The sequence below is a fragment of the Schistocerca gregaria genome, chromosome 3, assembly GCF_023897955.1.
Source record: "Schistocerca gregaria isolate iqSchGreg1 chromosome 3, iqSchGreg1.2, whole genome shotgun sequence".
NCBI lineage: Eukaryota > Metazoa > Arthropoda > Insecta > Orthoptera > Acrididae > Schistocerca > Schistocerca gregaria.
In genome coordinates, this window is record NC_064922.1 from 763,379,887 (window position 1) to 763,451,975 (window position 72,089).

General features: G+C 43.0%; 1 non-coding gene across 1 annotated transcript; it reads right to left on the reverse strand.

The window, feature by feature from the left end:
- Positions 1–70,892: 70,892 nt before the first annotated feature.
- Positions 70,893–70,967, reverse strand: Trnas-cga (transfer RNA serine (anticodon CGA)). Its single transcript has one exon. It is a non-coding gene; the product is annotated as a tRNA-Ser (tRNA).
- Positions 70,968–72,089: the final 1,122 nt, after the last annotated feature.

The following is a 72,089-nucleotide window of genomic DNA, read 5'->3' on the forward strand; positions in this document are numbered from 1 at the left end:
AAAAAACCAAAGTCATGTTATAGCCCCAGTTGTCCCATGCAACTTTTATCCCACAGACTTTTCAGCTCCTATCATATTTTCGGAGTTATTCTTCGTGGAAACAGTTAGTGACTTATCTGGATACGTAAGGCGGTAGAACCACGTGAACGAGGTAAAAAAGGGCAGAGCATTGGTGGAGCTGACTTTTCTACTCAGATGACTGATATGAAAAGAAGTCCGACGTGTGAGGGGAAGTAGCAGATTTTGAAAGCGGATGTGCGGCTGCTCCCGGCGGAGGTTCGAGTCCTCCCTTGGGCATGGGTGTGTGTGTTTGTTCTTAGGATAATTTAGGTGAAGTAGTGTGTAAGCTTACGGACTGATAACCTTATACTTCTCAACAGTGACAAGGCAGCTTCCAAAGGATATCACTTAACGACCGAGAGCAACGGCGTTTGGCGTATATTTGTCATTGCTGAAACAAAAGCAGCATGTATGAACTAAACGCAGAAATCAATGTGAGACCAACGACAAACGTATCCGTTAGGACAGTGCTGCCAAATTTGGCGTCAATGGGCTAAAGCAGCAGAAGACCGATGAGAGTGTCTGCTAAAAGCACGACATTGTCTGCAGCGCCTCCTCTGGGCTTATCATCAAATAGGTTGGACACTATACGACTGGAAAACCGTAGCCTGATCCCATGAGTCCCGATTTTGGTTGGTTAGAACTGGCGGTAACGTTCGAGTGTGGCGCAGACTCCATGAAGCCATGTACCCAGGTTCCCAACAAGGCATTGTGCAAGCTGGTGGTGGCTACATAACGGTGTGCGCTGTTTATATGGAATTGACTGCATTCTCTGGTCTAACTGAAGCAATCATTGACTTCGAGACCGTTTGCAGCCTTTCAACGACGGAATTTTTATGGGTGACTATGCGCTGTACCGTAATGACAAAATTGTTCGTGATTGGTTTGAAGAAGCTTAGAGCGTATAATTTGTCCACCACCGAACATTTATGGGATATAATTCAGAGGTGAGTGTGTGCATGAAGTCCTTCACAAGCAAAATTTTCACATTTATGGACGGTTATAGAGGCAGCATGGTTCAATATTTCTGTAGGGGACTTCCATGACTTGTTGAGTCCATACCACGTCGCCTTGCTGCACTATAGCAGGCAAAACGATGTCCGAGATGATATTAGGAGGTATGCCATAGATTCTCCACGTCATTGTATTTACATGTGCAAAATAGAAAAAAAGTTTTTAAATATGATAGCTGATTACAAATATGTAGCGTAGTTATCGTCGTTCAAAGTCCGAAAAGGAACAAAAAGTCTCGTAGGAGTAGATAAAAAGACAAAACTAGAAACACTTTTTAGAGTTCCTAAGGAGCAAAGATATTATTGGAGAACGATCACGGGAAAAGAGGGACGACGTGAAACACAGTACCGGATGTTACGCAGATTGAGTGGTATGTTAACAACGATAACTGTTGCAGAATTCACCATTTGGAAAATCAGGAAAACAGACATTAATAACGTTCACGTTCGACACAGGTCTAACGTCCTACATAAAGGCTGATATCGGACTCTCACCAAGAAATATGCTCTGCTCTGGTACTAATGTACAATTTGCACCTATCAGTAATGCTGGCTACCAAACTATTGAGGAGTCCTTGGAGCATATTGCCCCGATCCTCTCTCAAGGCAGTTTGCAGTTCTTGCACAGTTTGGGGAAGAGGCTGTTCGTTGAGAAACAACTGTCAAGAGCGTCCCAGGCATTCTCTGCATGGTTTAGTTCCGGGGAATACGCAGTTCATTCCATACATTCAATATCCTCAGTTTCGAATGGGTCTGATACCTCAACCTGTGTGCGCAGGCGTTGTCGTCCATAAACAGAAGGTCGGGACGTACACCATCCCAAAATACATGGACATTATCGAGAATAACCTCGTTGCAATACCGCTTTGCCGTAACTGTACCGCGGGTAAAGATATGAAGCGGTGTTCGGCCATTGTGTTTATGCCGAACCACACTATAAAGCCTGGGCCGTACAGATGACATTCATGAACATTCTTTGCTATGTGAAGTTTTCCCCTCACTCTGCACACTACATGCATGCAAGAATCCCTTGCAGCAGTGCAGCAGGACTCCCAGGAGAACATCACTGTGCTCAAACCAACCAACATGATCCTTACACCAACGAACTCTTTCTGAAAGATGGCGTGTTTGAAGTCAGATGCATGTAACACACATACAAATCAGCCTGATTTAATCACCTTCAAATGGTTCTAGAAGTGACATTCATACCGTAGTGATTGCAAGGTCTGCAGCGATTAGCCTCAGAGTGCTATGTCTGTTACTTTTCGCCACTAGAGCTACATATAGACCCTCGTGCGGTGCGATGGTTCGTCTATGACCACCACTATGCTTTCACATAGCCCTACAACCGTCAGCGGCCTTTTTTTAATTGTGCGATGACCCTGTAGCCGCAGTGGTGACACTTTGTCCGAATTCAAGTCGTCCAAGAGCTCGTCTTCGATCGTAATCAGTCAAATGGTTTCTTGCAGAAATGTTGCCGTACCACACGTAATGACGCACAAATCGGTCCCATAACAACTTCCGTTCAGCGGTGTACTGCGCGAACTGTCGAATGCATATAGAGCGTTCGTGCACAGGCTTCGCTGCACTTAACACGGCCCACCTTCTAAATTTCCTTTTTCTACATTAGAGCGCCAAAGAAACAGGTATAGGCATAGGTATTCAAATAAAGAGATATGTAAACGGACAGAATACGGCGCTACGGTCGACAACGTCTATATAAGACATCAGTTGTTAGATCAGTTACTACTGCTACAAGGCAGATTAAAAAGATTTAAGTGAGTTCAAACGTGACGTTACTGTCGACGCACGAGCGAGGGGACACAGCTTCTCCGAGGTAGCAATGAAGTGGGGATTTTCCCGTATGATCATATCACCCACGTCCCGTGAATATCAAGAATCTTCTAAAACATCAAATCTCCATCTCGCTGCGGCCGGAAAATATCATGCAATAACGGGACCAACGGCGACTGAAGAGAATCGTTCAACGTGGCAGAAGTGCAGCCCCTCCGCAAATTTCTGCAGATTTCAATGCTGGGCCATCAGCAAGTGTCAGCGTGCGAACCATTCAACGAACATCATCAACAAGGGCTTTCGGAGCCGAAGGCGCACACGTGTACCCTTGATGTCTGCACTACACGAAGCTTTACGCCTCACCTAGGAACGTCAACACCGACATTGGACTGTTGATAACTGGGAGCATATTGCGTGGTCGGACGAGACTCGTTTCAAATTGTATCGAGCCGATGATGGACGTGCGCGGTATGGAGACAACCTCATGAATCTGTGGACTCTGCATGTCAGCAGGGGACTGTTCAAGCTGTTAGAGGCTTTGTAATGGTGAGGAGCGTGTGCAACGTTTAGATACGCCTCTAACGGGTGACACGTACGTAAAAATGCTGCCTGATCACCTGTATCCATACATGCCAATTGTGCATTCCGACGGACTTGGGCAATCCTAGCAGTCCCACATTTCCAAAATTGCTACAGAGTGGCTCCGGGAACATTCTTCTGCGTTTAAACACTTCCGCTGGTCACCAAATTTCCCAGACATGAACATTATTGAGCGTGTCTGGGATGCCTTCCAATGTGCTGGTCAAAAGGGATCTCCACCCTCTAGTACTCTTATGCATTTATGGAGAAACCTGTAGGGTTCATGGTGTCGGTTCCCTTCAGCATTACTTCAGACATTAGTCGAGTCCATGCCACGTCGTGTTGTGGCACATCTGTGCCCTCGTGGGGCCCTGCACTATGTTAAGTAGCTGTACCAGTTTCGTTGGCTCTTCAGTGTATTATTTGTAACAGTCGGTTATTCCGTAGCAACTGTCAGTTGTTCTTTACCCAGTGTCAGTTGTTCCTTAGCAATTGTAAATCAGAAAATTTAATAACGTTGTAATGAAACGGTGCCGTACGTTAAAAAGCACAGCACTTCCATTAAAAAGGACTTGGGCTGGGTGAAGAATTTTGAGGGAGATGCAACGTTCGGATGGTTGCGGGTATAAATTTATAAGCCCTTTGGGTGGTGTCTGTAGAAACTAGTAGGTGGTAAGGCGGATAAAGACAGAAAGAAAAGATGAACTTGATGGGCGATCAGGGCCATAACACATTGGCAAAGTATATTGTAAATCGTGCCCTTTCATCTTTTGAAAACAAGCTACGTCGTAAGAGTTGCTTACCATTTGATGGCCGGCCATTGTGGCCGAGCGGTTCTAGGCGCTTCAGTCCGGAACCACGTGGCTGCTCCTGTCACAGGTTCGAATTCTGCCTCGGGCATGTATGTGTGTGATGTCCTTAGGTTGGTTAGGTTTAAGTAGTTCCAGGTCTAGGGGACTGATGACCTTAGATGTCAACTCCCATAGCGCTAAGAGCAATTGAACCATTTTTTTAACTATATGATGTATAGGAAGATTCCATTTATGATTTTTTGGAAGACCATGCAGTCTTGGTGGTACACAACCATGCGGTCTTAAGCTCTTGATGAAAGTTAGGTGGAGGAATTCAGGAGGACAGACGCTTTCCATTCACACGCCCTACATCCTCTTTCTGTATGTAAAACAAATTAGGAGATCATACTTCTTATCATATTTCAGTGCTACAACATCAGGGTCTTCTCATAGATTTCGTAGTGCAGCTTCTTATGCACGGGTTAAGTTAGTTAAGTTACTCCATGGAGGAGGATCATACAAAAGAGCATGGCATGCTTCCCCTCTTATTTCTTCTGCAGCATTTGAAAGGGAGGCAGGAAGGCGTCGCAAGGCTTCTTCAACACCACTGCCTTATTAAAGGCAGTGCTGTAGGTTTAGATGCAAAATCGAATCCCTTGCCTAATACAGAAAGCGACGCATCGTTCAAAGATTTTTCCGTGAAACTGGCAATGGAACACGGAGTAATTACAGCTGGAAGTACGATTTCTCTGGGAACAGACGATCAAATTTTACATGTGGCGAGAATCTGCAAACTTATGGATTGCGGGCTTTCAAAACAAAACTGTGATGATGGCCCTAAACTATGTACCCGCAGACTAAGATATGAAATATTAAAAGTTATGGCAGGTTTCGTTGTCTAGGGCCAGGGATACGTAGTTGCCGCATTACAAGCCAAATAATGCTGAGTCTACAGTATACCATATGAATATAAACATGAATCGAATGGTCGAAGGATCCCATCACTCGCCAGTTGTGAATTTTGAACGTCGCATACACATTTATAACTGAAAGATAGCAATTAAATAAATTCTGCAGGTACTATTTCAACGACTATAAATGATGAATATAATAGACGAAGTATCTTTAACAATGCCCTTCATTGCTGGAAAAAACTTATTGGTGTCGATGGTCTAGCAATTAAAAAAATTACAAGTTGAATAACCCCCCTCCCTCCCTCCCCCCCCCCCCCCCCCCCCCCCCACACACACACACGAAGCACTTGGACCTTGCCGTTGGTAGGGAGGTTTGCGTGCCTCAGCGATACAGATAGTCGTACCGTAGGTGCAACCACAACGGAGGGGTATCTGATGAGAGGCCACACAAACGTGTGGTTCCTGAAGAGGGGCAGCAGCCTTTTCAGTAGTTGCAGGGGCAACAGTCTGGATGATTGACTGATCTGGCCTTGTAACACTAAGCAAAACGGCCTTGCTGTGCTGGTACTGCGAACGGTTGAAAGCAAGAGGAAACTACAGCTGTAATTTTTCCCGAGGGCATGCAGCTTTACTGTATGGTTAAATGATGATGGCGTTCTCTTGGGTAAAATGTTCCAGAGGTAAAATAGTCCCCCATTCGGATCTCCGGGCGGGGACTACTCAAGAGGACGTTGTTACCAGGAGAAAGAAAACTGGCGTTCTACGGATCGGAGCGTGGAATGTCAGATCGCTTAATCGAGCAGGTAAGTTACAAAATTGAAAAAGGGAAATGGATAGGTTAAAGTTAGATATAGTGGTAATTATTGAAGTTCGGTGGCAGGAGGAAGAAGACTTTTGGTCAGGCGAATACAGGGTTACAAATACCAATACAAAATCAAATAGGGGTAATGCAGGGGTAGATTTAATAACAAATAAAAAATGGGAGTGCAGGTAAGCTACTACAAACAGCCCAGTGAACGCATTATTGTGGCCAAGATAGACACGAAGCCCACGCCTACTACAGTGGTACAAGTGTATACGCCAAGTAGCTCTGCTGATGAAGATATTGATGAAATGTATGATGAGATAAAGGAAATTATTCACATAGTGAAGGGAGATGAAAATTTAATAGTCACGGGTGACTGGAATTCGCTAGTAGGAAAAGGGAGAGAAGGAATATGCATTGGGGGTAAGAAATGAAAGAGCCGCCTTGTAGAATTTTGCACAGAGCTTAACTTAATAATAGCTAACACTTGGTTCAAAAACCATAAAAGAAGGTTGTACACATGGAAGAAGCCTGGAGATACTGACAGATTTCAAATAGATTATATAATGGTAAGACAGAGATTTAGGAACCAGGTTTTATATTGTAAGACTTCTCCATGGGCAGATGTGGACTCTGACCACAATCTATTGGTTATGAACTGTAGATTAAAACTGAAGAAACTGCAGAAAGGTGGGAATTTAAGGAGGTGGGACCTGGATGATCTGACTAAATCAGAGTTTGTACAAAGTTTAAGGGAGAGATTAAGGGATCAATTGACAGGCATGGGGGAAAGAAGAATGGGTAGCGTTCAGGGATGAAGTAGTGAGGGCAGCAGAGGATCAAGAAGGTAAAAAGACATGGGCTACTAGAAATCCTTGGGTAGCAGAAGAAATATTGAATAAGCCACGGCTGCAAGATACTAACACGAATACTGGTAGAAGCCGACCTCGGAGAAGATCACTTTGGATTCAGTAGAAATGTTGGAACACGTGAAGTAATACTGACCCAACGAATTATCTTACAAAATAGATTAAGGAAAGGCAAACCTACGTCTCTAACATTTGTAGACTTAGAGAAAGTTTTTAACATTTTTGACGGCACTAATCTCTTCCAAGTTCTGAAGGTGGCCGGGGTAAAATACAGGGAGCGAAAGGCTATTTATAATATATACAGAAACCAGATGGCACTTATAACAGTCGAGTGATATGAAAGGAAGCAGTGGTTCGGAAGGGAGTGAGACAGGGCTGTAGCCTCTTCCAGACCTTATTCAATCTGTATATTGGGCAAGCAGTAAAGGAAACAAAAGAAAAATTCGGAGTAGGTGTTAAAATCCGTGAAGAAGATATAAAAACTTTGAGGTTCGCCGATGATATTGTAATTCTGTCAGAGACAGCAACAGTCTTGTAAGAGCAGTTCAGTGATATGGACAGTGTCTTGAGAGGAGGATATACGATGAACATCAACAAAAGCAAAACGAGGATAATGGAATGTAGTCGAATTAAATCGGGTGATGCTGAGGGAATTAGATTAGGAAATGACACTTAAAGTAGTAAAGGAATCTGCTATTTGGGGAGCAAAGTAACTGATGATGGTCGAAGTAGAGAGGATATAAAATGTAGAATGGCAATGGCAGGGAAAGCGTTTCTGAAGAAGAGAAATTTGCTGACATCGAGTATACAGGGTGAGTTACCTAACGTTTCCGCTGGATATATTTCGTAAAAATGCTGACGAATCGATTCCACAGACCAAACGTGAGGAGAGGGGCTAGTCTAATTGGTTAGTACAAACCATAAAAAAATGCACGGAAGTATGTTTCTTAACACAAACCTACGTTTTTTTGAATGGAACCCCGTTAGTTATGTTAGCACATCTGAACATATAAACAAATACGTAATCAGTGCCGTTTGTTGCTTTGTAAAATGTTAATTACATCCGGAGATATTGTAACATAAAGCTGACGCTTGAGCACCACTCCTCCGCTGTTCGATCGTGTGTATCGGAGAGCACCGAATTAGGTAGGGATCCAGAGGGAACGGTGATGGAACTTAGGTACAGAAAACACTGGAACAGCACATTACGTCCACATGCTAACACCTTTTTATTGGTCTTTTTCACTGACGCACATGTACATTACCACGAGGGGTGAGGTACACGTACACACGTGGTTTCCGTTTTCAATTACGGAGTGGAATAGAGTGTGTCTCGACATATCAGGCCAATAGATGTTCAATGTGGTGACCATCATTTCCTGCACACAATTGCAATCTCTGGCGTAATGAGTGTCGTACACGCCCCAGTACATCTGGTGTAATGTCGCCGCAGGCTGCCACAATACGTTGCTTCATATCCTCTGGGGCTGTAGGCACATCACGGTACACATTCTCCTTTAAAGTACCCCACAGAAAGAAGTCCAGAGGTGTAAGATCAGCAGAACGGGCTGGCCAATTTATGCGCCCCCGACGTCCTGTGAAACGCCCGTCGAACGTGTACCTCACCCCTTATGTCTCTGTGCTTTCTAAAACACAGTAAATATTTAACCAATTTCTTCATGAACAGTATATATCAAATATGAACAAAGACATAGATGAATATATTTATCAGCATGCTGCTACCGTTTTTTCCTGTAACTGTGGAGTATTTATGGCCTGATGCAATCGATAGTATTCGGCCACTATGACCTGCAATAACATGTGTACTATTCAAGTTACATGCCTGTAATTTATACCAATTTAGGTTTACACTAATAGCTTTCTAAAGACACGGCGGTCGTCAAAATCGGATTAAGCGCCTATATTTTGCAAATTCGTTGCTTGGTGTTACTTGTATAATTTATCGTCAGATACTAAACTTTTAACTAATAAAGGTATTGAAAATCTTATTACACCATCAGAACCGTCGTGCAAATAATGGCAATGTACACGTTTCTTTTTCGGGTATCATGATTCATCTGGCTACTATTAATTTCAACATGAACTGTGAATTGTCTGCCACTAAGGTTTGACAAAGTCCGCCATGTTTGGCACTACCGGCATGTCTCCTTCATCAACATGGCGTCTCCATGGAATTCCCAGCGACGCGGCCGATGGGCCACGTGGTCCGCCAGTTGAGCGGCATCACGCGGTTGCTAACGAGGCACGCCTTGCCGGGCGGCCGGGTGGTGGCCGCCAACTCTGAACTTTGAATATTTTCAGGGCGCCACAACTCGCCCGTTACCTCACAGCATCCATTCGAATTTGACTGATGTCACTCCATGAACTGAATATCACGATACCAGAGAAAGACGCGTTGCAATCTTCAGACATAACTTATACAATTCTTACAAATCTGCATCCTCGCTTCGTCTTGTATAACAAATTCTCTCTTTGACTTTAGGGTGAGTAGCCCTCTCAGTAATTTTCTGTGCAGCGGCAGTCTTAATAAAATGCGTCGCTCTGGCAAATTTAGATATTATGTCATGGTCCCGAAATCACAATAAAAAGTTGTGAGAACTTAGAAGTTTTGCTCTCTTATCCCCAAACTTGGTTGCCAAAATTGTATAGCTTACATAGTTCAGACCACAACTGTCCTGAAAGAACACTGTACTGAACATCAACGCCATTTGGCATTCAATAGAGTATGGTAAAACAATGATTATGGCCGCAACACCTTTTCGGCACTCCATTATTAAGGGATCCGTGAAATACTCCTGGAAGAAAATCTGATAAATAGTGATAGCGGCTGCCAGTTGGACAGCTGTGTGGGACTCTCTCATTACTAAGATTTTGTCTAATCGAAGGCAAAAGAGTGCGACGACGGCCCAGGAAAGCGGTAAAGCCATAAAGCAGAGAACAGCTGAGCTCCGTGGTTCCACCAGTGAAGGCGCTGCCGCCGGGAATTGTGGGTCCGCTGTCAACTTGTTTTTGACGCATGTCCGTGCAGAATACTGCAGAATACTCACAGAGCGCTATACATTGCGGAACTGAGCATGTCTTCGTGAGTCTTCGATGGCTCACCTGAGGATGACTGGTGGGCGCCCAGTTGAAATGACGTGGAACGTGCTGAACGAGGCCGGCTGAAAGGCCGAAAGTGGTTAGAGCTTTCAATTCGATTAAAAAGTGGTCCATGTGGCTCTGGGCACTATGGGACTTAACATCTGTGGTCATCAGTCCCCTAGAACTTAGAACTACTTAAACTTAACTAACCTAAGGACATCACACACATTCATGCCCGAGGCAGGATTTGAACCTGCGACCGTAGCAGTCGCGCGGTTCCGGACTGAGCGCCTAGAACAGCTAGACCACTGCGGCTGGCTATTCGATTAAAACTCACACGAGAAATGTTATGGTTCTCCGCAAAGTTGTCAAAGAAAGGAACATAGGGAGAACACTGACAAGAAGAAGCGACAAGATTATAGGAAATGTTTAAGACGCTAGGGAATAACTCTCACAGTACTAGTGGGAGCTTTTTGGTGGATGTCCAACAAAAAGTTCAGAACGATTGATCGAAGTGCTACTCTGAATGAAGAGATTGGCACAGGATAAAAAGTGGTGATTGGCCACATCAGACGGTCATAAGACTGATGTGCTCGATAATTAACGATTCTAGAATGTCTTCTGTAACATTATGTAGCAGAGATCGTATCTTCAGTTTTATTTGTAGGTTTCACTCTATTTACAATTACTTTCGGTATTACAGTACACCATATTCAGGCCTCTCCTTTGCACAAGTTGATCATGAGGATGCTGCGTAATCACCAGCTCAATGACAAAGAGAGTACAAAAAATCGAAGTCCGCGATATTGAACCTTGTTCCCTGAAATGATATCAACGGTGATAGCACGTCTGGAAGACGGGAATTGATTTCAAATAAAACAAGACTTATAAACACAGCTGAAGGTGTCACCCTGACTACATAAAGATGTAACAGCAGCTGTAGTTCCAAAATTATAGTTATATATACGTTCGTCAATCAATTTAAGTAAATAACTTTTCCATTCGATGATGAAAGCAGAAATTAAATAAAAGTGGAAAAAAATCTACTCACGAGACCGAACTTGCAGCGTTAGGACTGTGAGTTGTATACACAAATCTGTGAGTGCAATGTGGCATGCCGTGCTCTTGGGGTCAAACACAACGCCTAACCGCCCCGTAGCTCCACTTATGGCGATGGCGCCCTATCAGTTGAACAAAAACATTGCGTTCTACAAACGTCACGTAAAAATCGAAAGATAAAAGAAATAAAGTATTTAAGCACTGAACACAAAATAACTTAAATAAAAGCGAATTTTTGACATATTTCATTTTTTTCACCAACCCCATACAGGTAATTAACCCGATTCAGATAGTCCTCAAAATACGTGATCGTTAATTTTTATTGGGTATTACAATATTTGTAAGTCTTAAAACGGAAAACGGGAGGCGGATGCAATAAATAATTGTAAGCTGGTGAACTGTTCATGCATCGGTTATGTACGGCACGCACCCTGCGTTTTTCGTTTTAATTCTTAGAAGCATTTTCATAGATATTAAAAAACACATATTTTTCACGATTATCTGCGTGGTATTAGAAATCTGTACTGGGCTAGGAGAAATTATCTTGTACCTTTCAGTCTCATGTAAAAAAGTGCTATATACTTTTATTTAAATATTTATTTTCTGCTTTTTAGTCTTGCATGTGAGTATGAGATATATCAGCTCATTCCAAACATTTTTATGAGATTAAGTCAAACACATTTTGTGCATTTCATGTTTACTTCAGTTCATTTTTAACTGATTCAATGAATATATTGTTTCTTCCCTCATGCATCTCGCGAAAAGACTGTGAAGATAAAAGAAATATACTACCTCACACGAAAGCTTACCACAATTCGTTCTTCCCGCGTACGATTCGCTACTGGAACAAGAGAATGGGGCAAAACGGCAGTAGTACACCAAGTACCCTTCACCACACACCAGGCAAGAGAGAAAGAGTTAATATGGCGTTGTCATGTAGTTCTGAGCTTTCTGTAAAATTTCTCATTTGTAGTTCATTGGGCAGTTTAAAGTGAATTGCAAAATTTATACTGACCAGACGGACAAAAAAGAAAGAAAGGTAAAGTTAGAGAATTTAAGTGTATCTGCAGAGGACATCGCAAAGTAACAGTTGTGAAACCACTTCATTTTAGAGCTATGCATGTTATCTAGTCTTCACTTGTGGTTACATCAATAGGGATGAATGTCGTATATTCACTTCAGTCGGGTTGCACAAACAGATCACATTGTCTCAGTCAGCGTCCAGCAATCTTAAGAGATTAAGGTCGAGTGTTTGCACTAGGTGCCCTCATTATGAAATACTCGATAGGTACACTCCGATTAATTTACGCTTAGTTTTAAGAAAATCTAGTTTTTCTCTCATCTTAGAGTTTATGTTGTCATATCTACTGAATTGTGTCTCCTTTCAGTCATATAATTTTCCAGATACATACAGTGGTACATGTTTGGGAAGAAAATTAGTCGTTAAGACGTAATAGATTTGTATGTGTGGTTATAACTAAAGTGCAGCTACTCGCAGAGATCCAATGTGGGCTGTAATTATCGTATGGCAGCGAAATTTAGTGTATATTCAAGTGTGTTGAAGGGAACCTATCTCCGTTGGAAAGAAATGTTCAAATTTAGGCCACCAGGTGCAAATTTGGTACTGTGAATGGAGAAAATACATATTGTAATGTTTCCATATAAATGGATTAGGAACGGGATATGGGCATAATTTTAATTTTATTATTAACCACCGGTTACGCAATGTGTTTCATATGAGCTCCAAAGACGTCAACGAGATGCTGTAAAACGCAAGATTTGGATCTGGTGGCCAGAATGGGAAACAATTTCTTTGTAAGTAAAACGGTTCTGCATTAACAGAATAGCGTTTCTATCACGTTTCGCAGTCTTACGATAATTACAGCCCACACTCGTATTGTTAAGTAGCTGCACCCCGTATAAACGTATGTGCCTTGACGGCTAATAATGATGCCTTCAGTGAGCGCGCTCTCTTCGACAGACCTCTTGTGAGAATCAGGATAGGCTGTGAGCTATGAGAATGATAGACAGTGGATACTATGTATGTAATGTGTAACATGTGGGGATTTGTGGTGGATGGGAAATGTGCTCGGATAGCTAAAGTGGTTAAGGCGACCCCTCGCAACTAGAGGAAAATGGTTCAAATGGCTCTGAGTACTATGGGACTTAACATCTCTGGTCATCAGTCCCCTAGAACTTAGAACTACTTAAACCTAACAAACCTAAGGGCATCACACACATCCATGCCCGAGGCAGGATTCTAACCTGCGACCGTAGCAGTCGCGCGGTTACGGACTGAGCGCCTAGAACCGCTAGACCACCGCGGCCGGCGCAACAAGAGGAAAATTGGTGTAAGGAGTGTATACATTGGACAAGTCAATAGGGGAAAAACGTTGTGTGGAGTGAAAAATCACGGTACACACTGTGGCGATCCCATGCCAGGGTTTGGATATGGCGAATGTCCGGTGAACGTCATCTTCCAGCGTTTTTAGTGCCAGCAGTAAAATTCGGAGGCGGTTGTGTTATGGTATGGTCGTGTTTTTCAGGGAGAGGGCTTGCACCCCTTGTTGTTTTGCGTGGCACTATCACAGCACAGGCCTACATCGATTTTTTAACCACCTCCTTGCTTTCCAATGTGGAGGAGCAACTCGGGGATGGCGATTGTATCTTTCAACACGATCGGGCATCTGTTCATAATGCATGGTCTGTGGCTGCGTGGTTACACGACAATAACGTCCCCCTGTAAGGGACTGGCTTGCACAGAGTCCTGACCTGAATCCTATAGAACAACTTTCGGGTGTTTTGAAACGCCGACTTCGTGCAAGGTCTCACCGACCGACATCGATGCCCCTCCTCAGTGAAGCACTCCGTGAAGAATGGGTTGCCATTTCCCAAGAAACCTTCCAGCGCCTGATTGAACGTGAACGTATGGCTGCAAGAGTGGAAACTCTCATCAAGGCTAAGAGTGGGCCAACACCACACTGAATTCTAGCATTACCGACGGAGGGCACCACGAACTTGTAAGTCATTTTAAGCCAGGTGTCCGGATGCCTTTGGTCGCTTAGTGTATCATTCTTCCGGTGTTTTGCAGGGGTTCAGGGATGTTACTTTTGCTGCAGTTGGATATAACCTCAGGTTGTGGCTGGTAGTCACGGAGGGACCACAAACGGCACAACGATACGTTACGGACATACTGTGTCCTCATGTTTTGTCTCTCATGCGACGCTATTCCTCATTCACACACGTCACGAGTCTCCAAGAACTGCCTGCGTATTGTTGAGATACCGGCAAGAGCCGCAGACCTGTCCCTGACGGAAGGTGTGAGCTCGGACGTCTGCTCGTTGCAGTGCCAGCACCCAGGATATCAAGACCAGTTACTATAACTGTAGGCCACCTTGTATCAGGAGACGATACAAGGGTTTATGACACTTTCCAGCCGAATCGTGCTTTCATCCAACTCAGAGTAGGTACAGTGTCACACTGACAAGTGGTCTCATACTACAAAATTGTTTGTAAATCTGACTCGATTTTTTAATCACTGACAGGACACTATATACCTTCTCAATCAAAGAAATTTTGTTTCATTTCCTCTTTCATTTCTAGATCGTTCACTTTTTTTTTGTCAGGCAGCGTAGATGTTACGAAGTACATTACTGCCTTGCTCTGTGCTGTCTCTTGAGGAGTACATTTGTATACGTTAACGTAAATGGGGAGATGTGCTGTAATTGTTCGCGGTTTGGACCCTTGCGGCTGCGGAAGGGGAAGGACATCCTGTATGCCAGCTGTTTCTGAGTTTAGTTACCGCATGGTGTGAAACCATTATGCATTGGGAAAGGCTGTCGTGTGGCGATGGCCTGGAAAGGAATACCTGACTTTTGATGAAGGGCACACCGGGTGGCGAGGGACCTGTAGTGGCGGGCGCCATGCATTAGTGAGCACTGCCGGCCTCTGGTAGCAGTTCTCCCACCGCAAATATCTCATTCCCGCCCCGGACAAGACCGCATAGTCGCGGGGCTCTACTCTCTTGCAGAATTCACTATCAGGCTGTTTTGGCATTGTGCCCTGTGATAGTCAGGCAGCGTTCTCATGGCTACGATTACTGTTCGTAGCTACATTACACGTGGGAAAATATGACATTTTTCCATCAAATTCTTAAAAATTACAATTTCAGGAGATGGAGATCCGAGTGTCGTGTGTATTTATTTTGTTTCAGATTTGATTCTAAATTCAGTATCATGCCTTATACATGGCATATCATTATATGTGGATAACCGAAAGAGAGATGCTCGGACTGAAAAGGGCGTAAGGCAGGGGTGCTGTGCTGTACCCCAACTGCTTCACGCATATAGGAAAGAAGCAATGATGCAAATAGAAGAAACGTTCCGGTGTGAGATTCAAACTAAAGTTAAAATCTATCTATACCTACAATATATCCAAACCTAAGTAGTCTGTAAATTCTAGTACATTTAATCGTTGGATGTATCACGGAAAATTGAGTGAGGCAGAAAATACTTTATATCAAGACACTAACCCGTTTTACTGTGGTGTTTCGCTGTCGTTAGAACAATTAAGCGATGATGCTACTACTGCTGAGGTAACACGTTTGTCATTTTGGTAACAAAAAGGAAGGAACAGAATATAAAATTTTAAATGAAGCTTTCTTTTTCTTTTTGGTGAATTTCGACCATGGGGTTTTACAACCCCAGGTAGGGTCAACTCCGATATTATCCAAAAACACTAAAGAGTATCTTCCTCGCTGAACGTGTTCAGTACGTTGCTTTAACGTTTAATGGTAAAAAAATATACTGTTAGGTTGCTGTATTTGTTTCATGGTGATATACAGGTATTTTATGCTAATGATAAATGGACGTATGTCTCACCACAGTCAGTATGATACAAGAAAGAATAGATACATGCTTCTATGGTGCACGTATTAGAAACACATTACCATAAAAGTGAAGTCGTTCTCAGAGCCATAGTGAAGACATCCTAGAAAATAGACTCTTTGGTAATGAGGTGAAAAATATAGGTTTACATTTTATTTAAAAAGGAGAAAAAAATGGACATGTCAATCTGTAAAAAAATGTGTGACCATTTGAGGGAACAAATTCATGCATATTATAAAAAGGATGTACATGCCTTTTTTTTATGAAAACAGGTTGGTTTTATTCAGGAATCTAGTACACAATACTGTTCCCCATTCATCTGGCTACAAAATCCTGTTTATCAACATAATCTCCTGGGAGGGCATGCATGCTCGCATGGTACCACTCTAGTGGTCGACGTTGTAGCCAACGTTCCGCTGCATTAATAATCTCCCCATCACCCACGTACTGCTTCCTGCGGAGCGCATTCTTCATTGGGCCAAAAAATTAGAAGTCGGAAAATGCGAGATCCAGGCTGCAAGCTGGATGAGGAAGAGCAGTTCACTGAAGTTTTTTGAGCTCCTTTCGGATTCGCAGATTTGTGCGAGGCCTTGAGTTTTCATGGGGGAAGAAGAAGTTCGTTTGTACTTTGACGGGAACAAACTCGCTGAAGTGTTTCCTTCAATTTCTTGAGGATAGCACAATACACTTCAGAGCTTTTGTGCTCCTGCCATTTCCTGCGGAGACGCAGGGTCGGCATGGTTAATCGCATGTGCCAATGTTAGTTGAAAGGGTGGCCGGATGCCCTTTCTGCCGCCACCCTGTAGCCCCCGTGAAGGAATTAGTGCACACCAACTGCCTGCCACTAGTGTAATCCATGGAATAGTGTGAAAGTGTTCAGATGTCTCCAAACCGTGTAACTGAGGTGGGACGTGGGGACCAGCCCAGCATTCACCTAGGGATATGTGGAAAACCACCTAAAAGCCACATCCAGGCTGGCCGGCACACCGGCCTTCGTCGTTAATCCGCCAGGCGGATTCGATCCGGGGCCGGCGCGCCTACCCGAGTCCAGGAAGCAGCGCGTCAGCGCACTCGGCTAACCTCGCGGGTCAATAAACTTCAGAGCTGACTGTTGCACAATGAGGGAGGACATAAAATAGAATAACTCCCTCAGTGACCCAGAAGAACATCGCCATGACTTTACCGGCTGAGGGTGTGCCGTTGAACATATTTTTCGGAGGCGTGGTGGTGTGGCGCCATTACATGGTATGCCTTTTTCCTTCCGATCCGAAGTGGTGAGCCCATGTTTCATCGCCTGTGACGATGTTCAACAAAAGCCTCGTAGCGTGCAAGCAATTCCGCGCAGGTGGTCTTTCGTTGATCTTTATGGTCTTCTGTTAGCCGGGGACGAACCCAGCGGGAACACGCCTTTAAATACTCCAACTGGCAGGATACCTTTGGTTCAGAACACGACGTGCACACAAGGCATTTTGCGCTGGACATGCATCGTGTTGATACCATATAAGCATTGTGGTTCTTAGCGGCACTTCATCCAGAAGAGGAAGAAGAATTCGTCTGAGGAGGTTGGTACGATGTGCCGTTTAAACTACCATTGAAGAAATAAGGGCCAATAATTGTAGTACCAAGCATCCCACAACAGAAGTTCACTCTCCAATGACGCTGATGTTCCACCTCTCTAAGCCATCGTGGGTTGTCGCTGGACCAATAATGGATGTTCCTTGTGTTTAGCAGTCCTTTGTTTGAGAAGGAACATTAATCGGTAAATAGAACATTGGAGAAGAAGTTCAGGTTGGCAACGATTTGCTGTTGATCCCACTGACATAACTGTACACGATTCTGGAAATCATTCGCATGCAGTTCTTGATGTAAGTGTACATGGTAAAGATGGAACCGGTGACGTGTAAGATTACGACGCTACTTGGCTGACAACAAGTGAAGACTACATATAAGTCATACCGCTGTTCATATCTTTGTAAAAAAAAACAAAGCTACAACTAATCAATCATACTGTTTGATGTCCCCCTGGCGGCTTAAGAACATTTTCTTGATATATTTTGTAATTTCCATCTGGACAAACAGTTATTTAGGGTGGTCAAGATAAATGTGACTCCCTGTATATGAGGTACATTCAATACGTAATGCAATGTATTATTCCTTGGTCAAAATCGATTTAAAAAAAGTGGAATTAGCTGTCGGACGTGTCAGAATATTTTTGCTCCAGCCCCTATTGAACCCTTGGGCGAGGCGACTGTTATCAACGCAACAAGGTCTCACGCGTGCCGACCGGCCGCACGCAGCTGCGACTCCTGAAATGTTGAAACCCGCGGACACGCTCACGCTCACTCGAGGCTATTGACGGATCGCAGACACCTCACTGTTCAACGGACGTCGAGGAGGAACAGTTACTAGGCCTGCTAGGTCTCCTGTTTTAAATCCTCTGGACTTTTGTCTTTGGGGATGCATTAGAGACATTGTCTATCGCGATATTCCAACAACTCCAGAGGACATGCAGGAACGTATCGTACTTGCCTGTAAATAATTCCTTCATTCAACGAGTGTACCAGTGTATCGGTGTCCAGGATCACTACTTTGAGCATCTTTGTATGTACTCCGCAAGAGACAGTACACAGCAAGGCAGTAATGTAATTCGTAACATCTACGCTGCCTACGACGATTGTGTTGTTGTTGGTTGAAACTTTCCGTTTCCCTAAGCGTCGCAACAAGACGATGAAACATCCGTTTGGAAGGTAGGTTCTTTCAGGATATCGCTCTCTGTACAGTTCCGCTGCCTGCGTAGCATTTCGCCTACCTTCAACAACAACAACAACAACAATAAAAGGAACCTTATGTCGATGTAGGAAGGACAACCTTTACTGTATGCCTACTCTAAACCACAGTATTTAAAAGGTTTAAACAATTGTATTCAATGTAACCGTACACAAGAACAAAGTATTGCAATTACTGTTCTGCTAACTTACATTCCCCATAGATGAATAGCACTCGTGTACATTCTACTCACACAACTCTTCAACTGACGATGGTTGACGGAATGACAAGTGTGTATTCTACTTATGTTTACATTTGTCCTCTGTCAACGTCAGCACGTGGATGTGTTCCTTTACCCCGAGTACCTGCACTAAGCGCTGGGAGCGTCAACGTCAATGATGTGTTATGTAATTAATAAGATTGTGTTTCAGTGAGTGGTACAATGTGATACATTTTGGAGTAGGTCTTTAGGAGAGGAAATAAATTACCGATTAAAAAATACAGGGTGCCACTTAAAAAAGTCATACCACTGTTCATATCTTTGTTAAAAGCATTCTTTAATTTGTATCTGGACAAATATTTATTTAGGGTGGTCAAGATAAATGAAACACCACGTATAAAATCCTTTTGTAAAGTTTTCAACAAATATGTGCCACTAATGATACTGAATTTGTATGATATAACATGTAAAATAACACAATGTACGATCTGCTTCACAATAACAGTCTACATATCTATACTTGAGAAATAAATAAACAAGCAGTATCACTTAAGAGTAACTGCGGACGAAAGCGATGGAATCGAAAAGCGCAACGCCCAGTCCAGCACTTAACTCATTCCAACCTCCTCTACTGGAATACACGCAAGCTAGACGCTTCGTCAATCACCACTCAGACGAAGACTGTCTTCAGCAAGTCAGAACAAACAGATACCTTCAGCGGACATCTTCAAACTTTTCAACTGTCCGCAGATTTACAAGCACTTCTACGAGTATTATTTCAATTAGACGCTTTTTCCTCAGTCACTCTGATTAATCAAAATATGTATGAGAAATTTTTTAAGACATTCTCAGATACGATCACCCGCGCACATCACAGTCTACAACGGCGAAAGTATCTCTCTACTTCGGACAGGCACTATGCAAGAAACATGTAGTAACGCGACTACATCGGTAGTTCAGTCACGTTCTAATCCCAATATTTTTGGCATGACTGATTTTTATTTATTTGGTTTAGGTATTCAGGTCACAGTGTACGCCACTGATAGGGCAGCTTTGCCATTCCTATTCATCAGCTGTGCGAAGATTGTGGACATTAGTTTGGCGGCTCGATGGGACATGGAAAGTAGTTCCACGCACGCTTTGCGCTCATGGGCGACTCAAAACCTCACGCAGGCCTCAAGTATAATTTACAGGAATGTTAATTTTTCAATTCTGAAATCAAATATCAGGGTTAGTTCCTCGACCAAGCCTTTACAGCCCTTAGGGAGATTACCTTCTCCTAGAAAAGTTAGAGGAACTCCAAACTGCAGAACATCTAATTCATCAAAAGCGCAAGGCAAAAAGCCACTTTTTTGCATCGCCTTTGGTAGACATATGTTCCTTCTAAATGGACTTGAGTATGCGTACAGTCTGCAACATGTACTGCTTAGTCGCGCAAGTCTTCTGCATTTCGACCCGAAAAAAATAAAAATAAATAAAAAAGAAATAAAAGAAAACAAAATAAGTTGATCTTGCAGTTGACGAATTATAACCTGGAAAAGGAACAAATTTAGCTCATAAGGTTGGAAACTCGGAACGCCCCTTTGTGTTCTTACCTAAGATGTTGATGAAGAAGCCTAGTCTACTACAGTCAGCTGGAAAACGAAGCTTCAGTCATACCTTACGGTGTCACAAAATTTCGTTAGTATCTATGTGGTAGGAAATTGTTCTTGTTGCTGATTAAGTTGCTGCTTTTTCTTTATCATCTGGCGAAGGATGTACTCGATCGTTACAGCCCAAAAGCAACGTTATTCACAACTTCTTTCCAGTTATCTATATAAAACTCTCTATCGCCCAATGTGACAGCGTGACAACGTAGACACTCTGCCTCGCGTACATAATGGACATGTACCAGAGTTCGACGCATCACTTGTGTATTGTGTTCAAATTGATCTTTCTGATTCGCAAGCAGAATACACAGGCTACTAAACAAGATTAGTCATTACAATAGCTAAGTACTACATTGAAATGGGCTCGCTTCACGGTACTAAATCACTCTCAGTTGCCGTAGTTCTTCTATACCGTGCACAACGCAAAAGAATTCCTCTTCAGAATAGTGTAATTTTATTCCATTCTCCCAATGAAGGAACGCGAGTTCTGGTTTCCACATGGTAATGCCCGATGCAGCTCATGCGTGGATAATCAGTCGTCACCAGACTAGGAATTTTTCAGTTGGCGTAGTCGGGTGTGCTAGTCTAGCGGTATAATGCCGTGCGTGGAAACTGAGAGATCACGGGATCGTATCTTCGGAACACGGATTATCCAATTATCGTTTTAACCTATCCTTCACCTCTCAATGGCGTCGGTAGTCGCCAGAATCGTCACGTGGATCAGATTCAACTTTAGTGTAGGTCCCCTTTCCCCGGTTGGATAACTGGGATAGTTTAGGGACATGCGTGTTATGGAGTGGCGTCTACCTGAAAGACTTGCGCCAGAGAGTTGCGCCACAAGAAATTATTATTATTCAACTGGCCTCCACCTGTCGGCTCTTGACAACGCATTCATACTGATTTTTAGGGTCCTTTCTGGAACTCGAGAAGACTCATCATGGCCCACGCAAATATCTTTTTATTATTCCAGTGTATCTACTGCTAGATCTAGCACTATCGAATCACTCACTTCTGTGTTTTGTTAACAAGGTTTGCCAAAAACAATTGTTTCGGTCAAAGGTCCACAATTTTCTTCGTCAGAACTTCAGTAGTTACTCCAGTGACATGGAAGATATAACTAAATGGTACCATTCTTCCTCAACTGAATGGTGAAGCCGTACGTTTCGTTCATCCAAAATATGCCTTGTTTCTCAGCACTAGGCCCCTTTACGACGGCGGAACACCTTACATAGTCGTCGCCACCACACTCTACTGCACCTCTTTCACCCTTACCACTCTGTTTCTGATGCGAACTTCGTTACGAAGTTCCACATGAACGACAAACTTTTCTGTTCTGTCTATAAAAAGCCTCACAAACTGGCGGCGTCAGTCAGATGTCTGCTCGTGATCAGTATACCATTCACGGCACATCAGGCACCCATTGACGTAAGCAAAACCAACTTCATTTTGTTGATTACAGCGATTCTGTTGTAGAATTTGATTCTTCAAGCACCCTGCCTGCTTCCCAGCCTGCTGCCACACCCGTCCCCCTCCACCGAGTAACGCTTGCCAGTGTCTCACTAACCAGTGCATGGGTCTTCCGATGTCTGTCCCACGGATATCGATCTCTGCACACCTACGCTGTTCCTGCCGGTTCTTCGACTGCTGCAAGAACCGCTGTGTCCATCGCCATTAGCAAAGATGGCATCTGCATCTGCAGCACAACCTTCTGCATTCTCAGCAGCACCAGTTCTGCTGTACAGCCTTCTGTGTCCCCTGCAGCGCCGATACTTTACCCACTTGTGGCACTGGATGAACATCGTACTTCCAGTTTTTTGGCAGATATTTCCTGTGGTCCGCCAGAGGAATTTCGGGACGTGGTTTGGTTGGGGCCATCTACCACTGCGCCATAGGCGATCCCCACCAGCAGAACCATGGCACAGACTTACCCCTCGCTATCGTCCTAACCCACACTGCGCGATGACGGTGCACAATTTTGCTGGAGAGAGGTGCGGCAACCGATGCGCGACGCACTGCACATTTAAACCCATCGCTAGTGTGCTGCCGACTCGCTCGCTCTTCCATCGTCGCTGTCTCTGATAGGTGATGTCACGTATACACACCGAATTCACGTGACCTCACTGCCCTGATTGGTAGGCCTCTCTTTTTACGCAGCTGCACTCAGAGATCTCCCTCCCCCCACCAACCCCTTCCCCCCCCCCTCCCACACACACACATGCACAACGGATTCAATTAATCTTCACCACTGTACAGGAAAACTGCAGCAGTCAGAGATTACATCGACACAGTACGATGCTACAGAATACTGCAGTCAGAGATTATATCGACGTGGCGAGAACCTGCTAAGCATTACTACTTGTCAGTGACGGGCGGGTGATTTGGGGGAAGTTATCGGTCATCGGGTTAGGGAAAAATGAGGAAAGAAGTCGACCATGGCCTTTCAAACGAACGATCCAGACATTTGCCTTAAGCGATCTGGGGAAATCAGGGAAAACCTAAATCAGGGTGACCGGACGCGAGCTTAAACCGTCATCCTCCAGAATGTGAATCCAGTGTGCTAACCACTGTGTCACCTCACTCAGTGCTTGTCAGTGACTTACGTGATGGTATCACCTTTCATCGCTATATGATTCTGATGAGTCTTGATCAGTTTTGCCGCGGGCTCAGTCGACTGCAGCGATATCACTTTTTTCGTTTCTGGAGGGAGCATTCTCCCTGGCGAGGAAAAGGATTTTAAGTAGCTCGCTGAACGGAAGGTGGAGGCTGGACCGAGCTGGAGGTTGGCGAACGAGGCACGAGGTGGCGCGGAATTCTCTGGTATCGCCAGTGGCTGTGTGTGTGGGGCAGTCACAAGTGACAGGAGTGAGCGAGCACCCCCAGCTGGGTTAGATGCTTTATTTTTATTGGAGGCAAATCGCGGACGTCCTATTAGGTGTGAGGCGTTCGGCAGCAGAGTTTGGCCTATGTTTCTACGCTGAGCTGCAACTTTCAAATTGGAAAGACTCCAATGACGTCAACGCTCGATAGACAATTTATGTAGTGCCTCCGGTGCAGTCACTGGCTTTCAATTTATGACCTTGTGGAGATTTCAAAGCTTTAATTGATAGTGTTGATCTCACCACTTTGCATGGGGCTCCTTGCACGTACCTTCGTATATGTATGTGTGTATGTAAGTGTTCCACGTCCCCTACGAAACCTCTTGAGCGACTTCGGTTAAAGTTAGTACAAATAATACTGTCAAAAAAGAACTGCTGTTAGGGCAAGACTCACGTACCTATGGGAGAGATGGGTTTGGGGATTGAATAAGGAGTGTAGCCCACAATGCATGTATCCCCAGGTATCATTTGGCCAAAATTTGAGAATGAGAGCACCTATAACTTGTCGACTACTAACTGTATTTTCATCACTTTTTCGGATGGTATTCACATGTTCCATGAATATAACTGCAAAACTGTAGCACTGTACGACACATAGTTCAGGAGATGCAACATCATGAACTAATACGTAAAAACTGTCGCGTAATACGGGACGTTTAAATTTATAACTTCTTTGCTACTATCTCTATTACCAATACATATGTCAGATTTAATCCACATATGAAGCCGAGTATAACTACAAAATTATGTCATTGTACAACGTATAGTTCCGGATATATTACATCATGAACAATGAGACGCATACATCACATCATGAACAATGAGACGCGTTAAGAACTACCGAGTCATGCATTTCATTGTATTACTCCCTTACTCCTCAGTGCATTCGCAGAATATTTCGCAGACAGTATCCATATGTATCATTGAATGTACCTGCGAAATTATGTCATTGACTAATATATGATTCAGGAAATATGATGTCATAAGTATTGAGCTGTGTGAAAACGAAACAGCAGGTTGGAATTTGCAGCTGAAATATGTGCACACATATAAGTGAAATGTGTTAAATGTATGTGCGCGGGCTAAGCCGTGGGTGAAAGGCTCTTCTTAAACGCTGGATCGATTTCAGCCAAAATCAGAACACACATTACTCACTATTAGGTAAGAAATACTGTGAGCGTAAGAAGCAGCAGCTCCAAATTGCGGTCTGGGTGACAATGTAGAGAAACGAGGGAGAGGAGGAGATGGGCATTCAAAAGTTGGTAGGATGATGATGATGATGACGATGATGTTAGGTTTGTGGGCCGCTCAACTGCGCGGTTATCAGCACCCACGCAAATTCCCAAACTTTGCTCAGTCTACTCTAGCCACTTTCATGAATGATGATAAAATGATGAGGACAACACAAACAGCCACTCACCTCGAGGCAGGTGAAAATCTGACCCCATCGAGAATTGAACCCGGGACGCCATGCTCGGAAAGCGAGGTAGTAAGAGAAGATGTACACAGGTAGAAGGAGGGGGAGATGAATTGAAAGGAAAGGTGGGAGAAATGGACAGAGAAGGGGAGAGGAGGAGGTGGACTGAGTGGAGGAGGAGATGATGGAGAGAGTGTGGGGAGGAGGAGATGGACAGAGGGAGGGAACAGTGGAGATAGAAGTTAAATAAGGATAAAACACCAAACAGCCAAACAAATTACTAAATTAAAAATAAGGGGAAAATAATCAAGCAGATGACTTGATATAGAGGGGGGAAGAGATAATGAATAGGGAAGGGAGGAAGGAGAAGATATATGGGGAGAGAAGGAGGAGAAGATTGACACAGAAATGGGTATGAAGTGATGGTGCAGGGGAGGAGGAGATACAGCCTAGAAAGGAGGAGATGGACTTACAGGAGGTGAGGAGGAGATCGAGTGGGGAAGTGGAGATAAAAGGTAGAGGATGAGGTGGATGGAAATGGAGGATCAGGACAAAGTGAGGGGAGAGGAGCATTTAGATACAGACAGGGGCGAGAAAGCGATGGACGGAGCGAGGAGGGAAGAGGAGATGGGCTCCTAGAGGATACTCAGGTACTCAGCTATAAATGGATGTGATTCACTGATGATACTGCTAACCTCAGTGAAACTGAGGAAGTATGACAGAAGGTGCGGAAAAGAATTAACAGCCTAATTACTACAGAACACGGACTTTGAGAGAAACAGTGACTAGTAGCAGAAAACGATAAATTTAGTATCAAAACTGAGTATCAAGGGGTAGATGAACTGAATTAATTCTGCTAACTTAGATTAAGTCAGCGCAAGAATTAGGAGGATTTGAGAAACGCACTAACACAGAAAAAGAAGGAGTCTATTGGTACCGAATAATGTTCGTAACTTAAGGAAGAACTTCTTCAGATGTACGTCTGGAGCACTTTTGAATGGAAGTGAGCCATGGACTGTGAGAAAAATCTAGGTATAACTGCCATTGTACTGCAGGGAGCAAAACTATCGGATAAGGACAGTGTGTATGTTATAAGTCGTACTTTTACGAGCACAACACAGCAAGTGTGAACCCGATTTCTCAGAAACTTCGCTCAGTGGAAGAGGAGTCAAAATAAGCACACACCTGTCTCGGCTTGTCTGTAGATTACCGTTTCTAAGAAACCGGCTATCAGAGTCTTATATGCCTTTCAGATAGCTATAACCTCAGCCCAAATTGTGGCATAGTGGCTAGTGTCTCGGGCTCTCACTTTTGCACCCCACGTTGCAAACTTGATTACTGATTTTACTTATTATTTTTATTTCACTTACCTCCGCATAAGGTTACTACACGTATGTTTCTTATCGAGTCGGGGGATATAGGGAGTTATATTAATTTTGAAATTATACGTGGACTTCACAATTTCATACGTTTATTATATATTGTGTATGATATTTTCTGATGTTAATTGTTTTAAAAATTCTCTCACTGTTACATTTTATTCTGATAATAATAATTATTATATAGATGTTTATTTTTTTCGTGTTTATTCTTCAGGAAGACTTGGCGCATTCTGTAGTATGATGTCGATCGTAGAAACATTCTAATCGTGGAAGTTCCGGACACCATGAGCGTCACGCAAAGGCAGGTTTGCCACAGTGATATTTCTTCGTATTAATCTTAACACTAATGAAGATTTCAATAATTTTGCAGCAAATCACGCATAAAGGAACAATTTTTCCAAAACTGATGCTTGCGATTGACTACAGGAATTTCGCCTAAAGCAATTTCACCTAATTTTCTCATTTAATCGCCGCCTTTTTGTTAATTTATTTACCAGACATACAGTTAAGTAGACAAATAAGGACTACGTTATTTCAGTATACACTGGAAAATATTCGTGTAGTTATCCTCTACGGACATGGCAGACCAATAAAAAACGTAAAATAAAAGTAATTGCCGGGTTTCAAACAGGGTGTAACAACGTGTGAAGCCACGACATTAGCCATTGCGCCACCGTTTTGGTTGCTCTAATTATTCGCTAAAAGGAGGATAAACTACCTAGAAAACTTTGTCGTTTTCTCAGAAACAGTCAAATAGCTATGTATAAGCCGAGACACATGTTGGCTTACTTTGACCAGTTTTTAATTGAGTGAAATTTTTGGGAACACGGTTTATAGTAAATGCCGTGTTCTCCTCGTTAGATGCACAATTTGGCATAGGAGATGGATCAAACAAGTCAGAGCAGGTAATTAATTTTTTAATTAAATAGCACGGCTATGTAATTAGAGTCAATAATAATGTTTAATACAGATGCTTCAGAATAGATCACAAAAGCACGCATTCGCTTTGAAATGTGAATCGGTAATTTACAGTATGTTGTGTCCGCCGACGATGAACTAACGAGCTGGAAGAATAATGAACTGTTATAAAAACGTAGCTTTCACCACTTTTGCCTACGGAGATTGACGTCACAGTACTACATTGTGACGGAAAGGTAACCGTGCAACACTTCCGATGCTCAGATAATCTTGGATTTGTAGATTCGTACGGTTCAGAATTACATCAGTATATTCGTATGTCTCTTTGTTCACTTTTTGATGACTTATACTCATCTGCATATAGAATTAGATTTGCACCAAATATCTACTTTACTGATTCACTCGGGGAGGGTTGCATCAGTTGTTCGTTTATTCTTTGGTAACTACATCGTACTTTTCCGCTGAATATGAAGCTACTTGCCTCCGTCAGAAATAAATAAAAAGTTGCTTCAATGACATTTCGAAGCCAGCCGGTGTGGCCGTGCGGGTCTATGGGCTTCAGTCTTGAACAGCGTAACCGCTACGGTCGCAGGTTCGAGTCCTGCCTCGGGCATTGATGTGTGTGATGTCCTTAGGTTAGTTAGGTTTAAGTAGGTCTAAGTTCTATGGGACCGATGAACACAGATGTTACGTCGTATTGTGCTCAGAGCAATTTGAACAACTTTTTTTTAACATTTCAAGACATTATGTCTTACAACAGCAGGCTGCTCGTAAACTTTGTGCGCTCTCGATTTATTATTAGTTTCATTGTACCACTTGATTTACCTTGCTACTGCAACCTTGGATTTTGTTGTTGCTGCTGTTGATAATAATTCTGTTGATGTTTGGGACGGCAGGTACTTCATACGGCCATTATCAGAGATCATGAAGTGAATTTCGCTACTGCAAAATGGTTCAAATGGCTCTGAGCACTATGGGACTTAACTTCTGAGGTCATCAGTCCCCTAGAAGTTAAAACTACTTAAACCTAACTAACCTAACCATTAATACCTAAACTAAAATTAAGTCTGCAACTGACGAATACATCAGGACCATCCAGCAGGGCTTGAGCAGCGACAGACTTAACTGGAATACGATTCTTCTTGTCTCCAGCTGCTGTAGCAAATTCGATGTTCTCGATGGTCTTGTAGACTGTCTGTTTCGAACGGCGGCGACATCTTCTGTACGGCATCTTGGCAGCGTTCAATGCGGTTGCCTGTGCAGCAGCAGCGCGACATAGCCGCTGTGCGGCACTCGCTCGCTTATATACAAGTCCAAACGCGCGTGACCTTGCGTCGGACTTAGAATATTTCTGCCTGCTGGCGGAGCGTTATCCCGGACACCAGCACTAGCCGCACTAGGCGGTCGCGTCCACTGTGCGCCAGCCAGGCGCGCTGCCAAGATTGCGTAAGCCCGAGGCAGGATTCGAAACTGCGACCGTAGCGGTCGCGCGGTTCCAGACTGTACCGCCTAGAAACGCTCGGCAACTCCGGCCGGCTCGCTACTTCAGGTTCTAATGAATTTAAATGGGTTATATGAGCGATGTGAAGAAACCCATCAGTGCCAACTAGAACGGCCACAGTCGGAACAATTCAGTGGGAGAAAAACCAGTTTCGATTTAGATATTCTTGCCCTGAACTACAAATCATAGGTTAAACTTTTCAATTTATCTCTAATAAAATTTCTTGAAATGAAAGTCATAGCTTCAGTTGTAAATGAAATCGCAGTGTAACGTTCGGTTTTAAGTTGCAGACTTCCCCAATTTAGAGAACACTTAAAATTCACCAAGATTGTCTTTCCTACAGCTGCAATAGCAGCAGAACCCCATGAATTTCTCTCTATTCTTCTATTTAACTTCCTACGGTTTGCCTAATTTTCAGTTTCTAATAACTTACATGTATTAAGCCTTTACTTATCCTACTTCATTGAAAGTTAGGATTTCAGTATTAGATTTTTCTACGATTTAACCCTTTCCGAACGAGATTAAAACACAATTAAATATTTTTTACACTTCCGTATAATATCAGTAAAATCAGTCATGGATTGAGACTAACAATGTGGGAGGATAAGAAACTATTAAAACTTTGAATAAAAACATAAACACAGAATGAGAATATCTTTGGTTTAAAAAAATACTCTATTAGAAAACTTTGTCACCACAGTAAGCTTATTGTTGCTCAGACGAAGCGTTTAAAAACAAGATTATTATGTTTCGAATTACGCTTCCCAGTTAATACAAATCTTTAGGGTTGTTCCTTCCTTGTTTAAGATTTTACTGTAACTACAGCAAAACCGATTCTTTCTTAAATCGATTTTTGAATGCAACTTGATACCTCCTGAAAAGGGAAACATTTTCGGTAGAGATTGGGCGGTATGTACGATATGCAACATTTACGTGTAGTTCTCCAAATGCAGTAATGATAGCAAATGCGACAGTGCAGCTACAGAAGACAGGATGGCTGGGACGGCTACGCAGGGACTCAAAGGAAGGAGGAGAAAAACGGTGCACGGCCTTTCACACCTACTAGATAACTAGAGAGCCAGCTACTCCTCGTTAGCCAGTATTAACGTAATTGGATGCTTCTCAGCCTTTATTCATAGCAGAGGCTAGCGAGTTAGGAGAGTTCCTTCATCCCCACACTTCCTAGTACTGTTCAAAATTGTTTGAACCACAGAGGCAGTATGAACGGCCTTCGTGTGTGATGATGAAATTGAAGTTACTGTGCACCATTAACTTGAATACACATGATTCCTGAGACCGTAGTGTATAGATACATAGCACATTGCAACAATAAATCAGTAAAGGAATAAATTCTGAATATAAACTCACTAGTCGAATTAGCTGCTTGAAACCGTGTCATTCGCCAAATCACGCACATTAGGTGCGTCAGTATCCACAATTAAGAGATAAGCAAGGAAGATTTCGACCGAGAAGAACAACTGCAGACGGTATATTTGCAGCCAGGCAAGCTCCAGAAAAAAATATGGGGATTAGGAAAAGGCATCGTAGTCACGCTCATAAATATAAAAAAAAGGTAATGGGAATGTTAGGAGAGATATGTAAGATCTGAGTGAACTGGAATTGTGAAAAGGAATGCAGTAGAGAAACATACAAAAATGCCACAGTTGTGTTATAATAGACGAAAAAGTCAGAAGATTTAGAGCGGACAGAGGAGATTGGCAGTAAAGTGTGATCTCGCCAGTGCTTTTTAATACAGTCATGATCATCTTCACAACACCATAAGGAAAGATCTCCAAGAGTCACCACCAGATTATATAAAAGTCAGTGTTATGCAGACGATGTGATGATTTGGGAGCAGAAATTGTAAGAAGAACTAAATACCTGGCAGAAAGTAATTGGAGAAGCAAGTATGGAAATAAGATTCACATAGAGTGAAGTAAGACGAGAAGTGGCAGGATAAGGAACGAAACATTACGAAACACTCTGCCGATCACACCCTCTTCAAAGAAACTGTGGAGAGAAATAGGCTCGAATGGTTTGGCTGCGTTTTGAGAATGAGACCAGAAAGACTTTCAAGAAGTGCCCTAGAAAGAGCAGAATCTTAGCGAAGACCAATTGGAAGACTAAAAATATGATGAAGAGACCTGATGAAGGATGATGTGAACCGAAGATGACAGCAATAGAAAGAGGTGCTAGATGATTTACCATTGGACAGAAGAGTAGCTTGGAAGAGGCCCTCTGAGCGTCCTGCCACCTACATAAAAGGAGAAACGTTTCACAAAGAAGAAGAAGAACCTACAATGGTGAATTATACATTTAAAAATTATATTGATAATCTACGTCATGTGATATTCGGGAAATATGCGCAGCTACGCAGTCGGAAAACTCCGAACTTAGGTATTTACTCATCTTCCCATATTTTATTAATACTATACTCATTTCATGTGTAATGCTTATTGCCTTAGCTTACAAGCATCGCCCATTTCTAGGTGTACTAATTTTGTTCCTGTAATTCCGTACAAAACTTTTGATTCTTCATTCGTATTGCGTTATTCGAATGTGTTGACGTGTAGCTGGCTTAGAATTTACTTGGAGGCGGTAATAACAGATGCTAATAAAATAAGGAAGGAATCATGGCTGAACATGGCCAGAGGTCTCATCGACGTCGGGGTCATTACAAACTAAGCAAAAGCTTCGAACGGACGTGGCTGGCGAACGACAATGGCACTAGCCTTTGACGATTTCGAGAACCACGGAAAATAAAATCTGTATGGTTCGACGGGCATTCGGAATTCGCTCCTGCCAAATGTGAGTCGCTGTTCTTAATCATATCACCACTTAGCTTTCATGCTAATGAGTTAAGTGTAAATTATATTTACCACTATTATAACTTACACTGTGAAGCTACGTACACATTAAAGGTTACAATTCTCACGAAGGCCCGATCAACAACGAGGTTCTACAAAACTGGCTACGGTAGTCGGCAGCTGTTTTAGTACCTCTCTTGAGTTTTATGTGTTGGAGACGTCTCAACTGCATTCGAAACTTTTCTCATTTTAGTCACTGGGTCTAAATACTTTGAAGGCAAAGTCACAGACATTTCTGTCCAACCAACGAACACTGAACTAATAGTGCTCTAGTTCTAATTCATATAAGAAGTTGCTTTACTTCCTAGTTACTATTATCTCTGAATTTCTTAACGAAATAGAGCCTAATTAATTTCCCTTTATGTAATTAACTCTCTAACAATCGTCGACCACTGACAAGAGAGCTCGTCCAATTAATACACTCCTGGAAATTGAAATAAGAACACCGTGAATTCATTGTCCCAGGAAGGGGAAACTTTATTGACACATTCCTGGGGTCAGATACATCACATGATCACACTGACAGAACCACAGGCACACAGACACAGGCAACAGAGAATGCACAATGTCGGCACTAGTACAGTGTATATCCACCTTTCGCAGCAATGCAGGCTGCTATTCTCCCATGGAGACAATCGTAGAGGTGCTGGATGTAGTCCTGTGGAACGGCTTGCCATGCCATTTCCACCTGGCGCCTCAGTTGGACCAGCGTTCGTGCTGGACGTGCAGACCGCTTGAGACGACGCTTCATCCAGTCCGAAACATGCTCAATGGGGGACAGATGCGGAGATCTTGCTGGCCAGGGTTGTTGACTTACACCTTCTAGAGCACGTTGGGTGGCACGGGATACATGCGGACGTGCATTGTCCTGTTGGAACAGCAAGTTCCCTTGCCGGTCTAGGAATGGTAGAACGATGGGTTCGATGACGGTTTGGATGTACCATGCACTATTCAGTGTCCCCTCGACGATCACCAGACGTGTACGGCCAGTGTAGGAGATCGCTCCCCACACCATGATGCCGGGTGTTGGCCCTGTGTGCCTCGGTCGTATGCAGTCCTGATTGTGGCGCTCACCTGCACGGCGCCAAACACGCATGCGACCATCATTGGCACCAAGGCAGAAGCGACTCTCATCGCTGAAGACGACACGTCTCCATTCGTCCCTCCATTCACGCCTGTCGCGACGCCACTGGAGGCGGGCTGCACCATGTTGGGGCGTGAGCGGAAGACGGCCTAACGGTGTGCGGGACCGTAGCCCAGCTTCATGGAGACGGTTGCGAATGGTCCTCGCCGATACCCCAGGAGCAACAGTGTCCCTAATTTGCTGGGAAGTGGCGGTGCGGTCCCCTACGGCACTGCGTAGGATCCTACGGTCTTGGCGTGCATCCGTGCGTCGCTGCGGTCCGGTCCCAGGTCGACGGGCACGTGCACCTTCCGCCGACCACTGGCGACAACATCGATGTACTGTGGAGACCTCACGCCCCACATGTTGAGCAATTCGGCGGTACGTCCACCCGGCCTCCCGCATGACCACTATACGCCCTCGCCCAAAGTCCGTCAACTGCAAATACGGTTCACGTCCACGCTGTCGCGGCATGCTACCAGTGTTAAAGACTGCGATGGAGCTCCGTATGCCACGGCAAACTGGCTGACACTGACGGCGGCGGTGCACAAATGCTGCGCAGCTACCGTCATTCGACGGCCAACACCGCGTTTCCTGGTGTGTCCGTTGTGCCGTGCGTGTGATCATTGCTTGTACAGCCCTCTCGCAGTGTCCGGAACAAGTATGGTGGGTCTGACACACCGGTGTCAATGTGTTCTTTTTTCCATTTCCAGGAGTGTATATACGCTTAGGTATTAGTGCTTTTAATGCTCTATCGACTGATGTTGCCTATTTAAAACGGCAATTACTATTCATCATATCGGAGATTGCCTATAGAATGAAATATTTAGCACAACTATTCCAAAATGAAGTTTGAATAAATCAGTGATAAAAAATTAACAAGAACATAAAGCTGTCAGATTACAAGACCAAATCGTTTCAGGCATTTGAATCTGCATTCTAAAACCAAAAGAGTAAGTGAAGCGTAAGCAATGTTTAATGTAACAATATCCCTCTCTGCCTGCCTCTCTGACGCTGTCACTCATCCTCTCTCTCTCTCTCTCTCTCTCTCTCTCTCTCTCTCTCTCTCTCTCTCCAAATAATTTGTCTATTTTCCTATTTTCTTCTATTGGCTAATCGTTATTGAAGCCCGTGTCGATTACATCATAGAGCTAATAAGAGTGCGTTTTTACACAATGTAATGTAGGTAATCTAAATCGTGCGAGTTCTGAGCAGTTAGTATCCTTCCAAAGGATTATCATTTACTTCAGATGAGTTAGGAGCCACAGCATACTACTGACGACTGTAAATGGCTGATCAAAGACAAAATGCCACGGAAATGAGGCAGCCATTCTTTGAATTACCATCACATTCTAATTTTTATTGTTGAGAGACGTTTATATTTAGGGTGACCTGTGATCCTTGCATTAATTATCCATATCCAAAGTTTAATTTAATGTTGATCTAACCAAATAGCAAGGAACAGATTGCCCATTTACTCAGGAGGCTGCACTCTGATGGAAGCAGCACGTGGATGATTTGGAGGTTACCGATGTAGCAAGACCTTTTCTCCGGTGTCGAGGAGTAGCTGATAGCGTCCGATCCTCCCAGTGAGGTGGCTTAAAGGCGCGGCATAAAGCGACGTTACGGTGAAATATAAAGTCTTGTAGCAAAAGAAAGGGGGAATAATATTTTATATTGGAATATGATTGGCGTGACTGACTGGAATTAAGGGAAACGTGGAAGGGAGGCACACCAATATAACTTTCTTTTCACACAACCTATTTATTTAACAATATATAAACTGTGCTCTACAGATAATCGAAGCATTTAACCATAAAATTTTGTTTAACAAAATGAACAAGTTTGCGAAATTCTTTTGACCTTAAACCTTAAGTTGAACAAGCTTTGCAAAGGAAATCTGAAGTGCTGTATTGCGAAACACCAAACAATATGACAAAGATTACAAGACGCCCGGACCTGCACCTCGCCCGTTATCGCTGAAACAGCGGTGTTTACAACGGCGCTGGACACAGTCTGTCTTATTAAATGCTCTTCTGCAACACGTGAGAACTATATAAGCACCATTAATGATAAGCGTGATTCAATTACTCAAAACAGATAACTCAAGTTTTAATTTGAAAACTGTATGTCGTAAGTTTCGTGGTTAAGATACGCACCTGTGCTTAAAGAGTAAACAAATTAACAAACAATATGACAATGATATGACTTACTTCATAGCAACCAACTTCCTGATTTCAATCGGCAACTAAGGTGGGTCTGGATCCCAATCCGTCCCTTCTGACAGCCTTATTTTGACTGAAGCCCTGGTGACACCTGGCTGTTAATATTTTCAAAGTTAAACTGATTGTCAGTTATTAAGACCGCTCTTTAGGAATGTCTTAAGACATCACTTGTGAACCCTTATTAAGAGAGAACTCACTAGTCGGAACCACAACTTACAGCTAAAGTACACCAACAATGACTCGGTCTTTCAAACATAGAAACTAACAGCTTAGTACAACAGTTTGTTCAGATTACAACTAGTGACTGAGAAATGTAATTACAATAAAAAATTGAATCGGTGAAGAGCTAAATCTAACCACTACTTGTTTAACGGCAACCTGTGCCCTAGTACAATTGTTCCGGATGTATTTACGACCAAGATCTGATTAATTAGAACATTAATGAGTGGGTGCAAACCAGAAAGGAAAGGAAATATAATAGTGGGGCAAATTTTCAAACGACAACTATTATCTTAGTACAGTACTACTGAATATATTTACGGCCAAAGAGCCGACCGATAAAACTCTAAGGGTCGGGTGCAAACCAGGAAATAATAAGGAGGGTAGGGACAAAACGAAACAGCACGAGGATTACAGAATGTTACTCCCCTTTATCAGGAAGCAGTTCGATGGATCCACGGTGCGCCGCTGCAGTTACTGAGTGGAGCCAATGAAAGCCAGATAGAAGATGGCAGCCAGGCCACGAGCGGTCGTCCGACACGAATGTTGCACACTAACCGACTAACCGACGGGATGTCGGCCTGCTGCTTGCAACTGACGCTGACCCAGGCGAAGTACTTCGGAATCTTCACTCTGCGCAGGACCTCCCTACGTAGCTCGTGGCTTCGACCGCTCGGACCTCGTGATGGGCTCTTGACGCGACACTACCGCCAATCCCCAAACTACGCGTCTCCCTCTCGGGCCAGCGAACCATGTTTGTATATCACCAAGGAAAGAGCTTCCAAGGACAAAACCCTCAGACGCCAGCTCTTCCTCATGAACATTGCCTATGGGGCCGCAAAAGACGTAGTCTATACTACATCCGAGCCAGTGGCGCCAGACAGAACAGTCTACTAACTTAGTGGTGCCTCGGCTCAGAATACTGAAAAGAATCAGACTGCTTTCAGAAAAAAATGTGTTGCACTACTTATTCAACGCCTCTGATATGAGTGCATCACCAAGATGACTCCTTTGTCGTGTTACGAGCACTTGACGATCGTTTCTGTGTGTATCACGTCAGTGCGCGTGTTTGCTAACTGGTCCTTTATCTCTTCCTAGAACAACTATAGACTTTGTTTGCTGATGGCCGCTGCAGCTGGCCCTCTGCCAAGCATTCGCTCTCCATCCCCTGCAGTCTCTTCTCTCCCAGTATCGCTTGGGATAGCTCTGACGCAGTCGATGCTCCCTGCCAAAGATGCCTCGAAGCCGTTGTGTTTCACCGAATCAACAAGTCTTTATTCCATGTTCCCCGACTTTCTATCGCTGTTACGCTCACAGTATTAGGATAATGTAATAGCAGAGGTATTAAACTGGTACCTACAAAACTGTTCACAGTTCCTTGTGATATTACGTATAGCATAACACCTTCGAGCAGGCAGGTATGAAATAACACCTACAATTGTGTAAGGAGTCTTCTTGATCCAAAAGAGGCCGTCATTGTCCGCTCTCTAAACCAAATGCTTGGCGACACATTCTAGTTGTCGTGATCATCTCTTAACTCGCAGCGCTTGTACCACCTGTTAAGTGGTTGCTGCAAAGATTGCCGGGATCGGCCGGGGAGGGAGTCTGTTGTTGTGAGCCTACGACCAGAAACATACCCCAGTAGGCTTATTTGTAAACTACCGCCTTCAGTGTGCTGACGGAGCAACGGGTAGTGGTCTGGCTCTTGGCCGTGTTTTGTTCATCACGTTGCTAGGTGACGTTTGTATGGGAACCACGATTACCGCCCTGCACTGTATTACCTGTAATTAACTACAATGTCTTGGAGCCGGCGCGGATCGGTGATTCTATACTGGGTAAGGCTGCGACATTTATCGGTTGTTACTAACCTAGACGTCAGGCAACGTTATACCCTGAAGTGAAAAAAGTGATGGGGTTCCCCGTAATATCACACGCGATCTCTTTTTGCCTGGAACAGTGCAATATCTCAACGTGGCTTGGAAGTCGTAGGAAGTCCCCTGCAGAAATAGTGAGCCATGTGGCCTCTATAGCCGTCCCTTGGTGCGAAAGGGTTACCATGACAGGGTTTTGTACACGAACTAACCACTCGATTATGTTTCATATACACTACTGGCCATTAAAATTGCCACACCAAGAAGAAATGCTGATGATAAACGGTTATTAATTGGAAAAATATATTATTCTAAGACTGACATGTGATTACATTTTCAGACAATTTGGGTGCATAGATACTGAGAGAGAAAGAAAACTGGCGTTCTACGGATCGGAGCATGGAATGTCAGATCCCTTAATCGGGCAGGTAGGTTAGAAAATTTAAAAAGGGAAATGGATAGGTTAAAGTTAGATATAGTGGGAATTAGTGAAGTTCGGTGGCAGGAGGAACAAGACTTCTGGTCAGGTGACTACAGGGTTATAAACACAAAATCAAATAGGGTTAATGCAGGAGTAGGTTTAATAATGAATAGGAAAATAGGAATGCGGGTAAGCTACTACAAACAGCATAGTGATCGCATTATTGTGGCCAAGATAGATACGAAGCCCACACCTACTTCAGTAGTACAAGTTTATATGCCAACTAGCTTTGCAGATGGTGAAGAAATTGAAGAAATGTACGATGAAATAAAAGAAATTATTCAGATGGTGGAGGGAGACGAAAATTTAATAGTAATGGGTGACTGGAATTCGAGTGTAGGAAAAGGGGGAAAAGGAAACATAGTAGGTGAACATGGATTGGGGCTAAGAAATGAAAGAGGAAGCCGCCTAGTAGAATTTTGCACAGAGCACAACTTAATCATAGCTAACACTTGGTTTAAGAATCATGAAAGAAGGTTGTATACGTGGAAGAACCCTGTAGATACTAAAAGGTATAAGATAGATTATATAATTGTAAGACAGAGATTTAGGAACCAGGTTTTAAGTTGTAAGACATTTCCAGGGGCAGATGTGGACTCTGACCACAATCTATTGGTTATGACCTGTAAATTAAAACTGAAGAAACTGCAAAAATGTGGGAAATTAAGGAGATGGGACCTGGATAAACTGACTAAACCAGAGGTTGTACAGAGTTTCAGGGAGAGCATAAGGGAACAATTGACAGGAATGGGGGAAAGAAATACAGTAGAAGAAGAATGGGTAGCTTTGAGGGATGAAGTAGTGAAGGCAGCAGAGGATACGGTAGGTAAAAAGACGAGGGCTGCTAGAAATCCTTGGATAACAGAAGAAATATTGAATTTAATTGATGAAAGGAGAAAATATAAAAATGCAGTAAATGAAGCAGGCAAAAAGGAATACAAACATCTCAAAAATGAGATCGACAGGAAGTGCAAAATGGCTAAACAGCGATGGCTAGAGGACAAATGTAAGGATGTAGAAGCTCATCTCACTAGGGGTAAGATAGATACTGGCTACAGGAAAATTAAAGAAACCTTTGGAGAGAAGAGAACCACGTGTATGAATATCAAGAGCTCAGATGGCAGCCCAGTTCTAACCAAAGAAGGGAAGGCAGAAAGGTGGAAGGAGTATATAGAAGGTTTATACAAGGGCGATGTACTTGAGGACAATATTATGGAAATGGAAGAGGATGTAGATGAAGACGAAATGGGAGATACGGTACTGCGTGAAGAGTTTGACAGAGCACTGAAAGACCTGAGTCGAAACAAGGCTCCCGGAGTAGAAAACATTCCATTAGAACTACTGACGGCCTTGGGACAACCAGTCCTGACAAAACTCTACCAGCTGGTGAGCAAGATGTATGAGACAGGCGAAATACCCTCAGACTTCAAGAAGAATATAATAATTCCAATCCCAAAGAAAGCAGGTGCTGACAGATGTGAAAATTACCGAACTATCAGTTTAATAAGCCACGGCTGCAAAATACTAACGCGAATTCTTTACAGACGAATGGAAAAACTGGTAGATGCAGGCCTCGGGGAGGATCAGTTTGGATTCCGTCGAAATGTTGGGACACGTGAGGCAATACTGACCTTACGACTTATCTTAGAAGAAAGATTAAGAAAAGGCAAACCTACGTTTCTAGCATTTGTAGACTTGGAGAAAGCTTTTGACAATGTTGACTGGAATACTCTTTTTCAAATTCTAAAGGGGCAGGGGTAAAATACAGGGAGCGAAACGCTATTTATAATTTGTACAGAAACCATATGGCAGTCATAAGAGTCGAGGGGCATGAAAGGGAAGCAGTGGTTGGGAAAGGAGTGAGACAGGGTTGTAGCCTCTCCCCGATGTTATTCAATCTGTATATTGAGCAAGCAGTAAAGGAAACAAGAGAAAAATTTGGAGTAGGTATTAAAATTCATGGAGAAGAAGTAAAAACTTTGAGGTTCGCCGATGACATTGTAATTCTGTCAGAGACGGCAAAGGACTTGGAAGAGCAGTTGAACGGAATGGACAGTGTCTTGAAAGGAGGATATAAGATGAACATTAACAAAAGCAAAACGAGGATAATGGAATGTAGTCAAATTAAATCGGGTGATGCTGAGGGAATTAGATTAGGAAATGAGACACTTAAAGTAGTAAAGGAGTTCTGCTATTCAGGAAGTAAAATAACTGATGATGGTCGAAGTAGAGAGGATATAAAATGTAGACTGGCAATGGCAAGGAAAGCGTTTCTCAAGAAGAGAAATTTGTTAACATCGAATATAGATTTATGTATCAGGAAGTCGTTTCTGAAAGTATTTGTTTGGAGTGTAGCCATGTATGGAAGTGAAACATGGACGATAACTAGTTTGGACAAGAAGAGAATGGAAGCTTTCGAAATGTGGTGCTACAGAATAATGCTGAAGATAAGGAGGATAGATCACGTAACTAATGAGGAGGTATTGAATAGGATTGGGGAGAAGAGAAGTTTGTTGCACAACTTGACTAGAAGAAGGGATCGATTGGTAGGACATGTTTTGAGGCATCAAGGGATCACAAATTTAGCATTGGAGCGCAGCGTGGAGGGTAAAAATCGTAGAGGGAGACCGAGAGATGAGTACACTAAGCAGATTCGGAAGGATGTAAGTTGCAGTAGGTACTGGGAGATGAAGCAGCTTGCACAGGATAGAGTAGCATGGAGAGCTGCATCAAACCAGTCTCAGGACTGAAGACAACAACAACAGATACTGAGAAATCAGTACCCAGAACAACCACCTCTGGACGTAATAACGGTCTTGATATGCCTGGGCATTGAGTCAAACGAAGCTTGGATGGTGTGTACAGGTACAGCTGCCCATGCAGTTTCAACACGATACCACAGTTCGTCAAAAGTAGTGACTGGTATATTGTGACGCGGCCACCATTGACCAGACGCTTTCAATTGGTGAGAAATCTGGAGTATGCACTGGCCAGGGCAGCAGTCGAACATTTTCTGTATCCACAAAGTCTTGTACAGGACCTACAACATGCGGTCGTGCATTATCCTGCTGAAATGTAGGGTTTAGGACGGATCGAATGAAGGGTAGATCCACGGGTAGTAACACATCTGAAATGTAACGTCCACTGTTCAAAGTGCCGTCAATGATAACAAGAGGTGACTGAGGCGTGTAACCAATGGCACCCTATACTATCCCGCCGGGTGATACGCCGGTATGGCGATGACGAATACACGCTTCCAATGTGCATTCACCGCGATGTCGCCAAACACGGATGCGAACATCTTGACGCTCTAAACAGAACCAGGATTCATCTGAAAAAATGACGTTTTGCCATACGTGCACCCAGGCTCGTCGTTGAGTACACCATCGCAGGCGCTCCTGTCTGTGATGCAGCGTCAACGGTAACCGCGGCCATGGTCTCCGGGCTGATAGTCCATGCTGCTGCAAACGTCACCGAACTGTTTGTGCAGATGATTGTTGTTTTGCAAGCGTCCCTATCTGTTGACTCAGGGATCGAGACGTGGCTGCACAATCCGTTACAGCCATGCGGATAAGATGCCTGTCATCTCGACTGCTAGTGGTACGAGGACGATGGGATCCACCATGGCAATCCGTATTAATCTCCTGAACCCAGCGATTCCATATTCTGCGAACAGTCATTGGATCTCTATGAACGCGACCAGCAATGTAGCGATACGATAAACAACAATCGCGATAGGCTGCAATCCGACCTTTATGAAAGTCGGAAACGTGATGGTACGTATTTCTCCTCCTTTCACGAGGTATCACATAAAGGTTTCATCAGGCAACTCGGGTCAACTGCAGTTTGTGTATGAGAAATCGGTTGGCAACTTTCCTCATGCCAGCACGTTGTAGGTGTCGCCACTGGCTCCAAACTTGTGTGAATGCACTGAAAAGTTATCATTTGCGTATTACAGCATCTCCTTCCTTTCGGCTAAATTTCGTGTCTATAGCACGTTATCTTCGTGGTGTAGCAATTATTATGGCCAGTAGTGTATGTACATCGGGATTTGTGTAAGGCTCTCTGGGTTGCCAAATCATTCGCTCAAACTGTTCATAATATAGTTCAAATCAAAGACGAACAGTTAGGGCCACTTGACATGACGCAATGACATACACAAAAAGTTCATCGTTGTTCACGAACGTAATGCCCGGAAATGGCTGCAAGCTGTTCCCAAGTAGCAGAACATAGCCATTTCCAGTCAGTGGTCGGTTCAGTTGCATTAGAGGACCCAATCGGTCACATTTCAATCCAATCAGCACCATTATATAGCCACCAACATATTGCACACTGCCGTGTTGAAAACTTGGATCCAAGGCTTTGTGGGGTCTCCGTCTAGCTCGAACCCTACCAGCAGCTCTTAGTAACTATTATCGGGGCTCATCTGTCGCGGCCACGGATTTCCAGACCCTGGCACTGCTGCTAGAGCACTCCTCCTTCCGCCAACTACCATTTACCGTCACTGCCTCCGCACCGATCCTCCACACCTCAACCAAGAAAACCAAAAATAAGTCACAAGAGAGTTAGCTATAGAGCCGGTGCAAGCCCAGCCGCCACGTCTCAGTGGTTACGAGGAAAAAGTTTCGTTGGCACACGGTTCTGAGAAAGAGATCTATTAAATGTCTGCAGACATGAAGCCCCTGAATGGATGCCAACATTTCCCAAGTAGCCGAAAATAGCCATTTACAGTAAAAGATCGGTTCACTTGTGATTTATTTTGTTGCCTTATGCTTAGCTCATATTCCAGCTAATAGCGTTTTAGGTACGAAATGCCGGGACACCAATATGGATCTATGATGTGGCTATGGACAAAAACGAATAAGTAGGCAATGTCCCAAAAGAATAAACTACAATCCAGTCCATTACTTGTTAACCCAGTCCGCATCATAATATAGCCACAAACACATTGCACAGTGAACGGCACTTGGCGGAAGGAAGAGAGCTGTAGTAGCAGTGCCAGGGTCTGGAAATCCATGGCCTGGACAGATGAGTGTCGATATTAGTTTGCTAAGAGCTGCTGGCAAGGTTCGAGCTGGACGCAGACCCCACAAAGCCTTGGATCCAAGTTTTCAACAAGGCACTGTGAAATATGTATATAATGATGCGGACTGGGTTGACATGTAATGGGCTGGGTCCTCTAATCCAACTGAACCGATCATTGACTGTAAATGGCTATGTTCGGGTACTAGGGAACCGTTTACATCCATTCACGGGCTTTATATTTGCAAACATGCAATAGCTCTCTTTCTCAGAACCGCGTGCCAACGAGAATTTTTCCTGGTAATCACTGAGATGTGGCGGCTCGGTTTGCTGGCCTAACTACCTCTAGCACCGGTTCGATAGTCACCTCTCTTGTGACTTATCTTTGGTTTTCCTGGTTGACCTGTGGAGGCTCGGCGCGGAGACGCATAACATCTAACACAACAAGCGAAAATGAAAAAAATTCGGGCACTATAGAACGCGCATCCATGAAGTTTCTGTCGTACCTCTGCAATCGGCGACTATATCCACAACACTATAGCGATTTGCCGATATACTTAATTTGTATTATGTAATATAACTGACAGATGATAACAAACCGTATCAAAAACGCGCGTTTTTGATACATGTTCAATGCTCCATTGCCTTGAAACAGGATGCTTTCAGAACAGGCAATTAACGAAATACGAAAATCATCTAATCACCTTTAGGACGATTCCTGTCATTTTCTTACAACAAACTGTAACAATAACAATGCATTTTCGAGAGATGCTAAGTGTGCTAGCGCTTTGAAACAGCATTTAATCGTAGGACGCCACGTCTTATCAAATATGGGCTTCTGCGAAATTCTATACGGCACCTGTTCTGCCTGGGCCGTAAATATGACGACGTAGGACGCCTAGGTTGAAGCGACCGAGCGTTTGGGAGGCCCTTTAAAGCTATACGTTGTGGAAACCACGCCCCCAAACGTGTGCTACGAGCTTAATCGGCATTTCAGGGCGCAACCTTAACTGCTACCGGTTCTAGAAACATCAGTCGATGTCATCAGTTCCAGAAACGTTGGCTGTCGTTATGTAAATTCGCGTGGAAAATATATGAAATACAACCTAATAATTTCGATTCTGAAATGAATTATTTGAGAAATGAATATGAGAAATGTATTTTAACACACATCTGAGGTCGCTTCACCTCAGAGCTTTTAACTACGAGCCGCTCCTGCGTTGAGATATTATACGAAAAAGCAGTTGAACTTCCACGAGAGGAATTCTTTTGTGAATGATTACACGGCATTCAAAGGAATATTAATTACAGACGGTACGTTTCTTCTGTTCCCTAAAGCGGATTATTGTTTTTGACTGTGTTCGACTGCTTCCGCTCCCGGAAATTGTGGATTTTATACTGGCTGTTTTGAGATATCGCTCCCCAACTCGTGTGGTTCGGTTTAAATAAGGAAATTAGATCAAACTTCGTAGGCGATCCGCACAGTTACTGACGTAACCGGCTTGGCACTGGGAATTGTGTTATGAAGTTGGTACCACTGTGGGCGACAGGTGTTGCGTGGCCCAGTTGTAAAAAGTGTTGTCGTGACGTACGTTTTACTCTGGTGCTTGCTGAATTAAACTGATTTAATGTTCTGGACCACAGTGGTGCCAGAAAGTACGACACAAACATTTTACATATTATATTTTAAGAAGCACTTTGTAATAGTTAATAGTTCGATCATATAAGTTATTTTGTAACTTAAAGGTTATCTTGGGCTTTTGGAGTGTAAGTGGGACTCCTCATGAGAGTAAATTAATGATGTGTTATTTTAGGCTGTGTCATTGATATGCTTGTTAAATGTTGAGCTCGAATCTGAGTGAGCTACATTTTAGGCATATTCCTCTCTCTAATATTTATTTAAAGAATATGGTTCGTGGATTTGTTAATGTGTTCTGAAGACTTTATTTCGAGTTGGAACTGATTTATATTATTTACATTTGGGGCGGGACCGGAAGAAAGTTAACAGCCTGAGGCGTAAATTATTCCTATAAGAATTATAATCTTCCGTCTTGGCCAGTGCTAATATTGTTGGTTTTTCAGATGACCATAGTCATTTTCTTTATAAAATGCAACTGTGTGGCCAGTATGGAACCGGGTTACTGATGCTTTGTATCCCTTCGTCGCATACTCCGTCTAAGCGCCGATTCATTGTATTATGTATTTATGAAAATTGTTTTGCTCTATTATATATATTAAGCTTTATTTATTAAAAAATTATTAGTAAAATGTATGTGTCTAATTAATTAATGTTTGAGTTGCATTTTGGCTCTTTAATAAATTAGGCTTCGTTTTACTACACTCTGGGTGGAGCATTCTCCGTCCAGGGAGATCACAGCATCATTATTGCACTCCCTGAGTTTTTCATCGTTGATATTCTCGTCTATACCTTGAATCGTTTATTAAATTAATGAACTGACGAGATACTGATGTACCGAATCGCAACCGACCAATGAAACACTATGGTATGGATAATAAAGTACACGATGAAGCATTTGTGATAATTTACGCTCATGAGGAACTGAAATATGGACATCTACCTGGTAGCGTATAGTGGTGTCTTACACTCAAATGGTGAAGGTGTCACTTCGTGGGTTAGAATGCTGAAGACATCAAAAATGGTCATGAATCATCCTTGTCCATGACCACCCAAGTGGTGTAAACAATCACCTCTCCTACGGGGTTATGTGAGAGTACACTCGTATGCACCTGATTATACGTAACTTCCTGATAGGCGATAGTATACCAACAGTGGCCCAACTTCATCCCACGTATCCTACTCTTGGACTTCCTCCAACAGCCTGTGTACATAGCTGACACGTGATAATTGTCTCTTTGTGTGGTCTGAGAGTCTCTAGTTTCTCGCCAACCACGTGAACAAATGTCTGCGTGACTACCTGTTCTAGCGACCACCGTTCTGCATTTCCACCGTCCAGCAGCTGGGCTTCTGAGGCCCTGACTAATTCAGAGTTTTGTGCCATACCATTAACACGTGTTTTGATCACATGTATGTGCAAGCAGGATGTGGTTGTTGATAACGTGGCTGCTTAACGACTAGTGCTGACCAGTAATGGACAGAATGATTTGCTCCCCTGTAACCCATTCATTATCAATAACAACACACAGTAGTCGATGGCAACTTCTGTCAGGGAACTTGACTTACTCCATAGCGGTTTCACCTAGCAGACGCACGTAGGGTGCACCCGTAACACTGTGCTGTGTCAAGGGCCCAATGCTACATAGCGGATGTGTTTACCGCTGATAAAATGCCTCGCTACAACGCATCAACCTCATCAATCATTCAACTGTCACACTCTGATGCTATCGTATTCACATGCCGCACTAAACTATTAGCCACTGCAACAGGATCGCTTTCTACCCCCCCCCCCTCCTCTCTTTCTCTCTCTCTCTCTCTCCCCTTTTGTAGAAAACGTATCTCCCTCATTCAGTTACTTATCAGTCTAAACATCCTCAAGGAAGAGAGAGAACACCAGTACACATATTATAGTGAGGACAGCGAACCACTGAACCGAACTTCGTTACACATATAGACGGCTAGTAAATGTACTGAAGTCAGGAAGCACACAACAATCACCTCGTAAATCTACGAAAATAAAAATGCAGAATCCAAATTAATGACAGATGCGAACACGAAGAAGCATAACATAACAACAGGAGTCTTCATGTTTACATTCACCATGAGCCACAAACTCAGCCTGTTGAATGACCTAGCTGCCGCAACTCTTATTTCTTACGGGGCGTCCTATGGAACTATTGTTTCCATGGTTTTGGAAACAATTTGAATTTTCGGTGCTTGATTCCCGAATGGGGCGCACTAGCCATTTACTCATCAATGCCAATTTAAAAAGTTCTCTCTCCCTCTTTTTCAACCACCGTAATCATTGTAACGTAGATTATAAGTGATGTCCGACGTAATTTTTAAACTTGCAGTCACCGTTTTCATGTATGCATCTAAGATGGCTGCAGAAAACACTCAAAATTTCCCAACTTCTGGTTTTGTTAAGCTCAGGAGTTTGAAAGGATAAGCATTTTCCTTTTTTTGTCCTATATTGTAAGTTACTGTTTCTTTGTTCTTATTTCATGCTCAACTACAGTAGACTAAACTATAATTTCTACTTTTCAGCTTGCGAGAATTTGTACCGTCACTTTAGCTATTTGTTGTGAAGGTCATGTTTGTCTCCTACTTTACTCGTATGACAAGTCGTCTTATGTCAAGAGAAGTCCAAATCGGTTAGTAGTCGACTGCCACTTATTGAGGTGACCAATCAATCTGCAACCTATACACCTTGGCCAGTTGTCAGCTTTCTTTATGAATCGATTTGTGTTACTGTTAATCAGATCTCTGCTCCACTTACCGTCAATAGCACCCTCCAGTTGAAGAATGGAAATAAGGTCTTTAGAATGGAACCGGAATTTCATTTATGAGTAGTATTCTGTTTAACATTCATCACATGAAAATTAACCATTTGTAGGCAAACACCAACGCCGGTTGCTAGGCAATAACTGACATGAATGATTACTGACGTTCTTGTCGGATGTTTGCCATTTATTGCAGGCTCCGTCACGTAAGATGTAACTCCATATTACTTTCCTGCACCCAAAACGAAGTTTTCGGCCAATGCCGAGTGGCACATAAATTTAATATACGGTTTATGGTGTTATCTCTTGACATATTATAGGAAATTTGTTTTTTTCTTAACTGGAACGTTATATATAATTTAGTGAAATTTCGTAACTCTCGAAAAATAAAAGTATATTGACGCTGAAACTTGTAGCAAAAATTTTTGAGAAATGTGTTCAAACTGATCAGCAAGGTGGCCAGACTCCACATTCATACCAGAGTTCATCGCTAGATGCAGCATATGTTATATGTGATACGTATGTCAAATACGTTTCCTTCTGATATGCTCATTTTGACATTATGGGTCTCACGTAAGAAAATCGCACCAAACTCTTTATAATTACCTCACCCAAGTAAGAAACGGCAACAATGAAATTCTGTCTCCGTTGCCTTCGCCTATTTAGTTGCTACAAATAAGACGAAGCTCCGTATATATCAACTCCACTTGGTACCATTTACATCGCAGAGGCTTTTTACAGGCGTCTGGCCACTCTCCTTTAGTAAATTTCTCACATAATTTCCCGAAGTCTGAATGCCAACATCAACAAGCGTTATATCACAGTAGCCAGCAATTCAACAGCTTTGGAACAGCGTCTAAAAAAACAGTTGCTTCAGTCTCTCGACTGAACTTGAATTAACATTAGTAAGTATATAAAGTAATCATGTGCATTTCATTTGAGAAACTTGGTTTCAACATCCTCAATCGTTACAGAAATACAAAGGTTGGTACGCCTTACACAACTCAACCTACACATTCTATCTGATTTAATCATTCTTTGCTGTCCATCAGTTCGTTTCAGCATTAAGCCTATCTGTCGATAAAGAAAAAATACCTGAATAACATTAGTACTAACTAAAATCTATGTTTTGCTGAAAACTTCAGAATGTGGTGCAGTATGTGTCCTGTTGTGTTCGCAATAATTTCATCGTCCCAAACATTTGGCCCTTTCATTTAATTTCCCTACAAGCGATCTAGAGGACGTTGAAGCCAGTTTCAAAAGTTTCCACTACCTCGACGTTTGCGCATTTACTCCTGAAAGGCAGTTTCAGATACGAGCTTTTATTCGTCGAAAGAGAGAGAAGCAAACGCTACACACCGAACAGACGTCGTCAGGGACATCAGCGGTGTAGGGGAAACACGTTGTACTCTGTCCTTATAGCACTGACACAATATGGCAAACGCTACATAACGAATGTAACGAGGTGTTGCACTGGTTCATAAATTGGGCTCACATTCGAGAGGTCGACTGTTCAAATCGGCTTCCAGCCATCCAGATTTACGTTTCTATAACTTCCCTAACTGGTTCGGGGCACCTGCCGGCATAGTTCCTTTGAAAGGGCACGCTGATTTTCGTCCCTCTGCTCTATATATTCCGGGCCTGTGTTTCATCTCCAATAAACTCTACGTCGATGGGACTTCAACCTTTACCTTCCTTCCACCCTTCCTTCGTTCCTTTCTTCACCAGGCAGTGACTCTACAGTGCTGCCCACAGCAGTGACAGGTTACTAAGGTTGATAGAAGCCAGACTATTTATCACAGACCTGACTTTTCCCAATTACTACTATCTCAGAACTAAGAAGCTCATTGCTCTGAAGTGCTTACACTTAGCAATTGTCTGCTGATTTGGATAACAACACACCTAACATTAGAGCTAAGAATATACAGTGATGGAAAAAAATCGCAACGCCAAGAAGGAGTTGTGTGACAGAAAGGTGGTACACGTGTTTCTATATCTACTACAATTTCGCGCCAGTCGCATAAGAGTGGCGCTATTGGTGCCACTATGACGATTCAAAGCAGGTTTGCTTGAAATACACGTTGTTAAGGATGTGAGTATTAGTTACTTTTGAGATTAGACGTAGTGGTTGATGTTAGTCAAGAATTCCTCACTGGATTTGAACGAGTCCGCGTCGTACAGCTACTAGAGTGTGGATGTTCCTTCTGCGATATTGTAGAAAAACTTGGCAGGACTGTAGCCATTGTACATGATTGCTAGCAGCAATGGTCGCACGAATGTACAGTGGCAAAAAAAGGTCTCCGGACGGCCACGAGACGCTACCGAGAGCAAGGACCATCGTATTCGGCGTATGGCTCTGGTACATCGTACTGTATCTACAGCATTCTGAGCAGCAGTTGACACCACAGTCACACAACGAACTGTTACAGATCGGTTACTTCAAGAAAATCACCGAGCTACACGACCTGTAGCGTGCATTCCACTGACCCCAAGTCACAGCCATTGTCGACTTCCGTTGGGTCAGCTGAGAGCTAACTGGATGGAAGGGTTGTGTTTTGCAGATGAAAACTGATTTGGCCTCGGTACCAACGATGGTCGTGTTTTGGTAAGTAGGAGGGCAGTTGAGAGCCGGCAACCGACATGTCCGCGTGCTAGATGCGCGGAACTTACACCTGGACTTATGGTCTGGGATGATATTTTGTATGACAGCAGGAGCACTCTTATGGTTATCCCATGCATCCTGACTGCAGATTTGTACGGAAATGTGGTGATTCTACCTGTTATGTTGCCATTCATGAACATGATTCGAGGGGGCGTTTTCCAGCAGGATACTGTCCGTCCACAAACACTCACTGCTGTTGTAACCCAACATTCTCTACAGAGTGTCGACATGTTACCTTGGCTTGCTAGAGACCAGATATGTCTCTAGTGGAGAACATCTGAGTATCATCGGCCGACAACACCAACGCCATGCACAAGTAGCATATTGTCCAACCTAATGCAACAGTTGTGGAACTCTATCCCACGACCAGATTTCCCGTATCTGTGCTACACAGTGCCGCCATGTTTGCATGCTTGCAGTGAACATTCTGTAGGTTACACCGTTTATTCAGGTATCAGCAGTTCACATTTACAATGACGTATCTCATGCTTACGTTAATTTGTGGTCTTGCAATGTCTATCACTTAAATTTGTTACGTAGACAAAAGTACTCCCGAAATTAGCTTTTAGTGTTGCGACTATTCTTTCCGCCAGTGTGGACCAGGAAAGATTCTTAAGCCGACACTCTCCACTTTTTACTGGGTTGCACTATTAGTGAATGAGACGGCAACTACTTTTTTATTGGAACCCTAGCTCCACTTATACATTCGCGATGTATGAAAAGAAATAAATGAATATGTACCGCACAGTTTTCATTTCTTGTCTTTTCTTGTGAAATACTATTTTTTTTTATCCCTAGGGTAATTTTTCAGAAATGAATTACTCCTGCACAAGTTTGATGTAGTAATTTTGAACCACTATATATTTAATAATTCTTCTTGTGTAGGTTTCCTCAAAATGCAGTAGCTTTTTCTTATCCCTGACTCTGCAAACATCAGTAATACGCTCAATCATATCTACTCGATGTCTAGCAGTTTACTGGTACACTTTCGCTTTTAATAATCCCGAGGAAAGATATCTAGATATATAACGTCTGGTTGTGTAGCAGGCCATGTGTAATACAGAGTTCAGTACCGAGTTCTAGTAATACGCCGTAGTATCTACCACAATTTTCGTGAGAAATATGCTGTACTGCCATCACTGCTCCTGATGGCCAGATCATCAAGCAATATTACCAATTCTAGCTCCAAAATACCGCAAGAAGATTAAGGACCACATAATTGCCATTTGTTATTACATACTATGCGTTACTGCATAAGGAATTGAAGTTCAGCTTCATGCAGCTACTGCAGGTCTCCTGGGCTCCAGCGATAATGAAAATTGCGTCTATCGACATGACTGTGATTCAACTTTTTAAAATGTGTGAACATTCCATGACAAAAATAATTTGGGTTTATTCTTATTTAGCACTGCCAAAGCTTCAGGCGATTTGGGATATCCTCCCTGTGAAGTTTCTGATGCGTCGTAATATGTTGTTGTTTTTGAGGTCTTCAGTCCAAAGACTGGTTTGATGCAGCTCCCCATGCTACTTTATCCTGCGCAAGCCTCTTTATCTCCGAATAACTGCTGCAACCTATATCGTTTTGAGCCTGCTTACTGTATTCAATGTTTTGGTTTCAATCTACAATTTTTACTCCCCCTCCGTATCCTTTCACATTTGCCTCCAATACTAATTTGTTCATCCATTGATGCCTTAGAATGTGTCGTATCAACCGATCCCTTATTTTAGTTCAGTTACGCCACAAAGTTACATAATCCGTAATTCTGTTCGGTACCCTCTCGGTGGTTACGTGATGTATACGTCTAAATTTCTATATTCCTCTGTAGTGCCATCTGACCTTCAGCATTCTTCAGTAGCGGCACATTTAAAAAGCTTTTAACGTCTTCTTTTCTGGACTCTTTATCGTTCACGTTTCACACCCTTACAATGCTACACTCCAAACCGGTACCTTGAGAAACATCTTCTTCACATTTAAATCTGTATCCGATGTAAGCAAATGTATGTGGAAAAGTGTTAGAAATAAATTTTGTCTTCAGTCCGGAACCACGCGGTTGCTACGGTCGCAGGTTCGAATCCAGTCTCGGGCATGGATGTATGTGACATCATTACGTTAGTTAGGTTTACGTAGTTCTAAGTCTAGGGGACTGGTGACCTCAGATGTTAAGTCTCATAGTGCTTAGAGACATTTGATAAATTTTGTGGCCCCGTAAAACTCTGGGAACACTAGTATTTCATAATCTATAATCATGATCAACATCTTGTGAGCTCATGTTAGGGATTTAGAGTTTACAGCAAGAGCACCTAACACTCCAGTCTCACTATTTTCCCCAGTTTCTACGTACCTTTTTCTTTTTTAGCATGTTCCCACTGGTGGAAAACTCTTCCGTAACGCTGTAAAAGGAAGTTCAGTACAGTATTCTTTCACTCAAACACTTACCGTACCGATAACCGTCAAAACTTACTCGCAAGACTCAAAGGAGCAGAAGATGGTTTTCTGCAACATAGTCGGTATATGGTCATTAATGTCTGTTTTATGGACATTAAGCCATGATCCTACCCCTATTTCTGTGAATAATGTTTAGATTAGATTCCAAATGTAAGAGACATGATCAGAGGATATAAAGGCTCAGGTATGAATTTCAAACGAGATCAGCAAGGCAAATTGTTTTTATGTGTCCACGCAACGGTCGGGCTGTGACGTCATCAGTGTGAGCTTGTGGTAGGGGATAGTTGGCGCTCTTTCCCTCATTTAGCTCTAAGGAACACAACTTGCCGAATTTTAATCTTTCTTTTTTTCTGTTTTAATATGATTTACTGGGCACAGTGCATACAGAGGAAGCACCAAATTTGTTTCTCTGACACTATGGTTTTATCAAGATCAGATCATTGCCATGTCTGTCTATACAGAAAGAGGAAATAAATTCAAAAGGCACACAAACAACTTTAACAGAGAATAACAAAGATTTAAATTAGAAAAGACATAGTCCTTAATGCTAATTAAAGCAAATAGCGCTGAATTTTCTTCACTGCCTTCACTACAAACTCCGTAATATACAATGACGGAAAAGTGGCAGTACCAAAAACTAATTGATGTAGAGTTATGAAGCTTCTGCAACATATTTGTATAGGTAACATACGTAAGTGATTAACATTGCGAGGTCACAAGCTAATGTATGAGTATGATATATTAATCAATATATTTATAACCGGTGTAAGCTACACAATGTTGAATGCAAGCATCCAAACGTGAAAGCATTGTGTTTTACAGGGGCTGGGTATCAGTCTGTGGGATGGAGTACCACGGCTGTTGAACTTGGTCGGTCAACACAGGACCGGCTAATGTGTTTGTGGATGATATTCGAGTTGTTGTGCGACGGTGTCGATATGTACTCCATTGGAGACAGATGCGGTGATCGAGCAGGCCAAGGCAACATGTTGAGTTACAGCATCGGTATGTGGGGAAAAGTTATCCTTTTGGAAACACCCTGAGCATGCTGTTCATGAATGGCAGCGCAATAGGTTGAATGGCCGGATTAAGGTACAAACTAGCAGCCAGGGTGCTTGGGATAACGTTGAGAGTGCTCCTGCTGTCATACGAAATCGCACCCCAGACCATAACTCGAAGTGCAGTTGCAGTGTGTCTATCACGCACCACAAGTTTATTACAGAGCCTCAGCTGGCATCCTGCTAACGAACTCATGGCCATCACCGTCACCGACGCGGACCAGCTTTCACCAGAAGAAACAACGGACTTCTTCCTTCCTTCCAATAAGCTCTCGCTTGACGTCCCTGAAGTGCCAAATGTGCGGTGGTTTGGGGTCAGTGGAATGCACGCTGTTGGGCTGTCCTGTGTTTCACAGTACATGTAAAGAACAAAATTCTTAATTATACCCCAAGGAAAAGAATACTTTGTCATTTTTTATACCACTGTCGATCTTCCCGTCTGTTAAGACCCCTTTTTCCGGAAACTGGCAGACGTATCAAGTTAAAATTTCTAAGTCAGTGCAATCGAAATATACCGGCCTTTATATCACAATTTGATCCTCGGAAACTCACTTTCTGGAATCTATAGCCTATTTCTCTTCAACCTAGAATCATCAAATTTAGCAATAAGCAACGTTTCACAATACAAGTAAAACAAAAAATACTGCAGTTGTTAGTTTGTAATTGTATCACACGAAACTATTTACTTATTTATTAATTTATTGCCATTCTCAAATGTATTTGAATTCCCTCCAGTTATTTCTAGCCGGTATCGATATCGGTAACACGCAAAACTCGTTGAGATTCTCGGTTCCTGGCATGGATGAAATATCTATAAAGACGATTAGGTTTGTACGGAACCCAAGAGCGAGAATTATACTGACATTTGACAAATTTTTTGTCGCACGACACGAATACGCAGTCGAAAATAGAAGCTTAAATTTTTGGCATACTATACCTCTGTATAATTTAAAATAATTGCTCGCGTTGAAAAGAACATTCGACCTCTAACCACCAACATATATGTCATCCAGTAGAAAATTAATATCACCGCTTTTTAGCCCCTTGTCCTTGTTGTGAATTGTCGTTACTGTTTTCTTTTGGGTTGCACAACTAAAATGACACACCCTACATGTGCATATATTGCACTGACAGTCATCAGTGATGTGATATATACACTCTGTTTACTGCTTTAGCGACTCGACGTTGTTGTTTTCTACTGCTAAACTAGATTACTTTCGAATGTAGCAAAGCAAAAGCTGAAATACTTAACTGCTTTTCCACATATTCCTTTGCATAAGAAATCCCAGGAGAACTGATCCAGTTCAATCCTCATTCTACTGAAAATATCACTGAATTAAGTATTAGTGTCACTGGTGTTAAGAATCAACTGATATCGTAAAATGTGAATAAAGCTCCAGGGCCCGATGGAGTCCCTCTCAGATTCTGTACCGAATTTGCGGCTGTGTTACCGCTCTTCTCTTTATAATTTATCGCAGATCCCCCGAATTAAAAACGTGTAAAAGATGCACAGGTCACATCTGTTTACAAGAAGGGTAATATAAATGCATTACAAAACTTCCGTCCAATATGCTCGACGTAAATTTTTTGCATATTTTGAGCTCAAGCATAGCGAGGTATCTCGAACAGAATGACCTCCCCAACGGCAAACAACATGGTTCCGAAAACACCGATCGTGTGAAACCCAACTCTTCTCGCATGACATACTGTTGATGCTGATGGTTTTTGATCAAGGCAGGTAGTTGCAGTGTTTCTTGACTTCCGAAAAGCATTTGACTTAGTTCTATACCTACATTCGTTGTCCAATCTGTGATCATATGGGGTGTCAACTGAAATTTGTAACTGGTAGGGAGTGCGCAGCATGTTACCTTGAATGGAGAGTCATCGTCAGATGTAGAAGTGTGGTCCAAGGAAGTGTGTTGGGACCCTTGCTGTTCATGTTATATATTAATTACCTTGCAGACAATATTAATAGTAACCTAACATTTTTTGCAGCTGACGCTGTTATCTGTAAAGAAGTATTACCTGGATGAAGCTGCATATAAGTATTCAGTCATATCTCGATAAGATTTCGAAGTGGTGCAAAGACTGGAAACTTCCTTTACATGTTCATAAACTTAAAACTTTGCACTTCACAAAACGACAAAACGTGGTTTCGTATGACTGTAATATTAGTGAGTCATTGTTGCAATCGTCCAACACATACAGATACTTGGGTTGCAGGGGTATGAAACTGAATGATCAAACAGGCTCAGTGGTGCATAAAGCGGGTGGTAGACCCCAGTTTACGGGTAGAATACTGAGAAAGTGTAATCATTCTACAAAGTGTAATCATTCTACAAAGCGGATTGCTTACAAATCACTCGTGCGACCGGTTAGAGAATATTGGTTAAGTGTGGGACCCGTACGACATACGACTAACAGGGGATATTGAACATACACAGAGACGGGCATCACGAATTATCTTAGGTTTGTTTGATACATGGAACTGAACTGGCGGACTCTTGAGGACAGATCTAAACTATCCCGAGAAGGATTGTTAAACAACGTTCCAAGAAGCAGCGTTAAATGATGACTAGGAAAATACCGCAAACCCCTACGTATCGCTCGCATAGGGATCACAAGGATAAGATTACAAAAATTACTGCACGCACAGAGACATACAAACACTCATTCTTCCTGCGCTAACAGGAAGAAACCCTAATCACTGGTACAATGGAAAGTACTCTCTGCCATTTACCTCACGGACGTTTGCAGAGTATAATTTTAGAAGTTCCTTTCCCTCAATACGTTCTACCTGCATACTTGCGGTAAGTTACGGCAAAAGCTCCTTAATCGATGATACTATATTTTGCATCACTTGACGAAGGACACTTCTGTCTAATCAGTCTGCACGTGATTTCATTCTCGTTTGGTTAAGATACTTTCTGATTCCTTTCTAGGACAATGAGGCACTCCCCATTCCTGTGGTGGTCCGGATATAAATCCGTGCCATTTGTCGCCGTCGGTCGTGTAATTAGTCTGCCATCTCTATAAATTGCCAGCGGACGAGCGCGGTGTGTTTAATGGAAAGTTAAATTACACTGAAAGTGTGCGTAGAATGCGGTAGCAATGCGTTTCACACAATCGTCTTTCTAATCCCACGCTGAAAAATACATGCTATATTTCTTCTATTTTAGAGCGAACTATGCTGCTTATCGCAATGAAAGGTACATAACATTCCGAGAATGTTTCTCCTACACTCGGTGGAAAGCGGTGTAATTAAACACAACACAACGGAGAGGGTAGGTTCAATTATGTGACATGATTTATGGTTGCATGCTCTGGAATAGCTAAGAAATATATAACTGCATTAACGAGAGAGAAGAAGAACATGAAGCCTATTACGTTTGCTCCCGGTCATGTTCAAATCATACCGAAATTAGCTAAAATTTTGCTTGGAACCTACATTACACGAGATGAAAGGTAAGCATATTCGAGTGGTTGGAATGAATTCTACGAGGGTCGTTCTGTAAGTCATGACAACTACGGTGTATCTTGCTCTAATGCGACAGCCTGGGAATTCCACCATGTGCAATGAACCTGTAAGGCAGTGTGTGTGAGAATGTCAACATGAAATAGAGTTAGATTGCAGGAAGTCACGGCAAAGCTTGACATGAAACACACGCATTGCAACTCTGCGTAAATTTATTCTACACGAGTAATAATGGAGTATTAAAGATTGATATCACAACTGATAACAGCGTAAACCGAAAGAATAGATATCCTAATAATTAGACCTAATAAGTACTTATATGAACATAAGCAAATTTTTTTAGAAGATTACTAGTTTATGATTTTAAACTCAAACTCGACACTTTGGTAGATCAGTTCTGAAAGATCAACGGAATTAAAATTTCATTCTACTCTCCTGTTAAGCGAATTTGGTAACCATCTCCTCAAGAAAATGTTCATTCTTTCTGAGTTCTCCTAGTAGACAAGCCACAACTGAAATAATTGCGGGATGTGACAGTGTCCCATCTATAGCTGATTTTCAGGAATAGCTTTCGATTCTCTTCAGCGCTGGAAATGACCTCTCTACTGCAGTCTTACGGGAACTGTAAACAATAACGACACTAACAAATAAGATACCCTCCCAGAAGAAATAAATTCCACACCCTTTTAGAGGTTTCCAATACATTCATGATTTATTGTTGCAACAGTGCATATGGAGTGTATGAATTGATTACATTTGCAGATCAATAGCACAAAGGGTTCTGAGCTACCAGATAACTACTCATGCTGAAATACACCCAATATTAATTGGTCTAGTGTCCACTAAGGGCAATGCAGGCGCTAATCTGGCATTCTGTAGAGATCGTATAGATGGCGAATATTGTCGTGGGACACGTTATGCTACGCCTGCTCGACCTGTTCATGTAGTTCTGTAATAGCTTTTGACTGACGAGTAGAATGAGTCACTTCTCGTCCCATCATATTCGACACATGCATGACTTGTGACAAATCTGAAGATCGTACTGAGCAGGAAACTTTCTGAGCATCTTGCAAACTACATTGAGTTTCATGGGCAGCATGTGTACGACCATTACGTTGTTGAAACACCAGATCACCTTCCCACTGTAAGAACGCCAAAGGACAGGTGAAACAACATTCTTTGCTGGTTAGTATCGCCTCCCGATACACAAAAGGTGGACAGAGTCTTAACTTATTACGCCTCGTAGGATGGGATCCGTGTGTCTTGGATGAAAACACTCTACGAGACGGAAGCACGGGCCATAGCTACGTCGTGAGCGTAAACAACCTTCATCTACTTGCAGCAAGTATCTTCTTTTGTGTCTGACGATCACTGCGCTCCATTCCGTCTTCCAAGTGGTCCTCTGATGGCACCAGTCGAGACGTGCACGCTATTGTTGTGGAGTGAGAAGCAGACGGGCTAGAGGTGTGCGTGCCGTAGTAGCTAATATCTGGTTCGCAACTGCTCCTGTCGATAAGTCAGCGGTCACAAATTCACCTATCTGTGCTGCGGTATACCCTCGTGGGCGTATGTGCTGCCTGGAGGTCAGGGACCTCGCCTACGGGTGTCAGAATGTTCACGTGACCATTGATACCAGCATGGTTGCAGAACTGACGCAGCATTTCCCATGCGTGTGTTAATTCTCCGTAAGGACCATTCTGCCACTTGGAAGATCGCAATTCCACTCCTTACAGATGCGCTCATTTGATCGTAGGATGCGTGTGTGCGTCTCGTGTGGTTCACACGTTTGCATCACACTGAGCCTTCTGCAAACGTTTTCTATTAAAGGGGAAACACAGATGGCGGGTAGCTATGGCCCCATTCCCCCTTTTGTCGGACGGCGAAGAAACCATTATCAGTACATCTATCATAGCGCAGGTGGCATATGCCGTCATTGGATCAAAATCGACGTCGCTTTCCAGGTGTAAATTTTTTTTTCGGCAGTGGTTAAACTGCTACAGCGTTTGTTTAGCATCGGATTAGTGCTCAGTAGTTTTGCAAGTTCACTCGAAGTTTTCATTTCTAAACTCTTCTGTATTATTCACTGGAGTCAGCTCAGTTTTCAGTCGTATGGCATCGAAGAACTATCCACGTGTATCTATGAGAATTTAGAAGCTGCTTTTATAGAACTGCTCAGAATATTGTCCGCAGTTTTCAGGTGACAATAAATTTATAAATTTTAATTTGGAATAATCTTGAAAACGTAAATCCAAATGGCTCCTATTATTATCATACACTTCGCAATAGAGGCGTTTGTAGCTGATATTTTTCCTCTTCGAAGTTTCTTCAATTTCAGACGTGGTTTCTTGGAGCAGTAGTCGGCCGGAGTGGCCGTGCGGTTCTAGGCGCTGCAGTCTGGAACCGAGCGACCGCTCAGGAAAAAAACTTAGTTCGTTTGGAAAGACGACATCGGTTTTGAGCCGAAGATGGCATATACCATCTAGAGGTAGATGTACTGGTAATAGCTCCAGCGTCGTCCGACAACAGACAGCGTAATGGCAATGCTACCCCACTGCTATCTGTGTCTAGCGAACGCTTACAGTTAGAAGGCTCAGTGTGGTGCAAACGTGCGGAGCAAGCAGGCAACCATACCGTGGAGACGCACTTGGCTTCCTCCAGCCAACTGAGCGAATTTGAAAGGCGTCAAGTTGAGGCCTTCCGAGTGACGAGATGGTCCTTTTGGAGAATTGCCACACAAGTTGGACGAACTGTGTCAGCTGTACAGCGATGCTGTTGTCAGTGGGCACGTGAAAATTCTCACACACACAGACGAGTTTCTGGAGGTCCACGCGATAGAGACGCCTGCCATGCTCGCATTGTTGTAAGAGAGTCAGTGGAGGATCGTACAGGTGCCACAGCATAGGTAAGAGGGCTTGTGAGCCCGGAGGTGTCAACGCGGACTGTTGCGGATCGCTTATTTGCAATGGGACTACAGCACGCACACATGTAGCCCATGTTGAACTCACGCCATAGTACCGATGTGCACGACTTGACTGGTGCCGTCAGATTATCACTTGAAAGATGGAGTAGCTCGCGATGGTCTTCAGCGATGAAAGCACGCCTGTACGCAATTGATGGTCATTTATGCACACAACGTAGGACTGGTGAGCGCTGTATCGTAGAGAGCATTCGTCGAAGATACACTGGCCCCACCCTCGATATTATGGTCTGGACTGCGATAAGCTACAATTCTCGTTCACCTTCGGTGCTTCTGGAGGGGCTAGCCAGAGCTCGGTTCATGTAGAATATTGTTAGGCCCTTTCTTTTGCCATTCCTGCAACAGGAAGTTGATGTGTTGTTCCAAAAGGATAATGCTCGCCCACACGCTGCCCGTGCAACTGAACTTCCTCTGCAAAACGTGCAGCAGTTTTCCTGTACAGCACGATATCCGTACTTCAGCCGACCACGTGTGCGATATGATGGGACAAGAAGTGACTCGTGCAATTCGTCGGCCAACACCTGTTACAGAACCATGTGAACAGGAGAAAAAAGTGTGACAGTGTATCCCAGGACACCATTCGCCAAACATACGATCAATTGCGTTTCACGGTCAGGGCCTGGATTGCCACCTGTGGCTGTTACATTATGAGTCGCTTCCTGAGACCTCTGAACCACTTGTGCTACTGATCAGTAAAGGTAATCGTTTGATGTGCTCCATATGCACAATTGCAGCTACAAATATTGAGTGAATATGAAACCACGAAAGGAGATTTTTTCATGCGGTATAGTTTTACATTATAATACTAGATACTACCTCCCCTCTTCAGGCACTTTCACACATTTAGCAAACCCCTAAACTGACGAAACCAATGCCGTACATTCCGTTAAACGCCTCTGTACGAATTCTGGTCTGATGATAACATCGACTGTGACGGGAAAACGCGCACATGGCCACCAACATTGGTGCACGCTCAAGTCTCCCTGTCCGAAACTGACATCGGTTGTGGCAGAAAGACACGCACTGAGTCGCTCGATGCTCAGCTAAGCTACAAGGACACTGTTTCGGCTCGGCTCATAATGTTTTGTTAATGATGTAACGTAATGATTGAGTAGCGACCTCAACTCACAGGCCACTCCATACCTATCTGTTGGCAACGTCGAATACCCGTGTGACTACAACTAAATGATATACTACTAATGTTACTGTTACCGAAGGAGGGCTTAAGTTGCTTTCCCTAAATGCACGCTATTGGAACCTAAGCAACATTTGCCAACTGTGGGGCACTGCACACAAGTGACACACTGTAATAACGTCATTGAACACAGATACACGAAAGCTTACTGACATGTTTGTTACAGTGAAATACGGAAGGAAAAGAGTCGTTCGTTAGAAAGTCGCGACAAGCGTAACAACTAAAAATATAGCGTCGGCTGTGTATACTCCCCTATGCACTGGAGGCTAAAACGCATCCAAACAACGGCTGAAGCTTCCAGTATCGGTAGGCAGTTAATCAAAGACAACACCAATAATGCATAAACTAAATCAGGTTACAATGATTAAGGCTTGCATATGTGTATGAGGAAATATATATGTGCCCTGCTCATAAAACCGGCATTACCAATTCCAGCACAAGATTAAATTTTATCTATTTTTAATAAGCAACTGCAACTGTTCAGACATCATCTGAATTGCTTCTATACATAATTAGGACAAGGTTTGCTTAAATAGATCCGACAACGTTGCTGGGCTTTTAAATAACATTAGCTATTGTTTCAACTATGAGGTACCGTACTATGTCTTGGTAAGCAATCAGTATGTCTCTTAAGAAGTGACAGGACGATATACTTGCTACGTGAGAGTCGTTTGCGCAACCCTCACTTGATTATTTGTGCTTCACTCTTTATGTTGACTTTACCTATAATAGTTCAGTTTAGTTTATTTTTGATAATGGTGATATTAAAATGGTTTTTAATAATAGTATTTAGCACCAGGTAGTAAATTGACAGCGGGTCGTATTACGCAATTCGATCCCATTGAATGCGAATGACTGTCATGTAATGATCTACCTTGCTGCACATTTTTCAACTACCGTCTTTATCCAAACAATGTGAATTAATTCAGGGGTTAACCTACCACTAAAGCAATTAATTTACTTACAGAATTTTCCAGTTCCTAGGTAAGGTAGCTTTGCCGTTGTCTGTGAATTAACGTTATTCACTAAAGCAAAATTGCTAATTCACCATCAAGTCAGCGATATTATAACAGTCGACTCAGTGTCATCTCTGTTTTCCTTCAAACAACTAAATATATGCAGTTCTTTCTTAGTTTTTTTCCCACATATTTACTATGGTATATTTCTGTGGACTCAGTTATTTTCATTTATTATTTAGTTTTAATTCAATAAATCCTAGACAAAAGAAATCGTCAGGTCCTATTCATTGCCAATAAATAGAATCTCTGAACTTGGTTGCTTTCGTTCAAGTAGTTATATGGAGTTAAAATAAGGGGATATGGCGATAGAGGCTTAGGCTGTACGTTCTTTTGAAGTCGGTGCCTCCATGTTAGGTGCCCTAAAACATTAATACACTGTTGCTTAGAAGGTGACAGTCAATGATTGCTTTTTGTTTGTAATTTATGTCTTTCACTCGTAACTATTGTTTTAAATAGTAATTATTGTAGTGCTTACGATAATAACGTAGTCTCGCAGTGACATTTTTAGATGTTTTTCTGGCGTTAAGCGCATATGCCCTCATAAATGTAACTGTCTCTTTGTTTTCTGTTTACACACTTCAAATACCCAGAAAAGAAGTATATGAAAAGGATGTTTTCGTAATCCATTTAAATCCGTTTTTTCTGTATTTGAGGTGGTAACTGTTAGAAGCTACAACTCCGCAAGCATTGCTTGTGAGTTTGCTGGAACTGATTCTCACTCGTTACAGTTTCAACTTTCGAATCATGTACACAACATTTTTAAAGTTCACATTTGAACATTCTGTATTTGAGGTGGTAACTGTTAGAAGCTACAACTCCGCAAGCATTGCTTGTGAGTTTGCTGGAACTGATTCTCACTCGTTACAGTTTCAACTTTCGAATCATGTACACAACATTTTTAAAGTTCACATTTGAAAAAAAAGTCCTTCCCTATGTTTTCTTTGTTACTTCTATGTTAGCCCATAAATGAATGCAATAAGCCACGCGTGGTGTCACGGTTTCTGGATGTCAACAAAGCGAAAATTTATTGAAAAACCGAAGGAACAGAACTGTGTGGAGTTATACTTCCATGGAGATGAGTTTGTATTTGACTAGACTGTCACTGCATGAACATTGTAGTTTACACATTTTCTCGCTTTAAATTCATACCTACGAAGTGTCGTTCATCGTATGGCCAATGATAGCAAAAAACGATAAACTCGTTTTTGAAAGCATATTCCAGCAATTTGCAATTCAATAAATGTCACCAGTAGACAGTTCTTATTATATTAATGAGCGTTTAAACTAATATCTCCTGCATTAGTAAGTGCTAAGGACCTTTTTTTTAATATTGGTAGTCTAACGTATGTAACATATACTGCTCCTTAAACTTGCGTTTCAAATACATTTTAACAGTAATTTAATTAATAGCTCGTAGTTTCACACTTGCCTGTCTCCTAAACAATGGTTCGTTTTTAACAACAGCCTGTTTGCTTCGTTTCCCAGTATATGTTTCCCAGGACCTCTCAGTGTCAGTTTTGAAGAATAGCCTGTATGATTTTGCTTTTGAATTACATTTTACGGTTTCCAAAGTACTTACGCCTATACTAAGCTTCGTGATAAAGCAATGATAATACTAGAATGCCATTCATTCATTCATTCATTCATTCATTCATTCATCATATAGGAGATCAAATTTGATACGTTGTACTTGACACATACGTACAATAATGAACGTAAGTGTTCGTGATAAGAATTATTATGTACATACGTAGAGTGTATGAGAATAATGATCAAGCCCCATCAGAATTGAAAATTTATTTCAAAATACCATCTTATAGAACAACGGAGGTACTATAGCGTGGCAAGGTTTGCTTTTTGCATAAACTATCAAGGTGACCAGAAAACCTGTGCTGAAGTTTTGCTGTGGGCCTACTTAAGAAAAATGATCAGAGTCCATTCGGTGCTGAGGAAGAACGATAACGATCCACTATCTACATAGACCTTATTTCTTCACCTTTTATGTTTCATTTTATAGCGCTGTAGCTTCAGGTTACTGACTTTCCAACAAAACTTGTTAGTCACTCACACATTGGACACGAAGTTGCATTGTTTGGTAACAAAGCAAAGGCCGATTTAAAACTGCGCCACTTTCTGCATCCAAAGTGTGGTGGAAGAAGAAGTCTCCTCCGTAAGTTGAGCAGAAAGGCTCACGCATTACTGTTAACGAGCTTGTGCATAAGGGTATTTGATAGTGAAATGAAGGCGTCACAAATCTCGGAGGGTAAAGGTGAACATTCCGGTCCCGTGCAGAATACGAGTATATACAAGAAAAAGAAAAGTATTGGAGCGTATTTCTGATTCTTCAAACAGATGACGGACCACGTTGGAGGTGACGGTTGTAGGCTCTTGCGATTGAAATGTTTTCATAATGTTCTGTTTACAGAAAGAAATAGACTGATGAAGGTATTCAATCAAATGGCTTCCTATGGTGTGCAAAATACACCTCACTTAACTCACAAGTGCAAATCCTGTGATACGAGGAAGACCAAAGGATGAAGCTGCAGGTCATTTTTGTATTAACAGACATCGACAAATACAAGATGTTCAGGTACATCAACCAGCTTCCCCAGCATAGCGTGGCATCACCAACTGACATTTTATTACTCTTTGAAAGGCTACTATAGGAAAAGCGCTTTGTGACACTACAGGAAAACAAATCACTAGATCAAACAAACTTAAAGGAGAAACCGTATCTAGAATACATCAACATGTACAGTCACTAAGAGGACGGGTCACATTGTAAGATTCATGATACCTAACGGTTATATCATTTACCAGTAGAGCTTAATATTCGAAAGTTACAACTGTTATGTTTAGAGAAAATCCTTCAAATCCTGTGTCATACAATGACTGATTTTTGTAACTAACTATACAACGTTTCATGTACCGTAGAAGTGACACATGTTCATTATATAAAAAATACAGATAAATGACGAGAATGATGCAACTCAGATACAAAATTTAAACAAGCAATAAACAGCGTCTGCATAACGTATGAGGAAAAACGGACAAGTCCAACGGACAAGTTAACGGGATTAAACGTTCTAATTGTCTGAAGTCCTGGAAATCTGTACTAACAAGTGTCACTGTATAGATCCCAAGAACAATCCTTCATTTCATAGTATTTCACTCCCTGAAAGATATAACCACAGGCAACTAGCGTTTTATTCATTCAATATGCATTTGCTTCTTCTGGGAAATCTGTGTTCTACTCATGTGACGAACCACTTTAATCTACGATGACAACGATAAATACAGGTATATCCATAAATGACACAAGCTGGCGTTCTGATCAACCGACTTTGATGACGAACAATTAAAACACGTGAAGGTAATATTTTGGGGTAATTAATGTGGCGAACGACGGTTTCAAGTTTTTGAAGTTATGAAAACTCTATTTCTTTACGTCCATGAGTAACTAATGGCAAACTAATAATATCGTTGATCTACAATCAGTCCAACAAGATGTTGTACGTTATAATTTTAAATGTAACATCCACAGCGACATCTCTGGTAGTGGTCTCGAGTCTTTGATCAATGCTCTTTTGCACAGTGTGTAGATAAATAGTGTGAGAGTTGAATGTTTTGTTTTGTAGGTTGCAGTTTAAAATGAGTGCAAAATATCTTAAGCGTCACGAGGCAGTGTTCCTTGTAAATCATCGAAAGGGACCAAAGCTTTCATATGGAACTGCTGCTAAAACTCAGAAAATCAAAAACATTCGTAGCGAAGAGGGTCAAACGATATTTAGAGGATAGAAACGTCGATGATTTACCGGAGAAGGCTAACTTTCACGACGTGGCTATTTGCACTTACTTACAGCCAATTTAAGTGCTGAAAAATTGTGCAATATTTATCAAAACTGCCTCCTGAGGTCCGATAAGGACCTATTTGGTTCGAGCGAGGCAAACGGATTACTTCAAGAGGATAATGGTCAGAAACATCGCAGCCATCTCTGTAAAGCGTGGAAACAAGACAGTGGGGTGTCCACGATAGATTGGTCTGCAATGTCTCCAGATGCAAACCCAATCGCAAATGTCTGATCGTACATTAAGATGAAGCTTAAAGGAAACCCGGTATATGGTTTGAAGTAGCTGTCATACAAAATCAGGACGACATGGTGATCGCTGGCGCGATAATATGCATAAAATATAGTGAAAAGTGTGCCAAAATTGCCATGCTATAATAGATAACGGTGGCGATTGGATAACTATTAGGTAATTGTGCAATTAGTAATAACATGTATTTTCCTGTAAACATATATTTGTAATAGTGTCTTTTATTTCATACATACAACGGAGTACAGATTGTTGTGGAACTGATTGTATATGTTTCTTTCCCGATCTTTTTCTTTAATTTAATTTTATCACTTCTTCCTTTTAGAGACTTAAATTGCGTTGAGGATCAGTTTATTTTCTTTTACTTAATGTTCGGGAAATTTTCTTTCTCCATTTCATGTATCAAAGCTTTATTTACTTTTCACGTTTGCATCAAAATTCGGTAGCAGTGGAAGGATGCCAGCAATTCCATCTCCCAGAATAAAAGAATCAAAAATTAAAAAAAAAAAATCTGTGTCTTCATACAACTTTGGGTCCTGATGTTAAGTAATACAAACAAAATAAAACTTCAGATGTTCATGATTTCATGACAGAATTTAAATTACATTGCAACAAAACAATAGTAGAGACGTTAACACTTACCACACATCGTGATATACACTGAACTGACGAAAGTCATGGGATAGCTCCTAATCTCTTGTCGGACATCCTTTTCTTCGACGTAGTGCAGCAGCTGAAAGTGGCATTTATTCAGCAAGTCGTTGGACGTCCCCTGCAGAAACAATGAGCCATGCTGCCTCTATAGCCATCCATAATTGCAAAAGTGTTGCCTGAGGAGGATTTTGTGCTTTAACTGAGCTCCGATTATGGGTCATAAATGTTCGATGGGATTCATGTCGGGCGACCTAGGTGGCCAAATTATTCACATGATTTGACCAGGATGTTCTTCGAACCAATCTCGACTAACTGTGGCCCGGCAACATGGCGTATAAAAATTCCATCGTTGTTTAAAAACTTGTAGTCCTTGAATGGCTGCAAATGGTAATGGCTGCAAATGGTCTGCAAGTAGCCAAACGTAACCATTTCCAGTCAATAACCAGTTCAGTTGGACCTGTGGGCCAAGCCTATTCCATGTAAACACAACCCACCACCTTTATATAGCCACCACCAGCTTGCACCTCGACACCTTGGGACCACAGCTTTGTGGCGTCTGCAGTACTCGCGAATCCTGCCATCAGCTCTTACCAACGGACATCGAGATTCTTGTGACCAAGCCACGCTTTTCGAGTCATGTAGGGTCCAGCCGATATGGTTCGGAACCCAGGAGAGGCGTTGCAGGCGATTTCGTGCTGTCAGCAAAGGAACACGCGTCGGTCGTCTGCTGACACAGCCCATTGACGCCAAATTTAGCAGCAGTGTCCTAACGGATATGATCGTCATACCGCCCACATTGATCTCTGTGCTTGTCTCACGCAATGTTGTTTGTCTGTTAGGACCGACAACTCCAAGGACAGGCCGCTGCTCTCGGTCGTTAAGTGAAAGCCGTTGGCCCCTTTTTTGTCCCTGTTGAGAGGCAATGTCTGAAATCTGGTATTCTCGGCCCGCTCTTCACACTGTGGATCTTGGAATACTAACTTCCGTAACGATGTTCCATTCGCCTAGCTCCAACTACGATTCCGCCTTCAAAACCTGTCAATTCCCCTCCTGACGTCATAATCACGTCGGAAACCTTTTCACGTAAGCCACCTGAGTACAAATGTCAGCTCCACCAACTTAAACCTTGTGTACGCGGTATTTCCATCATATGTGTGTGTACGTATCGCTATCCCGTAACTTTTCTCACCCCAGTGCACATTACGATTCGGTATTACCTACCTGCTCTACCTGAAATCAAAATACTAGCACCAGCGTTTTACTCAAGTGTCCAGGCATGGCCGCGGGATGTCAGTACACTCACAATCGGAAGCAAAAAATCAAGATCAAGGAATTGTGTGTACTGATTATCGAATGGGATATTAAAATATACTGAGCTCAACAATTTTCGGAACTTGCCCCCCCTGAAACGCACCGTTTTATCAACCACCGCTGGTGAGGAGATTCGAAATATACCTAAGTGATTTTTAGAATAGATAAACGATTATCGGTGACTATCTGAAGGTTTTCATTGCTTTACAATGCTCAGAGCTCTCAATCAAATGAACTGAAATAAATCAAAGTTCCTCTTAATTATACGAATCGAAGCATTCATCGTAAAATGAGCAGAAAACAGAAATAGCTGCAGGATTATTTAAATGGAAGGGACACAGCGGGCCAGATAAAGGGACAAATGAGCTGCTTCGTCAGAGAAACTGTCTCTCGTAAAAGTTATTTATTCGCACTCGATAATTTTGAAGACTGGAAAGAGAAGTGCCAGTCTTCGCGCCGAGATCGGGTATAGGCGACGTACAAATTGTCCTTGCATTTATTCATGGCAGAGGCGTAGAAATGCAGACATCCGGAAGCAGTGAAGGCCCAGCTAAAAGCAGGATTAAGGAGTTCTTGCTCCTTTGCGTTTTCTCATCTTGGCGGCACAGACTGTATACAAACATCTTTGAAATAAAACTTATCGTTATTGAAGTGTTCTAAGCATTTCATTTGATTGAAGACAAGAAATCTATAATGTAGACAACGGCGACGTATAGCTGCTCTTCGAAAAAGAAAAATGTATCGTAATAAAAGATAACCCAGAGGTGCAACAGTCAAGAGTCTCTTATTAATGCTTGGGCAGTAATAGGAACACTTACATGCAAAATAAAAATTAACTATTTTTGCTTTATTGTCATTCAGTCAGTGTTTCCCTGTTTTTATGAAACTACAAAAAACGGATGCAATAAGATCGAAAGATGTGAGTGTTTAATACACTCCTGGAAATGGAAAAAAGAACACATTGACACCGGTGTGTCAGACCCACCATACTTGCTCCGGACACTGCGAGAGAGCTGTACATGCAATGATCACACGCACGGCACAGCGGACACAACAGGAACCGCGGTGTTGGCTGTCAAATGGCGCTAGCTGCGCAGCATTTGTGCACCGCCGCCGTCAGTGTCAGCCAGTTTGCCGTGGCATACGGAGCTCCATCGCAGTCTTTAACACTGGTAGCATGCCGCGACAGCGTGGACGTGAACCGTATGTGCAGTTGACGGGCTTTGAGCGAGGGCGTATAGTGGGCATGCGGGAGGCCGGGTGGACGTACCGCCGAATTGCTCAACACGTGGGGCGTGAGGTCTCCACAGTACATCGATGTTGTCGCCAGTGGTCGGCGGAAGGTGCACGTGCCCGTCGACCTGGGACCGGACCGCAGCGACGCACGGATGCACGCCAAGACCGTAGGATCCTACGCAGTGCCGTAGGGGACCGCACCGCCACTTCCCAGCAAATTAGGGACACTGTCGCTCCTGGGGAATCGGCGAGGACCATTCGCAACCATCTCCATGAAGCTGGGCTACGGTCCCGCACACCGTTAGGCCGTCTTCCGCTCACGCCTCAACATAGTGCAGCCTGCCTCCAGTGGTGTCACGACAGGCGTGAATGGAGGGACGAATGGAGACGTGTCGTCTTCAGCGATGAGAGTCGCTTCTGCCTTGGTGCCAATTATGGTCGTATGCGTGTTTGGTTCCGTGCAGGTGAGCGCCACAATCAGGACTGCATACGACCGAGGCACACAGGGCCAACACCCGGCATCATGGTGTGGGGAGCGATCTCCTACACTGGCCGTACACGTCTGGTGATCGTCGAGGGGACACTGAATAGTGCACGGTACATCCAAACCGTCATCGAACCCATCGTTCTACCATTCCTAGACCGGCAAGGGAACTTGCTGTTCCAACAGGACAATGCACGTCCGCATGTATCCCGTGCCACCCAACGTGCTCTAGAAGGTGTAAGTCAACTACCCTGGCCAGCAAGATCTCCGGATCTGTCCCCCATTGAGCATGTTTGGGACTGGATGAAGGGTCGTCTCACGCGGTCTGCACGTCCAGCACGAACGCTGGTCCAACTGAGGCGCCAGGTGGAAATGGCATGGCAAGCCGTTCCACAGGACTACATCCAGCATCTCTACGATCGTCTCCATGGAGAATAGCAGCCTGCATTGCTGCGAAAGGTGGATATACATTGTACTAGTGCCGACATTGTGCATGCTCTGTTGCCTGTGACTATGTGCCTGTGGTTCTGTCAGTGGGATCATGTGATGTATCTGACCCCAGGAATGTGTCAATAAAGTTTCCCCTTCCTGGGACAATGAATTGACGGTGTTCTTATTTCAATTTCCAGGAGTGTATGAGGGCCTGGTAAGCGATTTCGCCTGTAGTTATGCCGCCCATAAGACACAACCCATATAACCCAACTATGCCTCCTGCGACGAGGGTATTGCAAAGTTGGTACAACGCTAAGACAGTTCTTTGAAACGAAGCTGCAACTAAGTAGAGAAGTAGCGGTAAGGTGTAGCTAACTGTTGTAAAAAAGAAAAAGAAAATGTCACAGTGTTTTCTCTTGGAGACAGATAGGACGTTACTTTCCGAATAGCCCTCGTAGTGAAAGGTACAGTTAAAGTACGAAGAATAACGAGTACCACAGCAACGACTAACCAGCGCTGCTGCATTATTGTAGCAGTCAGCGCGGGCAAGGGTGGTGCTGTCGATGCTGCAGTACTTGTTTTTCTTCGTGCTTTACTCTCCCTCTTAATACAAATCCACCAAATAAACATCGCACTACACTAATACGGGTCAGTTCTATTGAAAAGGCACATGAATTTCCTCTTTAAAAATAATATTGATGGCAACAGTACACGGACCGACGATTTCCGTCGACTCTTGGTGGTAAAACAGAAGATCCGATGGGCAGTGTTTGTTTGGACTGGCTCCAGCTAAGCATGGGAAAAAATAAATAGCAGGTCTGCCCCGATATACCACACCCTGACGACCCGTAGGAGGGACATCTTGTGTAACATATGTGTTAAGACAACAGAGTCATTCTCTAATAAAGTCAACATGACGACTTCTTCACTACAAATGAAGGAGAAAATCGGCTGTATCATTCACATGAAGTGTTCTGCAAATATCATTGATGACACTTCCTGGTAGATTAATACTGTGTGCCGGACCGAGACTCGAACTCGGGACCTTTGCCTTTCGCGGGCAACTGCTCTACCAACTGAGCTACCCAAGCACGACTCACGCCCCGTCCTCACAGCTTTACTTCTGTCAGTACCTCGTCTCCTACCTTCCAAACTTTACAGACGCTCTCTTGCGAACCTTGCAGAACTAACACGGCGCTGTAGAGTGAAAATTTCGTTCTGGAAACATCCCCCAGGCTGTGGCTAAGCCATGTCTCCGCAATATCCTTTGTGTCAGGAGTGTTAGTTCTGCAAGGTTCGCAGGAGAGCTTCTGTAAAGTTTGGAAGGTCGGAGACGAGGTACTGGCAGAAGTAAAGCTGTGAGGACGGGGCGTGACTGGTGCTTGGGTAGCTCAGTTGGTAGAGCACTTTCCCGCGACACGTAAAGATCCCGAGTTCGAATCTCGGTACGGCAGGAAGTTTCATATCAGCGCACACTCCGGTGCAGAGTGAAAATTTCACTATAGAATCATGGATGACCTCAATCACCGAGAGTGGACAGGTATTTAATGACTGCTCCTTTGCCACTCAGGTCCAGCGCCTTCAACACTGGTTTACCTCCCTCAGAGTCCGCGTCCATGTCAGTCTCACATTTTCCATCTGCCATGTAGATTCAAGGCAGTGATACAGCCTAAAATACAGTTATCTATTTCTGCAAACTAATAGTAATTTGTTACGATCCCTGTTGATCACAGTTTTGTAAGGGAGAAAAGAAAACGGAACTGTATTCTTGAAGCAGTAAAATCAACTGGAAAAATTTACCTCTGGTAGCCAATTGCCGTATAGTTCTGTCAACGACTGAGGATATAAAGCTAGTCCGAAAATTTAGGACTGCGATTCTGTGCTATTAATCGGGGATTCGCTCAGACATAAAATGTAGGCTCTATCAGTATCCGGTAAAGTCGACGCTGTGATTTAAGGGAGTCTGCACTGTAGTGTAGCACAGCAGGCGGGGTGGGTGCGGGCAGGTTGAAGTATTGATGTGTGGGGGAGGGTGGTTATCGGCCTCGACGTTGTCTCCAGCTTACTGTTGCACACGGCAGGGGGAGGCGCGCCACAAATCAGTCCGGAAATCGATAACTATGCTGGCGACGCGGCGGTGGGTGGTGCTAACGCCACCAGCTAGTGCGGATGCTGGCTCGCCTCAGGCTGTAGAACTGCAGTAATGTGGCGGGA